This window comes from Molossus molossus, unplaced genomic scaffold, assembly GCF_014108415.1.
Source record: "Molossus molossus isolate mMolMol1 unplaced genomic scaffold, mMolMol1.p scaffold_m16_p_4, whole genome shotgun sequence".
In the NCBI taxonomy this organism is placed as follows: domain Eukaryota; kingdom Metazoa; phylum Chordata; class Mammalia; order Chiroptera; family Molossidae; genus Molossus; species Molossus molossus.
Window position 1 is genome coordinate 58479894 of NW_023425377.1, and position 72089 is coordinate 58551982.

Genomic DNA, 72089 nt, shown 5'->3' on the forward strand with positions numbered 1-72089 from the left:
CACTAAACAAAAATGGCAACAAATAAGTACATGTCAATAATCACCTTAAATGTAAATGGATTGAATGCTCCCATAAAAAGACACAGAGTAGCTGATTGGATAAGAAAGCATGTCTCATCTAAATGTTGTTTACAAAAGACCCACCTCACAACAAAAGACTCACATAGGTTGAAAGTGAAGGGATGGAAAAAATTTCTAAGCAAATGAAAAGCAAAAAAAAAGCTGGGGTAGCAATACTCATATCTGATAAAATAGATTTCAAAATGAAGACCATAACTAGAGACAAAGAAGGACACTACATAATACTGAAAGGATCTATCCAACAGGAAGATATAACCTTGATAAACATATATGCACCCAATATAGGAGCACCAAAATGTATTAAAAATCCCCTGGAGCACTTCCAAGGAGAAATCGACAGCAATACAATCATAGCAGGGGACTTCAACACCCCGTTGACACCAACGGATAGATCCTCTAGACAAAAAATTAGCAAGGAAACAGAGACTCTAAATGAAGCACTAGACCAAATGGATTTAATAGATATCTACAGAGAATACACCCCAAAACTACAGAATTCACAGTCTTCTCAAGTGCACATGGGACATTCTCAAAGATAGACCACATGATACGACACCAACTAAATCTCTACACGTTCAAGAAGATTGAAATCATATCAAGCATCTTCTCAGATCACAATGGCATGAAACTAGAAATCAATTGCAACAAGAACATGCAAAAACATTTCAACACATGGAGGCTAAATGGCATGTTATTACACATTGAATGGGTCACTGAGGAGATCAAGGAAGAAACTAAAAACTTCCTGGAAACCAATAAAAATGAACTCACAACAACACAAAATCTATGCGATGCAGCAAAAGCAGTTCTGAGAGGGAAGTTCATAGCACTACAGGCCTACCTCAAGAAACAAAAGAAATTTCTAATTGACTGTCTAACCTCACAACTTAAAGAATTAAAAAGCAAACAAAAAGAAAACCCCAGAGTAAGTAGAAGGAAGGAAATAGTAAAGATCAGAGCAGAAATAAAGGACATAGAGACCAAAAAATAAAAAACAATTCAAAAGATCAGTGAAAAAAAGAGCTGGTTTTTCGAAAAGATAATCAAGATTCATTGACCCTTAGCTAGACTCACCAAGAAACAAAGAGAGAGAACCCAAATACACAAAATCAGAAATGAAAGACGAGAAGTAACAACTGAAACCAGAGAAATACAAAACATTGTTAACAGCTACTATGAACAACTATATGGCAACAAATTGGACAATCTAAGAGAAATGGGAAAATTTCTAGAAACACACAGTCTCCCAAAACTGGACCTGGAAGAGATAGAAAACTTCAACAGACCAATAACAACTAAGGAAATTGAAGAGGTAATCAAGACTCTCCCAGCAAACAAAAGCCCAGGCCCAGATGGCTTCACAGGGGAGTTTTACCAAACATTCAAAAAAGAACTAACACCCATTCTCCACAAACTCTTTCATGAAATTCAGGAAGAAGGAAGCCTTCCAAACACGTTCGAGGAGGCCAGCAAAATTCGAATTCCTACACCAGAAAAAGACACTACAAAGAAAGAAAACTACAGGCCAATATCTCTGATGAACATAGATGCCAAGATCCTGAACAAAATACTAGCGAATCGGATCCAGCAATACACCAAAAAAATTATCCACCATGACTAAGTGGGATTCATCCCAGGAATGCAATGCTGGTACAATATTCGCAAATCAATAAACGTGATACACCACATAAATAAAATGAAGAATAAAAACCACATGAGCATATCAATAGATGCCGAAAAAGCCTTCGACAAAATCTAGCATCTATTTCTGATAAGAACGTTCAGCAATGTGGGAATAGAAGGATCATATCTCGACATAATAAAGGCGGTATATGAAAGACCTACAGCCAACATTATATTCAATGGGCAAAAATTAAAAGCATTTCCCTTAAGAACAGGAACAAGGCAAGGATGCCCACTTTCGCCACTCTTATTTAACATAGTACTGGAAGTCTTAGCCACAGCAATCAGACAGGAAGAAAAAATAAAAGGGATCCAAATTGGAAAGGAGGAAGTGAAACTGTCATTATTTGCAGATGACATGATACTATACGTAGAAAACCCCAAAGACTCCATCAAAAATTTACTAGACTTAATAAATCAATTTGGCAAAGTAGCAGGATACAAAATTAATGACAAGAAATCGATGTCATTCTTATACACCAATGATCAACTCACAGAAAGAGAAACTAAGAAAACAATCCCATTTACTATTGCGGCAAAAAAAATTTAAGATACCTAGGAATAAACTGAACCAAAGAAATAAAGGACCTATTCGCAGAAAACTACAGGTTATTGAATAAAGAAATAGATGAAGGTATAAAAAGTGGAAGCACATACCTTGTTCATTGATTGGAAGAATTAACATCATTAAAATGTCCGTACTACCCAAAGCAATATATAGGTTCAATGCAATCCCCACCAAATAACAACAACATACTTCACAGAACTAGAACAAATACTTCAAAAGTTCATATGGAATGAAAAAAGACCTCGAATAGCCACAGCAATCTTGAATAAGAACAAAGTTGGAGGGATCACATTACCAGATTTCAGGTTATACTACAAAGCCACTGTAATCAAAACAGCCTGGTATTGGCACAAGAACAGGCAGATAGAACAATGGAACAAAACAAAGAACCCAGAAATGCACCCAAGGAAATATGCTCAATTAATATTTGACAAAGGTGGCAAGATCATACAATGGAGTAAAGACAGCCTCTTTAATAAGTGGTATTGGGAAAATCAGACAGCTACATGCAAATAAATAAATAAATAAATAAAACTAGACCATCAACTTACACCATACACAAGAATAAACTCAAAACGGATAAAAGACTTAAATATGACTCATGAATACATAAAAATCCTAGAAGATAATGTAGGCACCAAAATTTCAGACATCATACACAGCAGAATTTTCATTGATACATCACCTAAGGCAACAGAAACAAAGGGGGAAATGAACACATGGGACTATATCAAACTAAAAAGCTTCTGCACAGAAAAAGATAGTCATCAAAATGGAAAGGCAACACACTGTATGGGAAAGCATAATTGCCAATGATATATCAGATAAGGGGTTAATTTCCAATATATACAGAGTGCTCATACAACTCAACAAAAGGAAGACAAAGAACCCAATTAAAGAATGGGCAGAGCGGGATTCCAAAACGGTGGTGGAGTGAACGGAAGCTACACAGACCATCTCCCAGAACCAAACTAGAATTACAACTATAACATTGACAAATCGACGGGAAAATAAACAGAAAAGCAGCTTGCGAGAACCATATAACCAGGAAACTGACTTGATCCTGGTAGAATTGCAAAGGCGGGAGAGGGGGCCTGGGAGCCCACAAAAAGCAGCAGCCTTAGCTGAAAGCAGAATCCTCAGGTTAAAGTCCCAAGCGGCTCCAAAGCAGAGCAAGGACCGAGGCTAAAATAGCCACACCCACTCACTTGTGGCTCTGGCAGAGGGAAGGCAGAGTGGACTGGAACTGTGTGGGGACCCTGGGAATTTGGATGGCACTCGGAGCTTTTGCTAATTGCTGCCACGCAGGACAGTGGCCATCTTGCTCCTTCCCAGGGCTCTGGAGAGAGGCAGCAGCCCCTCACTTAGAGATCCAAACCCACCCTGTTGGCCACTGAAATGCTAGTTTAGGCTCACTAAGAACCAGCATCTGCCCTACCCTCAGGAAATCCCCTTAGGCTGAGCACCTGAAGGAGTTTTTCAATTAACTGACAACCCAAAACTCTTCAAGTAACCTCAACTGCTAGCCTCCAGGCAAAAAGCTAGAGGATAACAGTACCATTCCTGGGCAAGCAACTTCAACCAGGAAAGTAAGACTTGACAGTGGTTTTAACGTGGGTCCGCCCTCACTCATCTAAACCCAGGAGAGGGAGCCACAAACCGCACAACACCAACACCTACAGAAAAACTTGACAGGCTTCAAAGCCCACTGTGATAGCCAAAATGGTGAAACACAAAAACAAAAGCCAAATGAAAGAACAAGAAACCTCCACCGAAGATGAGATCAATGTGGAGCAGTTAGGCAAGTTTACAGAGCTAGAATTCAGAGCCATGATCTTGAGGAAGCTCAACAGCATGAGTAAGGACATAGAGATGCTAAGTTAGAAATTAAAAATCACCAAGAAGAGATAAAAATGACATATCAGAAATTAAGAACACATTGGAAGGTCTAAAAAGCAGAGTAGAGGAAACTGTGGACCAGATCAGTGAATTAGAAGACAGGGTAGAAAAAATCAACCAATCAGAAATCCAAAAGGAAAAAACAATTAAAAAACAGGAGACAGCTTAAGAGAACTGTGGGACAACTGGAAACATAATAATATTTGCGTCATAGGAGTCCCCAAAGAAGAAGAAAATGAGCAAGGGTTAGAGAATATATTTGAAGAAATAGTGACAGAAAACATCCCTAATTTGATGAAAAAAGAAGGCATTCAAGTTCAAGAAGCACAGAGAGCCCCAAGTAAGAAGAACCCAAACAGTCCCACACCAAGACACATAGTAATAAAAATGCCACAAATTAAAGACAAAGAGAGAATCCTAAAGACAACAAGAGATAAGCAACAGGTTACTATACAGGAACCCCCATAAGGCTATCAGCTGACTTCTCAACAGAAACACTATGGGCCAGAAGGGAAGGGCATGAAGTAATCAAGGTCATGAAACACAAGGATTTGAATTCAAGGCTACACTACCCAGCAAGGCTATCATTCAAAATAGAAGGTCAAATAAAGAGCTTCCCAGACAAAACAAAAAGGCTAAGGGAATATATTAACACCAAACAAACAGTGCAATATTTGCTAAAAGGACTGCTGTAAGCAGTAGAAGAAATAAGAAGAAAAATAGAGCCATACTAAACAAAAATGTCAATAAATAGGTAAATATCAATAATCACCTTAAATGTAAATGGACTGAATGCTCCGATAAAAAGACTCAGAGTAGCTGACTGGATAATAAAACATGACTCATCTGTACGTTGTTTATAAGAGACCCACCTCACAACAAAAGACTCACATAGGTTAAAAGTGAAGGGATGGAAACAAATTTTTCAAGCAAACGGAAAGCAAAAAAAAGCTAGGTAGCAACACTCATATTTGATAAAATAGATTTCAAAATGAAGGCCATAACTAGAGACAAAGAAGGCCACTACATAATATTGAAAGGATCTATCTAACAGGAAGATATAGCCCTGATGAACATATATGCACCCAATATAGGAGCACCAAAATGTATTAAAAATCTTCTGGAGGACTTCGAAGGAGAAATTGACAGCAATACAATCATAGCAGGGCACTTCAATACCCTGTTGACACCATTGGATAGATACTCTAGATAAAAAATTAGCAAGGTAACAGAGACTCTAAATGAAGCATGAGACCAAATGGATTTAATAGATATCTACAGAGAATTGCACCCCAAACTGCAGAATTCACATTCTTCTCAAGTGCACATGGGACATTCTCCAAGATAGAAATACAAAAGATCATAAACAGCTACTATGAACAACTATATGGCAACAAATTTGATTATCTAAGAGAAATGGACAAATTCCTAGAAACACACAGTCTCCCAAAGATAGGACACAAACTAAATCTCTACAAGTTCAAGAATACTGAAATCATATCAACCATCTTCTCAGATCACAATGACATGAAACTAGAAATCAATTACAACAAAAACATACAAAGACATTTGAACACATGGAGGCTAAATAGCATGTCATTAAACAATGAATGGGTTACCAAGGATATCAAGGAAGAAATAAAAACTTTCTGGAAACCAATGATAATGAACACACAACAACACAAAATCTATGGGATGCAGCAAAAGCAGTTCTGAGAGGGATGTTCATAGCACTACAGGCCTACCTCAAGAAACAAAAAAAAATTTCTAATTGACTGTCTAACCTCACAACTTAAAGAATTAGAAAGCAAACCAAAGGAAAACACCACAGCATGTAGGAGGAAGAAAATAGTAAAGATCAGAGCAGAAATAAATGATATAGAGACCAAAAAAACAATTCAAAGGATCAATGAAACAAAGAGCTGGTTTTTCAATAAGCCAAACAAGATTAATGGACCCTTACCTAGACCCACCAAGAAACAAAGAGAGAGAACCCAAATACACAAAATCAGAAATGAAAGACGAGAAGTAACAACCGACACCACAGAAATACAAAAGATCATAAACAGCTACTATGAACAACTATATGGCAACAAATTGGACAATCTAAGAGAAATGGGCAAATTTCTAGAAACACACAGTCTCCCAAAACTGGACCTGGAAGAGATAGAAAACTTCAACAGACCAAAACAACTAAGGAAATTGAAGAGGTAATCAAGACTCTCCCAGCAAACAAAAGCCCAGTCCCAGATGGCTTCATGGGGGAGTTTTACCGAACATTCAAAAAAGAACTAACACCCATTCTCCACAAACTATTTCAAAAAATTCAAGAAGAAGGAAGACTTCCAAACTCGTTCCATGAGGCCAGCATAATTCAAATTTCAAAACCAGGAAAAGACACTACAAAGAAAGAAAACTACAGGCCAATATCCCTGATGAACATAGATGCCAAAATCCTGAACAAAATACTAGCAAATCAGATCCAGTAATACATCAAAAAATTATTCACCATGACCAAGTGGGATTCATCCCAGGGATGCAAGGCTGGTACAATATTCACAAATTAATAAATGTGATACACAACATAAACAAAATGAAGAATAAAAAGCACATGATCATATCAATAGACGCTAAAAAAGCATTCAACAAAATCCAGCATCCATTTCTGATAAAAATGCTTACCATTGTGGGAATAGAGGGATCATATCTCGACATAATAAAGGCCATATATGAAAAACCTACAGCCAACATCATACTCAATGGGCAGAAACTAAAAACATTTCCCTTAGGAACAGGAACAAGACAGGGATGTACACTTTCACCACTCTTATTTAACATAGTACTGGAAGTCTTAGCCACAGCAATCAGGAAGAAAAAATGAAAGGGATCCAAATTGAAAATGAGGAAGTGAGACTGCCATTATTTGTAAATGACATAATATTGTACATAGAAAACCCTAGAGAGTACATCAAAGATCCAGTAGACTTAATAAATGAATTTGGCAAAGTAGCAGGATACAAAATTAATGACAAGAAATCGATGGCATTTGTATACACCAATGATGAACTCACAGAAAGTGAAACCGGAAAAACAATCCCATTTACCATTGCGGCAAAAAAAATTTAAGATACCTAGGAATAAACTTAACCAAAGAAGTAAAGGACCTACTTGCAGAAAACTACAGGGCATTGAAAAAAGAAATAGAGGAAGATATAAAAAAGTGGTAGCACATACCTTGTTCATGGATTGGAAGAATTAACATCATTAAAATGTCCATACTACCCCAAGCAATCTATAGATTCAATGCAATCCCCATGAAAATACCAACAACATATTTCACAGAACTAGAGAAAATATTTCAAAAGTTCATATGGAACCAAAAAAGTCCCTGAATAGCCACAGCAATTTTGAAAAAGAAGGAAAAAGTAGGTGGGATCACATCACCAGATATCAGGTTATACTACAAAGCGACTGTAATCAAACAGCCTGGTACTGGCACAAGAACAGGCAGATAGACCAGTGGAACAGAACTGAAAACCCAGTAATGGACCCAAGGCAATATGCTCAATTAATATTTGACAAAGGTGGCAGGAGCATACAGTGGAGTAAAGACAGCCTCTTTAATAAATGGTGTTGGGAAAATTGGACAGCTACATGCAAAAAAATGAAACTAGACCATCAACTTACACCATACACAAAAATAAACTCAAAATGGATAAAAGACTTAAATGTGACCCATGAATCCATAAAAATTCTAGAAGAAAATGTAGGCATCAAAATTTCAGACATCATACGCAGCAGAATTTTCACTGATACATCACCTAAGGCAATAGAAACAAAGTAGAAAATGAACACGTGGGACTACATCAAACTTAAAAGCTTCTGCACAGCAAAAGAAACAATCATCAAAATGGAAAGGCAACCCACTGTATGGGAGAATGTCATTGCCAATGATAGATCAGATAAGGGGTTAATTTCCAATATATATAGAGTGCTCATACAACTCAACAAAAGGAAGACAAAGAACCCAATTAAAAAATGGGCAGCGAAGCTGAATAGACACCTTTCCAAACAGGACATACAAATGGCCAAGAGACATATGAAGAAATGCTCAACATCACTAATCATCAGAGAGATGCAAATTAAAACAACTATGAGGTATCATCTCACACCTGTCAGAATGGCCGCCATCAACAAATCATCAAACAACAAGTGTTGGTGAGGGTTTGGAGAAAAGGGGACTCTAATACACTGCTGGTGGGAATGCAGACTGGTGCAGCCACTATGGAAAACACTATGGTGTTACCTCAAAAAATTAAAAATTGAACTTCCATTTGACCCAGTGATCCCACTTCTAGGAATATACCCTAAGAAGCCTGAAACACCAATGAGGAAGAATATATGTACCCCCATGTTCATAGCAGCACTATTTACAATAGCTAAGATCTGAAAACAGCCCAAGTGTCCATCAGTAGATGAATGGATAAAAAAGCAGTGGTACAGATACACAATGGAGTACTATGCAGCTGTAAGAAAAAAAGATGTCTTATTTTTTGAGACAACATGGAGGGACCTGGAAAGTATTATCCTAAATGAAATAAGCCAAGCAGAAAAAGATAAATACCACATGATCTCATTTATATACAGAATATAATGAACATAATACTCTGAGGAATACGGTAGACCTAGAAACATGGAATAGGGTACAGACTGACAACCCTCAGAAGAGGGGTTGTTGGGTGTCGGAAGAGATAAACCACAGAACTTATATGCATGTATGCCTAACCAATGGACATGGACAACAAAGCCGGGGACGGGTTTGGGGGGAGGGTGAGAGGGGTGCCAATGGGGTAAAAAAGGAGAAACATCTGTAACAAAAATAAAATTAAAAAAATAAATTAATTAAAAAAAAAAGAATGGGCAGAGGAACTAAATAGACACCTCTCCAAACAGCACATAAAAATGGCTAAGAGACATATGAAGAAATGCTCAACATCACTCATCAGAGATGCAAATTAAATCACCAATGAGGTATCAACTCACACCTGTCAGAATGGCTGCCATCAACAAATCACCAAACAAGTGTTGGCGAGGGTGTGGAGAAAAGGGGACTCTGGTGCACTGCTGGTGGGAATGCAGACTGGTGCAGCCACTATGGAAAACACTATGGTGTTACCTCAAAAAATTAAAAATTGAACTTCCATTTGACCCAGTGATCCCACTTCTAGGAATGTACCCTAAGAAACCTAACACATTAATCAGAAAGAGCGTATGTACCCCCATGTTTGTAGCAGCACTATTTACAATAGCTAAAATCTAGAAACAGCCCAAGTGTCCATCAGTAGACGAATGGATAAAAAAGCAATGGTACATATACACAATGGAGTACTATGCAGCTGTAAGAAAGAAAAATTTCTTATCCTTTGAGATGACATGAAGGGACTTGAAGAGTATTATCCTAAGCAAAACAAGCCAAACAGAGAAAGACGAGTATCATATTACCTTACTTATTTGTGGAATATAATGAATATAACAGTCTGAGGAATGGGGTAGTCCCAGAGACATGGAAGTGGGGTACAGACTGACAATCCCCAGAGGAGGGGGTGATGGAGGAGAGATAAACCACCGAACTTATATGCATGTATGCATGAACAATGGACATGGAGAACAAAGCTGGGGACAGGGCGGGGAGGGAGGGAGAGAGAGTAATCAGTGGGGGGAAAAAGAGAAACATGTGTAACAAAAATAAATTAATTATTTAATAAAAATGTGGAAGCAATGTGGAGACAAGCATTCCAGACACAGAGGCAGTTCCAGTCCTCGTACACACACACACACACACACACACACACATCTTAAGGAGGGATTATCAGCATACATTTACATGACCTGTTCAGCAGTATGTCATTCTGAGTGGAAAATGGAGACAGTTGATGAAGAGGTGGGTAGAGAGAGAAGAAAGGAAGATTTCACTTTTGTGCTATTTCTTTGGTTCCAGGGCCATATTTTGGACCTAGCTCTCTGTTTGGGCTAGCCTTTCTCCCTGCAGTTTTACCTGACAAGTTTGGGATGCTGCTGTCTTGGCAGGACAACTTGAGATGCTGACGTAGATAATGGTTATGGCAGGGCAGACAATTTGTGGTAGGTCTGGCAGGTAGGTGGTGGTAGTTGCTGAGATCCAATTTCGTACCATTACCGGGATAATTGAGGCTATGCCTTCCCCATAAAGAAGAACGTTAGGACCCAGAGAGCTGGTTCTAGCATTGCCGAACCTGATTCCCTTAATCAATGGCTCAGCCAAGATGGGCTCACACAGGTTCAGAACAGTGAGTTTAATGGCTCTGCAGCCACTTTGACGCCAGCAGATAATAGAATGGTACTATGTACTTTAAGACCTAGAGCTCTTGCCAGATGGTATATGTCCTGATCATACCCTTGGGACTCCTGGTGTGTCACCCCATCTCGCTGTACAGGACCCACCCCTAGCTGACAATAGGATACTGTCAAGCTATCAGATGAAGTTAATTAAAGTTAGAGAAGCACAACTCCCTACCCTCAACCTCCTTGTGCTAGTGCTGGTTTTTATTGCAACACCATATCTGCAGACAATTCCAGGCCTTAGCCTAGAATACAATTTTTTTTGTCTCATTGTGTTTTTATTTTATTTTTTTTAACTTATCTTTACTGTTGAGTGTATTGCAGATGTCACCCTTTTTTCCCATTGATACCCTCCTCACCAACCCCTCCCCCTCTTGCCTTCCCCACACTATTGTGTGTGTCTATTGGTTATGCATATATGCATAGAAGTTCTTTGGTTTATCTCATTCCGCTCTCCCTCTCCCCTTCCCTTTGAGGTTCATCAGTCTAACAACCAATATTTACTTCTTAATCCCTTCATCTTTTCCACCCACCCCCCAACTTTCTCCCATCTGGCAACCAACAAAAGTTCTCTGTATCTATGAGTTTGTTTCTGTTCAGCTTGCTCATTTTGTTTGTAGATTCAATTGTTGATAGATATATATTAATTGACATTTTATTGTTCATATTTTTGTTCTTCTTCTCCTTCAAGAAGACCCTTCAACATTTCATATAATACTGGTTTGGTGGTGATGAACTCCTTTAGCGTTTTCTTGTCTGGCAAATTCTTTATATGGCCATTGATTCTAAATGATAGGTTTGCAGGATAGGGTAATCTTGGTTGTAGGTCATTGCTTTTCATCACCTTGAATATCTCTTGCTACTCATGCATGCAAAGTTTCTTTTACAAAATTAGCTGACAGTCTTATGGGAGCTCCTTTGTAGGTAACAAACTGCTTTTCTCTTGCTGCTTTTATTTTTTAATCCTCACCCAAGGATATTTTTCTATATATCTACAGGCAGAAAGCAGGGGGAGTGGGCAGGGGGAGAAGGAGAAAAAGGGAGAGAGAGAGAAACATCAATGTGAGAGGGACACATTGACTGGTTGCCTCCCTGCCTCCTGCACAAACCTGACCAATTCCAGGGATGAACCGCAACCAAGGTACATGCCCTTGGCCAGAATCAAACCCATGAATCATTGGTCCTCAGGCCAAGGCTCTACCACTGAGCCAAACAGACCAGGGCATCTCTTGCTGCATTTAAGATTCTCTCTTTTTCTTTAACCTTTGACATTTTGATGTGCGTGGGCCCTTTAAGAGGAGCTGCCTGGAGCTCCAGAAGCCTCAGCCTCAGTTCCTGTTGGTTTTTACAGCCAGAATATATGGGATTTCTCTTCCTGGCACAGAACCCTAAGCTGGGTGCCTGGTGTGGGACGGGGGCTCCTTGTTCCTCAAGGAGGACCTTCACAGCTGAGGTACCCTCCTGATTTTTATCTTCCATATGTGGGTGTAGGGCCAGCCCCTCCACACTTCTGCCCCTCCTACCAGGCTTCTTCTTTAATTTCGTAATTGTAGGACTTCCATTCCACTCAATGTCAGGTGGTTCTGAATGATGTTTGTTCTGTAGTTTAGTTGTAATTTTGATGTGGTTGTGGGAGGAGGTGATACCGCATTTACCTATGCCACTATCATGACCAGAAGCCTGGAATACAATTTTTATCTCTGCCTCTATTTCTCTGTCTCATTTCCTCTCTTATCTACATTACTGACCTGCTGAATGATTTTTGGACTCAACTATCCTATATTAGCCTTGCAAATGGCAGTTATATTATTGTTGAAGACAGAAGCACTGATATCCTTGCTGCAGGTGTCAGAAGCCTTGACCTGATATTGGCAGTTGCAGCACAGGCAGCAACACCAGCACTGGATGTCTTTTGTTTGCCCTTCCAGACTCTCTCTCTGTCCTTCTCCACCCTGTTCCATGGCCTGGAGGCTGACCCATATGGTCTGGTCTACTTCGCTGGAGTGCTGGGCCCCATGGGAGCTGGTTATATGCATCTCTTCCTGACTTCCATGTTTGGTGACCATGGTAGGAGTATTTATTCTATGGAAATTGGCAAACACCATAAATAAGCACAAGCACACGCACACACACACACACCTCAGAGTTGCTAAATATTTATTTACCAGCACACCCCTGGGGCAGTGTCAATATATCAACAGACTTCCTCGCCCTCTGGCTTCTGGTTGGGGTTAGAACACAGGAGGCCCCTGAAGGAGACTGAAGAGTGAGAAGAGAGTGTGACCAGAGTATCCATTCTTTCTCCTGGTCCATCCCTAACAGGTTCCCTCAGATTGGCTGCATCCCTGTACCAAGCCTTCAGCTGTTGTCAGGCACCCTTTCCATGCATCCATCCTCTCTGGAATCCAGATACTTTTCCTTCCCTCTTCAGGTCTATGAATGGTCATGGCTCCAGGTACCATATCATCTCTCTCTGGCTTTCCTCAACACTAGTAGTCCCTTTAGGTCACGGTATGCTCCTGTGCTACTTGTTTCCCTCTGTGACCTGATATAAAACCTGAGCATCTTCAATTCTTTATACTGTTGCTTCCTGGTTGCATTCACTGGGTCTCTATTTCTACTGTAGGCTCCAAGAGTAGTGGTTTTCAAACTCTTCATAGCCTTGCTTGGGATGTTTTCTTCAAGTGAAACCTTATCTGAAAATTCAATGTACACATTAAATATTCTTGTCATAGTGAAGCAAGAGATAAAGGGAATCCTGCTCACCATCCTCCACCTGCAAGCTCCCATCGCCATCATGATACACTTTGTTAGCATCCCTGAGGACCCAAGAAGCACAATTTAAATGCCATATTTCTAGAAGATAGAGACCGTGGCTTTTTTCCTACAGGGCACCTAGGGAGATGTGGGTAGACTACAGGCATACTTTTAAGCTTCCATTTATCAAGTACTTGCTGTCTGCCATGCCCCGTTCTCGGTGTTTTCCATTGGTTAGTTCACATAATCCTGGTGAGGCAAGTGTCTTCTTTATGCACATCATGCAAAGAAGGCAACTAAAGCACAGTGTGGTTGAATAACTTGCCTGGATCACAATGCCAGGATAGCTAAAGTGTTTAGCTGTGGAGTTTGATTTTTACATGCTCTGTATTTTCCTCAAAATATGCTTTTGAGTGATTAAATGAAGCACATGCAGGCTAAGGAGTTAGAAAACCCTCACAGCATCAGAATCCAGCTGTACAACCCTGTGGATCTCCTTGATGGCTTCACTCAACCTTCATCTCAGCTCTCGGTAGACAGTCCCTGAGTAAAAGGTAAGGGCTGCTGCTCAGAAAATTGGCTGATGAGATATTTTATTCCTTAGCTGGCAACACACTTACTTGTTGAAGTAACCAGTGAAACAATACATCAGCTGTTTGTTATTTTTCAAACCTTTTAAAATCTTATTAGAGGGGTTAATTGCTGTAATCTGGACTCAGGATGTCTCACCACTGTTCATTTGCCCCATCCAGATTCAGAAAGAAAAGACCAGGCTTTCCAGGCTGCTGCAGGCTTGGAGGCAGGTCTTTGTGAAGACAGTGGTTTGAGGCCCTTGAACCGGACACTCCAGGGACTAACCCATTAATACCTGGAAAGTTTTGTTTTGGGGACTTTGATAGCACCTCTAGTCAGAAATGTTAAAGAGCAAAATGATAAAAGCCAAGCAAACCCCATACAACTTGGGGGTTGTGTAGAAGTGTCCAACTTCTGATTTTCCATACTCTGGCAGTAATGTCAAATGTTTTTAAAAACACTTTATCTAACTCTGGCTAGTATGGCTTAGTTGGTTGAGAATCGTCCCATGCACCAAAAGGCTGCTGGTTCGATTCCCAGTCAGAGCAGACGCCTGGCTTGTGGGCTCCATCCTTGTGGGGCAGGGGGAGGGCATGCAGGAGGCAGCTGAAAGCAGCTGATTGGATATTTCTCTCTCCCTCCCCTTTCCTCTCTCTTGAAAAATCCTTTTTAAAAACCTACTTTATCCATTTCTCAATAAGAGTTCTCAAAGGTGGCAAGAGACCAAGAATATCTGAATAATACAAAACACCACTTCTTTCACTTATTTCTCTTTCTTTCGGGTGGAAAAACAAACTGTTATTAGAATTGCTGGGAGAAATTAATGGGGTGGGCTTGGCTTTGCGAAATAGCAGAAGTAAATTAATAATTCATATGAGAAATAAAAGTATAGTCTGTCATACCCTAAATATTTGGAATGTAGCCTGAGCATTTTCTGGGAGCAGGATTGGCTACACAATTTGTGGGGCAAAATGGAAATGAGGAGCCCTTGCTCAAAACCGTTCCAAATTTCAAGATAGGAACAGTGGAGCTTTAAACTAAGTGCAGGGCCCATCTGAGCCAGGAGCCCTGTGTGGCTGGCCCTGCCTGTAGCAGTGACCCACACTTAGGTCCTGGGAGGATGGGAAAGGCAAGCCTCCAACTTACCAATGGACATCTAAGAAAGAAGCAATCGTGTGTGCCAAGTCACACCAAGGGATGCTGTGTTCAGAACTGTAATCCCAACACACCCTTTCTACATGCTAATGTTGGAATGAGAATTTGACACCCTACCCATTAAACCAATGCCTATGTCACTATTAGATGAGACCACTTTCTGGAATAAAGAGAAAAAAATCAGTATATATCAGAAGTTTGTCACTTTTTTACAAAATAGACTTCAAATTTTAGAGCAGTTTTGGTTCACAGCAAAAATGAGGAGAAGGTACAGAGAGTCCCCATTAACCCCCTACCCCATCACAGGCACAGATTCCTTCACTGTCAACGTCCCCCACCAGAGTGGTACATTTGTTACAATCAACGAAACATTTCTTTTTTTTTTTTTTTTTTTTTTTAATCCTCACCCGAGGACATTTTTCCATTTTTTGGACAGATAGATTGGTAGATTGGGAGGGAGAGAGAGGAAGGGAGAGAGAGAGAGAAACATCGATGTGAAGGGACACATCGAGTGGCTGCCACCCGCACGACCAACCAGGGCCGGGGACAAACTGCAACCGAAGTACGTGCCCTTAGCGGGAACCGAACCCGGGTCTCTCCAGACCGCAGGCCGACGCTCTAACCGCTGAGCCAAACTGGCCAGGGCAACGAAACATTTCATTATCATCCAAAGTCCATGGTTTACATTAGGGTCCTTCTTGGTGTTGTGCATTCAATAGGTTTGGACAAAGGTGTAAACCATTATAGTATCACACAGAATACATTCACTGCCCTAAAAATTTTCTGTGCTCTGCCTCTTCATCCCTCCTTTCTTTCCAGTGCTTCTTCACTTTTGTGTGTGTGTCCTGGACTCCTTTGTCAGTCTGCTGAAGTCTTTGAACATCTTCTCCCAGATAACATTTTTAATGCATACAATATAATAATTGTTGATACAAAATAATTGAAATTTATATACTAAAATTGTGAAAACATTTAAAAACAAACTAATGTTAGTAATATGTTTGCTTATTTATTAGCACATTAAGCTAGTAGATCTAGCAGCAAGTCTCACACCTACTATATTTTAAAAGTAATGGTGATGATCATTAATGATAATTTGAAATATCTACAGCAATTCTAATGTGCAATGAAAACATTAGTGACAGAGTTGCAGGTACTGCTAACACTACTGAGATTTTATTCATTTATTTTTGGCCCATATTCATAAAGGAAGGAAATGGTTGATCTCAGAGAGAGGTAAATTGTAAAAAGATGCGCTATTTCTCCTCCAACCAAGCTCATATGCCCAAGTGCTGGTTATTAAGCTCTTGTCCCTCAGTTCCCCATCTACCTGCCAGAGTCAGCTCTGTGATGCTGGGAACTGGCACACCACTCTTCTCCCCAGACAGCTGACCTCCTATTACAAGGGCATTGGCCAAGGAGCAAATAAGAGGGAGCCTGGAAAGCTAGAAGAGAGAGAAGCACCTTTTGTCTGGCCCATTGTCTCCATCAGTGTCATGCCAATGACAGTGTCCCCTCCTCACAGTGGCAGGTGATTCTCGTAGTTGGTTGGTTGCAGCTTCCAGTTGTTTCAGAACCAGCCTCACCATGTCCCCTTGGGAGACACTACAAGCTGGGTGCTCTCCTCTTGGCTACCAAAACAAAAAACCAAAAGCTGGATGGCCTGAAACAACAGAAATGTGATGTCTTATAGTTCTGGGAGCTAGAAGTGTGAGAGCATGGGATAGGCAGGGAGTACTCCCTCTGAGAGCTCTGGAGGAGAGCTTTCCTTGCCCCTTCTAGTTCCTGGTTTTGCTGGCAATCTTGGCATTCTTTGGCTCATAGATAGTCTTTACTCCAGTCACATGGCTGTCTTCTCCTCGAGTCTTGACGTTGTCTTCTGTCTGTGTATTTCTGCATCTTCATCTCTCCTTTCTTTTTTAAAAATATTTTTTCTTTATTGATTTTAGAGAGGGAGGAAGGGAGAGGGAGAGAGTGACAGAAACATCAATGAGAAAGAACATTGATTGGCTGCCTCCTGCATGCTCCCCACTGGGGATTGGGCCCACAACCTAGGCATGTGCCCTGACCAGTAATCAAACTGGCAACCTCTTGGTGCATGGGTCAGCACTCAGCCAGTGAGCCACACCAGTCAGGCTCATCTCCCCTTTCTATAAGGACAATGTCAGATTGGATTAGGACCCATCATAATGACCTAATTTTAACTTGATTCCCTCTATAAGGACTCTCCAAATAAGGTCACACACGCATATTTTGGGGGCACACAACTGAACCTATAATGCATCTCCTCAGAGATCTGGGTCCTACCTTTGTGGAAACCTCCCAGCTTCTATTTCCCTTAGTCCAAGTTCTTTTGTTTTCCCAGCCCTCGATTGGGGGCTATTTCCTGCAGTTATTGTTTCTGTGCTACCCAATGTCTCCCCTTTATCTTTCAGTCCTCTAATACCTGATTAATCAATTTCTTATGTAACATTCTTTATGTTAAAATAACTGGTGTGCCCTGGCCGGTTTGGCTTAGTGGTTAGAGTGTTGGCCTGCAGACTGAAGGGTTGCAGGTTTGATCCCTCGCTTGTTGGGGTCATGCGGAAGGCAACCAATCGATGTGTCTCTCTCACATTGATGATTCTCTTTCTCTCCCCCTCCTTTCCTTTCACGCTATCTAAAAAAATTAATGGGAAAATATCCTTGGGTGTGGATTAACAAAATACAAACAAAAAACCAAAAAAACCTGAAGTGGATTCATTTTTCTAATTAGACCACATCTGGCCTAGACCCCTAAATCATCAACAAAGACCCCAGGTTAGAAGGATTTGAATTATCTCAAGAAAGAATCAGGGATTTAGGTGGGGATTTATGACTATCCAAACTTAGTAACACTTCTAAAATTTTTGTACGTTTTTCCTTGTTTTAAATGTCTCAGTTTCTCCCTTAGCACATTCTTGTAAGGATGCTGAAAGGAAATGGACCCATGCATTTGTCTTCAGAGTCAGTGAGAAAGGAGGGAGCTGGTGGAGGTAAGGGGTGTCATAGATGGAGAGCAGCCAGAGCCGTGGGGTAGGGAGGAAAGGCAGCACTAAGAAAAATAAAAGTAGCTGAGACTCTGGGACCAGGGCAGTGAAGAAAAGAACATGGTACCTGGACCTGAGAACTGACCCTGGGACTCCCAGAGTGAAAAAAGTTTTGGTGTCCTTTAACTCAGTAATCCTGCTTCTAGGAAGTTATTCTAGGGAAATGATCCAAAAGAAAAACAATATCTAACCTCCTGACTCTTCCCAGTCTGTCTGGCTTAGGGGTGCAAACAAGAGTCCATTAATGTTGATATCCACAGTCCTTGGATTCCTGGCCCACTTATATAGCTGGATGACCTCAAAGCCCTGCCTCAGAACTCCAATCAGTTCTTAGAGTCCCTGGTGTCTTCAACCACTGGTAAGTGGCACTTTGTTTCGGCCCCATCTGCTCCATCTGGGCAATTTTCATGGGCATGGCAAGTTCTGCCGATGATCCCTGCCCCCACCCCCGCCTCCACCTATGGCCACTGTGTTTTCACACCTGGACCAGCAAAAAGTCACCTTCTGCTTCTGTCTGTTCACCTACTCTTTACAAAAGTCCAGAACCAGTGCCTCTCGCCAGCTGTAGAACAAACACTATTCTTTCATTTTCCTTGACTCCCTGTCTTTCTCCCCACTAGGCCAGAACAGGCCTGCTTCTCATTATATATCATCTCATGCAAAGAGTTGTGGGAAAACTGCAAGCACCTCACCCTCAATCTTTCCTGAGTCTTCTGAACTCTGAGTAAGGCACTAATGTGTTAATCCTAGTGTTAGGAACACTAATGAAAAGCTGAAAGCAATCTAAAAGAACACTAGTAGAAAATGATTGGGTGAATGAGATGTGTGCTATAACCTCTTGTGAGATTTACTGAGCCAATAACAGTTATGAAGACTCTGTAACAACATAAAGAAGTGCTTATGATTTAATTTTAAGTGATTAGAAAGAATAAATTGTGTACTATTATGGTTTCAGCTATATAACAATGACATATGCCAATGAAATGAATAGAAAAGGAATTTGAACAAATGAAAACCAGTTTAACTTGGAGTGTTGATAGTGCGGGTAAACTTTTTTCTTTACTTGGTGTTCTGTTAATGTGTCTATAATGTCATTCATCTAATAAAGAATAACAGTTATTAGAGAAAAGTAATAAAATGCTTGACCCTGCTTTGAGATCTTCTTCACACATCCCTCAGGTTGCATCTGAGCTGCAGGTGGGCAGCTCAACCTTACTAAATGCTCTCCCTGAGAGCATTTCCAGCTTGAGATCCTAGAAACTGTCCAAAGGTCCTACTCGTCTAAAGCAGCAATATGTCATCCCAAGGCTTCAAGAGGGAAGAATAATAACATCTCAATATGGACCACTAAGAACATGAACATGCTGATAATTGTCCTCTTCAAAGTCATCTGACTTCCTACAACTTGAGGGTCTAGGAAAGAAAGCAATCTGATTGATTGTAAAGAGGTTAGAGCTCTTGCCCTGGCCGGTTTGGCTCAGCGGTTAGAGCATCAGCCTGCGGTCCCGAGAGACCCGGGTTCAGTTTCCGCTAAGGGCACGTACCTCGGTTGCAGTTTGTCCCCGGCCCTGGTTGGGTTGTGTGGGTGGCAGCCACTCGATGTGTCCCTTTCATGTCGATGTTTCTCTCTCTCTCTCTCCCTCCCACTCTATCTGAACAAAATATAAAAAATGATAATAAAAAAAAAAAAGAGGTTAGAGCTCTTACCTGGCTGGTGTGGCTCAGTGGATTGAGTGTTGTCTGATGGACTAAGAGGTCCTGGTTCTATTCTGGGTCAGGGCACATGCCCAGGTTTCGAGCTCGATACCCAGTAGGGGGCATGCAGGAGGCAGCCAATTAGTGTATCTCTCTCATATCGATGTTTCTATCTCTCCCTTTCTTTCTCTCTAAAAAAGGCAGTAATAACATATTTTAAAGAAAGAGGTTAGAGATCTTTTGTTAGTGCTGACACCCACTTGTTGTGTGAGCTTATGTCCCTATGTCAGCTCCTGACCCACAGTGCTGGCTATCACAGCCTCACCTCATGAAGAAATGCATCTGCTCTCTTCAGTTGGTTTGCCTTTACATCTGTGTTTTTCTGTTGACCTGCTCCTTTAAAGTTATGATTCACTCTAATCTTTTTCTCTAGCTCTATGCATTGCTTTCTTGATGGAGATGGTTGTTCTTCCCTTGTGTTTTGACACATCCAAGACCGTGGGGAGCACTGTGGGGCACCAAGCTGGCCCAGACCTTCAGACTCCAAATCTCATCCACCTGAAGTTTAACTGTGGGACTCATGGTCACTGACTACAGGAATTCCTTTAGATAAATATCAATGTAAAGTTATATATATATACACACACATACAAACAAACACATATAGTTTTAACTTGATTCCCATGATTTCCAATGTGCTCAACTTGGCATTTTGGCTTACCCACCTTTCCTTGCCTGTTGGATCTATAAGTCTGTCTCTGAACTCTGTGTCTCTTGGCTCCAAATACTACATGAGGGGCAGAAAGGATCTGGCTATTCTAGCTGGTTTCTCCATCTCTCTTCTGGTTCAGAAACTCAGATGAGACCCATAGATAATGATGATTCTCTCTGTGTTCCTTTGATGAGACAGGGAAAGTAACACTTGTTCTCTGAGCCTTACTGAAGTTCTATGGCCTTAAACTGTTCATGAGCGTGAAGTTATTTAAATACTTTGGGAGAACCTGCAAAATTTACTGCTTTTTAAAGAAATTGCTCAAGCACCTTGGACACTATACTGTGATTTTTCTCCAGAGCCTCACTCTGAGGACTCACCAGCAGGAGTGTAAAGCCATCACTGAGGACACTGGGGTTATGGGGTGAGAGGACCTGGACTCAAGACCAGGTCTGCCACATTCCAGGTGTCTCACATTTCCTCATCTCTAGAATGGGAATAACAACAACACCTGCCTCACAAGGGTGTTGTGAGGACCAAATGAGGTACCATGAAAGTGTAAAAAAAAAAAGGCAGTTGCACTAATTATTAATGCTATGTAATTATTGTATTAATTACAATGCAGCATGGACAAAGATTAAAAGGACATCAGGATCTTACACACAGGAAGGTAATGACTGTGGAGGAGTCAATGCTCATGCCAGCAAGTCCCCTAACTGCTGGGAGTTGGGGAGGTGGCAGGAAAAGGGTTAAAGTTAGGGTCCTCTCAGGGAAGGAACTGACATCAGGTGGGCTTTTCCATGCTCTTGTAAAAGGGTGGCAGGAAGAACAATAGGGACCTTCAGCCCTGCTTCTGTGCCTGAGATCACAAGCTGGATCTCAGGGAAGAGCTTCTCGAGGCAGATGTCGGAGAAGAAGCCAGCTCCGGAAGCAGCTGTCACCCAACTCACATTCATAGAAGAAGGATCTCCAGGTATCTTGGGAGAAGCCATGCTTCCTAAGTCTTTCAATCCTTGAGATCTCATCACGGGGGTGGGCTAAATGTTCCTCAATCAGTCAGACACTTGTGGTGGGAGAAAACCAGAAGAGGGTGCTGGCCTGACCCCCTGCATGGCTGGTGGCCCTGGGGTCTCTGGCTGAAGTCCCAGCAAACCACAGGGAGGCGAAGGGAGAAGGAGCTTGGCTACAGGCAGTCTGCTGAGGATCCTGCAGGATCATACTTGTCTCTGTCGAGGAGGAATCTCTGTGACAGTGCCCTTGCCTTGTTTCAGTGACTTTTGATTTCCTGAGCTCCTTGCAACTGCCTGAAGTTATTTTCTCACATGTAATAAATCGGTTGTTAAAATGACATGAAAAATATAGTTAAGAACTTGCTAATTATTCAATAAATGGTAGCTGTTATTGCCATTGTCATAGTCAGCAGCACTGCTGTGTCTGCACATAGCTGTCTGCCTTGCCTAATCAGCACCTAGGACCAGATGTAGCTATGTCTGAAGCTCTTTAGCTCCACCATCTGGGAGGGGTTGGTAATAAGCCTTGTTGCTCAAAAACCAGAAGCCTGTGTGATGGGGATCAGAGCTGGAGGTAGCTTTACTGTCTTAGTTCCTGCATCCTTCTTCCCCTTGCTCCCATGCTCCACATTGATCCATCAAAGAGATGAACGTCTGCTGCTTCCTTGCTCAGACTCTTGTCAGCATGACGACTGCAGGCACCCACCAGGCCTGAACCTAGGCAACCTACCTGGCTCTCACTTCCTGCATCTCAGTGGTTCTCAAGAGGCACACACTACACTCCGGGGACAACTGAAACTTGGTGGGGTCATTTTTATCACAACAAAGGGGAGCCCTACCGGCATTTGGTGGTGTTGATCAGCAATGCTAGACTCCCCACAAAGTGTGGGACAGTCCTGCACAACAAAGAATTTCCTCACTCAACTTACAAATGTCCCGTGGTGCATTCATATAAGTGAAAGTCCATTTATTATTAGTTATCTTAGTTAGGATCTGATTCCATTTTATGTGTAAATAACACCCCCCCTCTTTTTTTGCAAGACACTTTTTTGGTATTTTATTATGGTGGTAAAAATCCACAACATAAAACCCACCATAAGTGCATAATTCAGTGGCATATATTCACAATGCTGTGCAATCATCAATGCTATCTATTTCCAAAACTTTTCATTACCCCAAACAGAGACTCTGTGCCCATTAAGTTCCCCCAGACCTTTATAACCTTTAATCTAGTTTCTGTCTCTGTGAGTTTGCCTATTCTAGGTATCTCATATAAGTAGCATCACATGATATCTGTGTTTTGTTTTATTAAAAACTTTACCAAGAGTTGTTCATCATACTGGAAAATCACCATCACCAGTGACAAGACCACATGTGGTATTTGAATCATCAATAAAATGTACATGCATCACTCTGTTTGTCACTGCTACATTCAACATGGCTGCATGCATTTCACACTTTGATGTGTGTTCTAATGCAATTACATCTGAACATTCACATATTGAAATACATAGTATTTTATTACATTTGATATCTTTTTTAAAAATTATATATAGGTAGCTTAAATAAGGTACTAATTTCATTTTAGGTTAGCAAAAAGGCATTACAAAATATTTATTATAAAAAAGGGTCACTGGGCTCAGTGGAGCTGAAAATCAATGACTTATCTCCTACAGTCACTGACAAATGACCAGTATGCTGTCTGTGCTTACAACTGTACACAGCCAGCCCCACCTCCCAAACAGGAAATCCTCAAACAATTGAACTGATTATTTCTTTGGTCACCACTACCTGACTACTGTGGTTTGGCAAGTGCAGCCAGGGACGGACTTTTGCTCCTATCCTCAATGTTGGTCATTGCAATTACTATTATTCCTAGCTTTAATGATAGACATAGGCATCCTAACCAACTTCACTTCAGTTCAGTTCACATTGTACTTTTTTCCCTACTGCAGTAGTATAGTGCCTGTGAACATCTGTTCTTACCACTTTAGTCTGGCTTTGTTTATCTTGACACTACAGAAGGAGTATTGGCTGGCCCATCTCTTTTCAAGCACCACCTTGTTTTAAAAAAAAAAAAAATCAGTGAATGAAGCACAAAATGTCAGGCAGGTTTTTGGTCATCTCTCAGTTGTATGAAACATTGCAAAAATGACCAGCAGTGAACAAGTTGTATCTTAAACTTAAATCCCCTTGCAAGACTTTTGTGAGAAACTATTCAATCAGAAAAAAAAAAGGATTTCAAAAGATGTGACACCCCTTCCCCTAAATAGTTCAGCCACAATTTTGGAGAGACAGAGGGCTGCCATTTTGAAAATGAGGTAAGCTCTAGTATTAGTCACTCTCTTGAGAGGTAACAAGGGCAAAGAATTTAACTAAAATTAGAGCTAAGCACTTCTGGGGAAACAGCTGTGACCCCAACATTTTTCTGCTCTAGGTGACTGCGGTGGTTCTAAAACATGGCATCAGGAGTTTAGGAACTCTTAGATTCCTCAGCTTCTGATTCTGCAGGCCTGGTGGGGCCTGACTATATGTCTACATGTAGGTCTAACAGCCATATCCCTTCTTTCTGAGATGTTGGGAGAAAAAGTTTTGGGCCACTTCCTGGGTGACTCTCTGCTATACTGTGGGAAGCTCTACTTTGCGATCACCATCCCGCTCTTTCTGGCTGGCAGCGGAGGTGAACATGGGCTGGATGCTCTTGGCTGCCAGACCTCTAAATCCTCAGTGTTTCTACTCTAAGGAAATATGAGACTTACTCCCAGAACACAGATAACTTGACCTTGAATATTATATATCACTGCATACTCTTCGGTTCACTATTATAGGTTGAATTGTGTCCTCTCCCCCAGAAATGTTGGAATTCTAAATCCTTTAGAATGTGACCTGATAGGGTCTTTATAGAGGTAATCAGTTAGTAAACTCATTAGTGAGAGTCCTGATGTAACATGACTAGTGTCCTTATAAGAAGAGGAAGTTTGGGCACAGGTACACATACAGGGAGAATGCCATGAACAAAATGGCCGTCTTCAAAGCCAAGGAGGAAGACTCAGAACAGATTCTCACAGCCTCAGAAGGAACCAACCCTGATGACACCTTGATCTTAGACTTCTAGCCTCCAGAACTGGGAGAAAAGAATTTTTTTCTTTTATTATTATTATTATTATTATTTTATCTTTATTGTTGAAAGAATTACAGATGTCCCCCCTTTTTTCTGCCATTGACTCCCCCACCTCCATGCTCCCACTCCCCTCCTCCCTTCCCCACACTATTGTCTGTGTCCATTGGTTATGCACATATGCATATAAGTTCTTTGCTTTATCTCTTCCCACTCCCCACCCCTTCCCTCTGAGTTTTGACATTCTGTTCCCTACTTCCATGTCTCTGGATCTATGCTGATTGTCAGCTTATTTTGTTCATTATATTCCATAAGTAAGTGAGAGCATGTGGTACTTTTCTTTCTCTTACTGGCTTAATTCATTTAGCATAATACTACTCTCCAGGTCCCTCCATGTCGTCTCAAAGGGTAAGAGATCTTTCTTTTTTAGAGCTGCATAGTATTCCATTGTGTATATGTACCACAGCTTTTTTAGCCACTCATCTACTGATGAGCACTTGAGCTGTTTTCAGATCTTAGCAATCGTAAATAGTCCTGCTATAAACATGGGGGTGCATATGTTATTTCTGATTGGTGTTTCAAGCTTCTTAGGATATATTCCTAGAAGTGGGATCACTGGGTCAAATTGTAGATCCATTTAAAACTTTTTGAGTAAACACCATATTGTTTTTCATAGTGGCTGCACCAATCTACATTCCCACCAGAAGTATACTAGAGTACTCTTTATTGTTTTTGGTTATTTTTTGGTTTGTTTGTTTTTCAATCCTCACCTGAGGATATTTTTTTCCACTATCTTCGGTAGAGTGGGAAGGAGGAGAGGGGGTGGGAGAGAGAGAGAGAGAGAAACATCAACATAAGAGAGACACATTGATTGGTTTCCTCCTGCAAGATCCTGACCAGGGTGGGGACAAACCGCAAATGAGGTACATGCCCTTGACCAGAATCAAACCCAGGACTCTTTGGTCCACGTGCTGATTCTCCAACCATTGAGCCAAACCAGCCAGGTCCTAGAGTACTCTTTTCTCCACATCCTCTCCAGTGCTTGTTATCTGATGGTTTGTTGATGGTAGCCATTCTGGCAGGTGTGAGATTATATCTCACGGTCGTTTTAATTTGCATCTTTCTGATGATTACTGACGTTGAACACTTTTTCATATGTCTCTTGGCCATTTGTATGTCCTCTTTGTAGAAGTGTCTATTCAGGTTCTCTGCTCATTTTTTTTTTTTTTTATCCTCACCTGAGGACATTTTTCCATTTTTTGTTCAGATAGAGTGGGAGGGAGAGAGAGAGAGAGAGAGAGAGAGAGAGAGAGATAGAGAGAGAGAGAGAGAGAGAGAGAGAAACATCGACGTGAAAGAGACACATGGAGTGGCTGCCAACGCACAACAAACCGGAGCCGGAGACAAACCACAACCGAGGTATGCGCCCTTAGCGGAAACCAAACCCGGGTCTCTCTGAACTGCAGGCGGAGGCTCTAACTGCTGAGCCAAACCAGCCAGGGCTCCTCTGCTCATTTTTAATTGGATTGTTTGTCTTCCTTTTGTTGAGTTGTATGAGTACTCTATATATTTTGGATATCAACCCCTCATCTAATGTACATTGGCAAATATATATTCCCAAAGAATAGGTTCCCTTTTCATTTCGATGCTGGTTTCTTTTGCCATGCAGAAGCTGTTTAGTTTAATGTAGTCCCATTTATTATTTTTTTCCTTTATTTCCCTTGCCCTAAACAATGTGTTGGTAAAATTTTTGATACATGTGATGTCTGAGATTTTTCTGCCTATATTTTCTTCTAAAATTTTTATGGTTTCATGACTTACATGCAAGCCTTTTATCCATTTTGAGTTTATTCTTATGTATGGTATAAGTTGGTGGTTTAGTTTTGTTTTCTTTTATGTACCTGTCTAATTTTCCCAACACCATTTGTTGAAGAGACCATCTTTTCTCTATTGTATGCTCTTGTCTCCTTTGTTGAATACTAATTGTGCATAATGTTTTGGGTCGATTTCTGGATTCTCTGTTCTGTTCCATTTATCTATATGCTTGTTCTTGTGCCAGTACTAGGCTGTTTTGATTACAATGGCTTTGTAGTATAACTTGATATCTGGTTTGTGATCCCTCCAACTTTGTTAATCTTTTTCAAGATTCTGGCTATCTGAGGTCTTTTTTGGTTACATATAAACTTTTGGACTATTTGTTCTAGATCTGTGAAATATGCTATTGGTACTTTAATTGGGATTGCAATGAATCTATAGGTTACTTTGGACAGTGTGAACATTCTAATGATGTTGATTCCTCCAAACCATGAACATGGTGTATGCTCCCACTTTTTAATATCTTCCTCTATTTAAATTTTCAATGTCCTGTAGTCTTCTGAGAATAGGTATTTTACCTCCTTGGTTAAGTTTATTCCTAAGTATCTTAATTTTTCTTTTGTTGCAATGGTAAATATAATTGTTTTTTCAGTTTCCCTTTCTGAGTGCTCATAATTGGTGTATAAGAATGCCATCAATTGGGAAAAAATCACTTTGGGTGTTAAATGCTAGTGGGAGAAACAAACAGTACATAATTTTGATAAATAAATGGTATAGTGAGTTATAAGGTGAAAGAAAAGAATGCTGTTGATTTCTGGGTGTTAATTTTGTATCTTGCTACTTTGCTGAGTTCATTTATTAAATCAAGTAGTTTTTTTTTTTTTTTTTAATCTTTTTTTTTTTATCCTCACCCGAGGACATTTTTCCATTTTTTGTTCAGGTAGAGTGGGAGGGAGAGAGAGAGGAACAGAGAGAGAGAGAAACATCGACGTGAAAGGGACACATCGAGTGGCTGCCACCCGCACAACCGACCAGGGCGGGGACAAACTGCAACCGAGGTATGCGCCCTTAGCGGAACCGAACCCGGGTCTCTCAGGACCGCAGGCCGACGCTCTAACCGCTGAGCCAAACCGGCCAGGGCTAAATCAAGTAGTTTTTTAATGGAGTCTTTCAGGATTTTTATGTACAATATCATGTCAACTGTAAATAATGACAGTTTCACTTCCTCCTTTCCATTTTGAATGCCTTTTATATTTTCTTCTTCTCTGATCACTGTGGCTAAGACTTTCAGTACTATGTGGAATAAGAATAGTGAAAATGGACATTCCTGTTGTATTCCTGTTTATAATAGAAATGCTTTTAGTTTTTGCCCATTGAGTATGATGTTGACTGTATGTTTTTCATATATGGCCTTTATTATGTTGACATACGATCTCTCTATTCCTACTTTGCTGAGCATTTTTATCAGAAATGGGTGCTGGATTTTGTCAAATGGTTTTTCAGCATATTGATATGATCACATGGTTTTTATCTTTCATTTTGTTTATATGGTGTATCACATTTATTGATTTGTGACTATTGTACCAGCCTTGCATCTCTGGAATAAATCCCACTTGGTCATGGTGAATAATGTTTTAATATATTGCTGGATCTGATTTGCTAATATTTTGTTGAGGATTTTGGCATCTATGTTCATCAGAGATACTGGCCTGCAATTTTCTTTCTTTGTAGTGTCTTTATCTGGTTTTGAAATTAGGATTATGCTTACCTTATTAAAAAAGCTTAGAAGTCTTCCTTCATCTTGAATTTTTTAGACTAGTTTGAGGAGAATAGGTGTTAGTTCTTTCTTGAATGTTCAGTAAAACTCCCCTGTTAAGCCATCCAGACGCACGCTTTTGTTTGCTGGGAGTTTATTGATTATTGCTTCTATTTCCTTAATTATTATTGGTCTATTCAAGTTTTGGTAGGCTGTATGATTCTAGGAATTTGTCCATTTTGCCAAGGTTGTCCAATATGTTGACATATAGTTGTTCACAGTATCTTCTAACAATCCTTTGTATTTCTGTGGTGTCAGTTGTTACTTCTTTTTTGTTTGTTTGTTTCTGATTTTGTTTATTTTGGTCCTCTTTCTTTGTTTCTTATGGGTCTGGCTAAAGGTTGATAAATCTTGTTTATCTTTTCAAAGAGCAAGCTCTTGGTTTCATTGATCTTTTGTATTTTTTTTTTGTTTGTTTTATTTATTTATTTTTTTGTGTGTCTATGTCATTTATTTCTGCTCTGATATTTACTATTTCTTTTCTTCTATTCACTCTGGTGTTTTCTTTTTGTTCACTTACTAGTTCTTTAAGTAGGATTAGATAGTCTGTTAGAAAGTTTTCTTGTTTCTTGAAGTAGGCCTGTATTGCTATAAACTTCCCTCTTAGGACTCTTTCACTGTGTCCCATAAATTTTGTGTTGTTGTGTGTTCATTTTCATTGCTTTCCAGAAAGTTTTTAAAATTTCTGTTTTAATTTCCTTGGTAACTTATTCATTGTTTAATAACATGCTATTTAGCTTCCATGTATTTGAATATTTTTGAGTCTTATTATAATTGATTTGTAGTTTCATGCCATTGTGATCCAAGAAGATACTTGATATGATTTCAATCTTCTTGAACTTGTACAGACTTAGTTTTTGTCTTAACATGTGGTCTATCTTTGAAAATGTCCTATGTGTACTTGAGAAGAATGTACAGTCTGCAGTTTTGGGGTGTAATTCTCTGTAAATAGCAATTAAGTCCACCTGATCTAGTGTGTCATTTAGGATCTCTATTTCCTTGTTAATTTTTTGTCTAGAGGATCTATCCAGTGATGTCAGTGGGATGCTGAAGTCCCCTACTATGTTGTATTGTTGTCACTCTCTCTCTCTCTTGAACTCTTCCAGAAGTTTAAAAATATTTTTTGATGCTTTTATATTGGGTACATATATGTTTACCAGGGTTATATCTTCTTGTTGGACCTATCCCTTTAATATTATGTAGTGGCCTTCTCTGTCTCTAATTATGGCTTTCATTTTGAAGTTTATTTAGTATAATATAAGTATTGCTACTGTTACACTAGCTTTTTTTTTTTTTTTTTTCATTTGCATTTTCACGGAAAATTTTTTTCTATTCTTCACTTTTGCCCTGTGTTCTGAGACGGGTCTCTTGTAGACAGTATATATATGGGTCATGCTTTCGTATCCATTCAGCTACTTTGTGTTTTTTGAATGCAGTATTTAAGGTTATTATTGATATGTATTTATTTATTGCCATTTTTATTTATTATGCCTATGTTTGTCTCTATATATTTCTTTGGCTTATTACAGAAGTCTCTTCCACATTTCCTGCAATACTGGTCTTGCAATACTGGTTGTGGTAACATATTCCTTTAGCCTTTCTTTCTTTGGGAAACTCTTTATTCCACCTTCTATTTTATTTTTTATCCTCACCCGAGGACATTTTTTTTTTTTTTTTGCATTTATCTTCAGATAGAGTGGGAGGGAGAGAAGGAGGAAGAGAGAGAGAGAAACATCGATGTGAGAGAGACACATCAAGTGGTTGCCACCCACATGACCCCAACTGGGGCTGCGGATAAACTGCAAACGAGGTATATGCCCTTAGTGGGAACCAAACCTGGGACTCTGGTCCACAGGCCGACGCTCAAACTGCTGAGCAAAACCAGCCAGGGAATCATCTTCTATTTTGAATAGTAGCCTTGCTGGATAGAGTAGTCTTGGATTCAAATTTTTGTTTTTCATTACCTTGAATACTTCATGCCATTACCTTCTGGCTGTAATGTTTCTGTTGAGAAATCAACTGACAGCCTTATTGGAGCTCCTTTGTAGGTAACCTGTTGCTTTGCTCTTGCTGCCTTTAAGATTCTCTCTTTGTCTTTAATTTTTTGACATTTTAACTATGATATGTGTTGGTGTAGGCCTCTTTGGGTTCTTTCTTGGGACTCTCTGTGCTTCCTGAACTTTTATGCCCCTTTCCTTCACCGAGTTAGGGACATTTTCTGCCACTATTTCTTTAAACAAATTCTCTAACCCTTGCTTACTTTCTTCTTCTTCTGGAACTCCTATGATGTGTATGTTGTTATGTTTCATGTTGTCCCACAGATCTCTTTAACTGTCCTCCTGTTTTTAAATTGTTTTTTCTTTTTGGTTATCTGATTGAGTGATTTTTTTCTACCCTGTCTTCTAATACATGGATCTGATCCTTGGCTTCTTCTGCTCTGCTGGTTATTCCTTCCAATGTGGTCTTTATTTCTGCTATGTCATTCTTGATTTCCGATTGGTCATTTTTCATTGTTTCTATGTATTTTCTCATTTATAATCATTACTCTGAACTCTATATCTGGTAATTTGGTTATTTACATTTTATTTAGCTCTTCTACTGGAGAATTATTGTGTTCTTTCATTTCGGAGTTGTTTCTTTATTTCATGATTTTGGCTTTCTCAGCAGGGTTTGAAGCCTGCCAATATCTCCTTGTGGATATCAATGTTCCACAGATTGTGGAACCCTCTGCTGGGGCTGGATGTGTACATAAGAGACCAAACTGAACACCAATGTCTGGTCTTACTCTCCTAAGTAGAGTCACAGGCCAGGCAAAGACTCAAATAACACAGAGATCTGCCTCTGCTTTCAGGCTGACTGTTAGTGTCAGTTGCTTAGTAAACATCAGATTTTAGTCCTCAGCTGGACATAAGCTCCCCCTGGCAGGCTAAGTGAGAGTATTTCCAGGTAGTTTGGTAATTGTTTCCACTTGGGCTAACACTGCTGTGAGAGAAAAACTGCCTGAAAAAGATAATTTCTGCAATGCGGGTTAATAACTCAGCACAGAGACCTAGGCAGCCCCCTTCACAGCTTGGTCTCCAGAGCCATGAAACCCAACAACCATGAGCCAGGACTAAGGTTCAAAGCACCCAGAGACCTGTCTCTACCTGCAAGCTATTTCATAGACTCTGACAGTTAATGAGCCTAAGGTTGTAGTTCTGCACTAGGTGCATAATTCTCCCAGCAGGCAGGGTGAAATTCTAATGGGTACAGTGGTTGCTTTACCCCCTCCCTGGACTATAGCTGTTTTAATGGGAAAAGACTGCCTGAGAAAAATGGTTTCTGTAGCATGGGGGGATGACTCAGCATAGGGCTCCTGATGGCCTCCTTCCCAGCCCTCTCCCCAGTGCCATGAACTCCCTACTCTCCTCATGCAGCTCCAGTCCAGTCAGCCCTCCCTCTGTTAGAGCCCAAGGTGAGTGGCTGTAGCTAAAATGTAGTGTGCTGGCTCTTCAGGTGGGTGCCCATGTTCCCAACACTTCTTCCTGCTGACCAGGACCTCTGCCCTGGTGTTTTTCATAGCTAGGTTTTATGTGGGTGCCTTTCCCTGTTCCACTATTCAGTACTGGGGAGCCCAGCTTGGAGTTTAAATCCAAAACTTTTCATGGGGAACTTCTCACAGCTAAGGTAGTCCTTAGCTGTTGCCTGTGGGAGCCCAGTCAGCCATCTCATGACTCTGTACTTCCTACCAGACTCAGTTTGAGCTCCTCTTTATGTCCCTGTTTATAAGGGTCCTCTCTAGCTGGTCTTCAGTTGGTTATTCTGGATGACTTTTCTTTATTTTAGTTGTAATTTCAGTTTGTTTGGGAGACAGTCAATATAGCTTTCATTCACTCTGCTACCATTTTTTCTTCCCCAATAAATTAATTTTGTTTAAGCTGCCCATCAGTGGCACTTTGTCATGGCAGGCTGGGATTTTCCTTAGAACCTAACATGCTCTCCTGTCATCTGGCTTTTCTCTTTTCCCTCCATATCCCTCCCTTCTCTTTTGTTCCCTTCCCTGCCCCACCCTCATTTCAGCTTATTTCTTATACACAATGGTTAGCTATTTCTTTGCTCCCTATCTTCTAACTTCAACCCTCAGAGGCTGTCCTCCTCTCACCCTTTGTATCTCAAGATGTTTTTCTAAACAGAAAGGTCCCTTCCCTAAGAGGAACTCTGGTGGCAGTTGTCAAGATAATGGCTTTTCCACCTGCTACACATAGTTGTTTTGAAAGCTCTTGAGATTATTCTGATGTGGATACAGGCGTGAGAGCCACTGCTCTAAAATGATTTGTGTCAGTGATGTGCACCTGGGAAAATCCTGGGCCTACACAATATCAAGAACCTGTCATTCAAGCAAAAAGTCAGGTGATCAACCCATGTTTGTCAGCTGACATTTATATTCCTGTAATCCTTTCACAGAAAATGTACCAGCAGCAAAAATAAAAAATTTTCACTTGATACTGGTCTTGACAACTGTTATGGACAGAACTGTGTTCTCCCAAATTTGTGTGTTGAAGCCCTGATCCCTAGTGTGACTTTGTTTAGAGATGGGGCCTTAAAGAGATGATTAAGTTAGAATGAGGCTATATGGGTGGGCCCTAATCCAGTATGACTGGTGTCCTTACAAGAAGAGACTTAGGACACAGACGAGGACACAGATAAAAGGTGGCCATCTACAAGACAAGGAGAGAGGCCTCAGGAGAAATCCATCCTGCTGATGTTTTAGATTTCCAGTTTTGTAAGAAAATGTCTTTTATTAAAGCACCCAGTGTGTGGTATTTAGTCATATCAGGCTGAGCAAACTAATACAACAGCCAAGTCCAGAGCACTCTGCTGAGGTATAATATACTTTCTTAAAAAGAAATAAAAATGTTCTCTGGCCAGTGTGGCTCAGTTCATTGGCATCCCCCCATGCACCAAAAAAAGCTGCCCTTTCGATTTCCAGTCAGGGCACATGCCTGGGTTACAGGTACAATCCCTGGTGTGGGGCACACAGGAGGCAGCCGATCAATGTTTCCCTCTCACTTTGATATTTCTTTCTCTCTCTAAATCAATAAAAATATTAAAAAATAAAATAATAAAATGTTTACAAAAGATTTTTACTTAGTAAGGGTAACAGGGGTAATATTTTAAAATGTTAAACTGATATGTTTTTCATACCCCAGTAAATCATGTGCCCCACAACCTTCCACTATGAATGCTAACCCACAAGCTGCAGGGAAGGGGAAAGTGGGAAGTGCCTGGAATAAAAATGCCATTAATGGGCTTTGATTTTCAAAAGCTGATTTTGTTGATCCCATATTGAAATAATAGTTCTGAAAACCAAGCTTTATGGAGAGAAAAAAATGTTTATTTTCTGAATTTTAAAAGCTGCCTTTATATATGGGCAGTTAGGTGGTCTGGCGTTTAGACATATAAGGTATAGGTTGAGCAGAATTAAGTTATTTCATAAGGGGAGATCTAACCAAATAGGTACAAGATAGGAGATAAAGGTAAAATCATCAGGTACTGTGTCTAGGCTTCTTCCCCTGAAAGAGGGCCATGTTAGAGACTCTGGGTAGTTTGAGGCACTCCCAGAGCAGTGGCTTTGTTCCAGGTACAGACTGGGGAAATGTTGAGTCCCAGAGAATTGTTGCAACCAATATGGTGGCACCCAGGTGGTAAGTTAGAAAGGGCTTAGTAAAGGGCCTGGGCAGAAAGGATAGATATAGACACACCCAGCAAGTATTCCTAGGCTCCTATGTGGCATAAAAAATATCCAGACAGTCTGTGTTCTTCTAGTGGAGAATGTAGAAGGTAGCTGAGTTGAGAGCCAGCAGACCTACTATGGGGCCACTCAGGGCATCTGGGACCTGAAACAGAGGTTGTGGGTAGACAGGCAGGCCAAGGGATGAAGAAGGACATTGTCAAGATTCAGAGCATTTGTAACACCAGTGAGAGCCAGATAGAGCCAAGATGGCAGCACTGGGAGGAGACTCGAGAACCAGTGCCATGACCAGGTGGGATGAGAAACTGACTCTTAACTTGGATCTAAGATTTCTTTCCTGTAGCTAAGCTCCTGTAAGTTTTTTCCTATAGTAACTGAAGGGAAGGTGGGGGTGAGAGGTGACCAGAAATGTTGAAAGATGATTTACTGAAAAAGACCAAAGTAACCCAAATAAGACAGTGTTAAACTAGAAAAGACTGATATATTTAGCTGGCAAATTTGTACGCGCTTTCCCTAATCTCCACCCTTTCAACTTCAAGGAAAAGTGGAGTAACTTATAGAAAACAAAGAAATAACCTTTTCTCACACTTCTGAACGCATCAGACAGGGTTTCCAACTCATTGCACAATGTGTCTGATTTCTTCTGACTTTTCTAAGGATTTGACTCACCAGCATTTGCCTCTGAGCTTCTTTGTAGGTAAATAAAATCAAGAGAGAGGATGATTCCTCCTTAGAATCTTGATGTAAAATTGTTTATGCTCTGTGGTATGCAGTTACTTTGCTCTCTAATAATGTAATGTCCTAATAATATCATGCAAACAACATTTTGATTTTTTTTGTTGGTTTATTTTAATGGGTTAACACAGGAGGTGACGAACCTTTTCTAAGGATTAGATGGTAAATATTTTAGGCTTCATGGGCCACTTGATTGGTTGCAGCTGTTCAGTTTTGCCATTGTAGTGTAAAAGCAGCCAAAGATAATATGCAAATGCACCAGCATGGCTGAGTTCTAACAAAACGTTCTTTATGGACACTAAAAGTTGAATTATATATGATTTGCACATGTCACAAACTATTCTTTTAAAAGAAATTTCTCCAACTGTTAAAATGTAAAAACTATTTTTAGCTTGCTAGCTGTACAAAAACAATCAGTGGATGAGACTGGGCCCTTGGGCTGTAATTGTCAATCCCTGAGTTAACACAGAACTGTAAATATTTTATTTATAAACAAATGCACTTTACTTTATCCCTAATTTTTCAAAACTAAGGTGGCAGATAGGATATTTTGACGGGGAGGTGAGGAAAAGGGATGCAAAAATCTGTTATCAGTTCGGGTCTAAGCCTAGATATTTGATTAAAAAAATAAATCAGATGTTGGGTTAGTGCAATTTCCTTTTTTTTAAAGTCTGTTTCTGCCAATGGTGATGTTAGAACATTCTATTTTGATGAGGAAATAATGAAATCACTGCAGTTTGCACTGACACATGATGCCGCAAGAGCAGCCTTTACCAGTTGCCAGGCTTCAGAGAATTTGGAAAGAGAGAAGATTTGTTTCTTTGTTGTTACTGAACTCCTATGCTGCTGTTTGCAGCAAGAAAAGCACAGGCACACTCTGTGTGTGTGAGGAATGGGAAGAGGGAGAGGAGGAGCAGGTGATGTAAGGGAGTATAAGGAATTCTTTCCTTTTCTAGAGGCACTAATCCAACCTTTGCTTAGATTCAGTTCCTGGCTATGTATTCTGCAGACCACAATTATTTATTATTCAAACGTGGCCTGCAGACTACTCCATCAGAAGTAAAATTGGCTACTGTGGCCCTGCCACTGTGGCTCGGTTGGTTGAATGTCATCCCGTGCCCCGAAAAGCTGCCAGCTCAATTGCTCGTGGATCCTTGGTGCAGGGCGTGTGGGAGGCAGCTGATCCATGTGTGACTCTCATCTTTCTCTCTCTAAAAAAAAAACAAAAAAAAAAAACAATTAAAAATCTTTAAAAAAAATTTAAAAAACAAAAATACAAACAAACAAAAAGCCTGGCTGCTGTGGTCAGTCAGTAGAGTCCAGGGTTGACAACAATGTAGCCTGACTTTCAGGATATTACAGAGATCAAAACTAGGGAGCATCCACCTGCAATGGCCAGGAAGGGAGAGGGAGAAGAGCAGCTCAAGGAGGGACAGGAAAATGCCACTGGTTAGGAGTGCTGACATAGTTCCCAACTTCCCACTGAAATACAGTCATTCTTGATAGCTCATTCTTACTTTTCTGAAAACGTGCTAAATAACATATTTTAAGAGAGTGAGAGTCTTATTTTTTTTTAAGTGGGAAAATTAAGAGTGCTTCTCTGGTCACCTAAAACCTCAATTATCTTTTTTTCTGGAAAAATAAAAAACCCCACAAAAACAAACAAACAAAATAAAACACACCAAAAAATGCTCTAAGATACTTTTAAACATCTATGTAAACCCCACTAAATATTTCTGAATAAAATAAAGCATTTTGAAGCCTCAGTTGCATACCAGTTAACCAACTCTTTAGTGGGTCTCTTTGTGGGATATATACAACGTTACTGAGCCATATAAGTTACAATCATATTTTCCCTCTATGCCATGTACTACAATTTAAGTAAAAAATACAATAATATTTCAAAAGTATTCAAGTTTATATTTACACTGGACCCGGGTTGTCAGTGCCCCAGGGACCCTGGGGATCTAATGTGGAATCATGAAGGGCTGCAGCCCAGGAGAGTGCAGGAGGGGATAGCACTCTGCATCCTGCAGCCTGGGCTCAGGGCAAATTTCTTACATTAAATTTCAGATGCAAATAGAGGATTATGGGTGGATATATTTTTTTAAATAGCATATTTTCTAAATAGTGCTAGTTCAGATAAAGTTTTCTGTTAGTTACACAAAAAGACCCTAACTTGCCAATCATTATAAACTAGTACCTACTGTCAGGCTTTGGAAGGAGTTTCTACTAAGAACAAGGTTGAGTAAGTTAATAAAACACTCATGCTCAGCCTGCTGCCAGCTTGAAATAAGGGAAAACACTTCTTAGTCTTTATTTACCCTGGATCAAAAACTCAAGACTTGAACCAGGGAATGATAATACCATCTCTCTTAAATTGATTTTTGAGGCAGCTATAGCATGATCAGCTATAGTTGATCCTCACCTTATTGGTACAGGTGGTAACATATCCATATAATACTGCAACTCCAGAGATGGACAGGAAGGGAGAGTGTGCATAGGTATGCATGTGTGTGAGAGAGACAGAGAGAGGGAGAAACAAGAAGGAAACAGAGAGTTGACCTTAGCATTCTGGTGTCTCCTATAAAGAACAATGAGTTTCCTCAAGGAAATATCATCAGCAAAGTCAGAGACAGGAGGAGCACTGGCTACAGGTCCTCAGGATTACATGCGTTTGTGTATTTCAACTGATAATTCAAATCGATGAAACAGGCAGTGGAGGTGGAATAAGATTCCTTTAAATCCAGTAAAGACAAAGTAGACGATGACTTCCTAGGTAATGAAAATCAGGTGAGTAGTCATGTACATCACCTTAATATCCAAATGAGGGTGTGAGAAGTCCTAGTTATGTGAAAGAATAGATTTCCTTACCATGGAAGTTGAATCGCGTCAGTATTTTTGGTTAATTGTCATCAATGATAGCTTAAGATTGGGAATGTAATCAGAGCAACAGCAAAATGAAAACCTTCATTTCAAGCTGCAAAGCAATAGAGTCGATGTAGTGAAGAAGCTAAATTAGTGATGTTGAGAAACCAATCTGAAAAGCTCTTGAAAAATATAAAGAAGAAGACAACTGTGAGGGATCATTAAGATAATAACTATGGATGATAAAGTTTGGAGATTCAACCCCAGGTTTCTGGGGGCTCCTTAGGAACAGAACAATGAAAACAGAAGCAATAATCAAAGATGAAATTGAGTCAGTGTTACCCGCAAAAATTCAATTTAAAAGAAGATGAAATGGAGCAAACCTTTTTGAAAAAAATCCATTGAGGAAAATGGCTATGAGAGGCGTTTCTGCGTCTGCCGTGGACAGTGAAGGTGCCGTGGTTCCTGAGCCGGAGGATAGATTGCCTGTGAAGAAAATGAGGTATTTCCCTGAGGCCTGTATCCTGCCTGTTTTTTTCTTGAAGTATTCTAAATCAGGATGTCTGCACAGTCAGTGGAAGAAGATTCTATACTTATCATCCCAACTCCAGATGAAGAGGAAAAAATTCTGAGAGTGAAGTTGGAGGAGGATCCTGATGGTGAAGAGGGATCAAGTATCCCCTGGAACCATCACTTGACCCAGAGGTTTTCCGACAGCGATTCAGGCAGTTTGGATACCAGGATTCACCTGGGCCCCGTGAAGCTGTGAGCCAGCTTCAAGAACTTTGCCATCTATGGCTCAGGCCAGAGACACACACAAAAGAACAAATCTTGGAGCTGGTAGTGCTAGAGCAGTTCATTGCCATCCTACCCAAGGAGCTGCAAACTTGGGTTCCAGAGCATCATCCAGAGAATGGAGAGGAGGCAGTGACGGTGCTAGAGGATTTAGACAGTGAACTAGATGACCCCGGACAGCCGGCTTCTCTCCGCCGATGAAAACGGAAAGTGCTGATAGAAGAGATTGTATCTCAAGAAGCAGCTCAGGGATTATCAAATTCTGAGCTTGATGCTGTGGAAAACCAGCTCAAGTGGGCATCTTGGGAGCTCCATTCCCTATTGCACTGTGATGATGATGCCAGAACTGAAAATGGAGTGTTGGCTCCAAAGCAGGAGATTTCTTCAACAGTAGAATCTCATGAAATTCCTGGCACTCTCAATATAGGTGTTCCTCAGATTTTTAAATATGGAGAAGCCTGTTTCCCTAAGGGCAGGTTTGAAAGAAAGAGAAATCCTTCTAGAAAGAAACAACATATATGTGATGGATGTGGAAAACACTTCAGTCAGGGCTCAGCCCTTATTCTTCATCAAAGAATCCACAGTGGCGAGAAACCCTACAGATGTGTTGAATGTGGAAAGGCATTCAGCAGAAGTTCTATCCTTGTGCAACATCAGAGAGTCCATACTGGAGAAAAACCTTACAAATGTCTTGAATGTGGAAAAGGCTTTAGCCAGAATTCTGGGCTTATTAATCATCAGAGAATCCATACTTGGGAGAAACCTTATGAATGTGTTCGGTGTGGGAAATCCTATAGTCAGAGCTCAAATCTTTTTAGACATCAGCGAAGACACAATGCAGAAAAAGTTCTGAATGTTGTGAAAGTTTAAGAAATTAGGAAAAAAAAGATAGCACTCAGGTCTATTTCTTCAGAAATGAATACAAAATTAAAAACATGGAATGATACATAATAGTTTGGTTTCCCTAAGAATGTTAGAAAATCCACTGGGAAATGTAGAAAATTGTCACCCACCATTATTATTTTATCTTGAAAGAAATGGTGTCATACCTGCCTAGAACCTGAAATTTTAAGCTTAATTCACATGTTAATGCCTAAATCTTCCATGTAATGTTTATATTCTTACTATTTTTTCCAAATAATGATCTGCTTGATTCTTTGTTTCTTTCTTAAAATTTTTTTTTGTAGACAAATAACATTAATCCTGTGTTGATCAGCAAAATGATCTTTGCAAGGATACATTCCCTTCTACATTAAAAGGCAACATAGGAATTATGAAGTCTGAAAACTGAAACCATCTTTTCAAAATTTACTCTTCTGTTTCTTTTTATCCATTTTGGATATGCATTTCAGAAAATAGAAGATAAAGGATGATTAAAAGCTTCAAAGTAAAATTAGAAGTGATGGTGATAAATCATCGAAAAGAAAGGGACACCTAGATTGGGAAATATAAAAATACTTTGATCCAAGAATTGAAGTGTATCAGGAATTTATCTAATTGTAATTATCTGCCTGTAGGAAAATAAAAAAACGACACATCCTGTCTAATTTGGAGGCATCCCAGTATTGAAAATAATGTTCATCCATGTATTGTTCATTAGAAAGTGGGCAGTCTAAATAATAATTGTAAAATATGAAAGTAGAAATAACACTAGGGGAAAATTTGCAGTGAATGACAGTGTTGAAGGGCAAATGTAAAACGGTAATGGTCTATCTTGGCTTTTAGAAAACAAAACAGACTTGAAGATACAATTTATTATTATTTTGCCTTCGTTTTTGTTAAGGACAGAAAAATCCCTGACCAGGTGGGTAACGAGTATCAGGTTTGCTATTTTATTTTTTTGGTAAAAGTGGGTTGAACACCAGGCTAACAAAGCAGTCATGCATTCATTTATTATTAAACATTTTCTACCAATAAGGCACTGTGCTAGGTACTGTAACCCTACCATAAGTAGGTAGATAATTCTTCCACTGTAAATTATTGGGGAATTGGTAAAAAGCTGTTCTTTTGAGTCAGCCTCTTGCCCACTTCTGAGCAGTCCTGGGGGAGGTCAGCTCTGAAATTCCCAGACCATGGTTCTCTTACCAGGGTGTTGTATTTGGGGGAAAGGAAGACAGCTCAAAGAGCTAATTATCTCTCCACATTCTTCAGAGGTGAGTCTAAAATTCTATCACAGTTGGGAGGTTTGTGGCTTTTTAAAAAATGAATCAATCTCTAATAGCATTGAGGTGGTACTTAACATGTTGAATGGATTGTTCTATTTTTAAAAAATAAACGATTATGTTATTAACAACTAGTTTATTAACTATCGGAATTGATTGAACTATTTTTTTTAAATTTTAAGTCTTAACACATTTTTAAAAATGTATAAAGGTAATACATTATAGTAGTAGGATTATATACTCCTTGGCTGAGAATCCCAAGTACTGTGGTTCTACTGTTTAGTGGAAAACTCTGGAAGTTAAAATATAGAGTATGCAACAAAGCTTTTTTTATAGTGGGCATCATTGTGTGGAAAATAACCCATGTGAATAAAAATATTTCATAGTTCCAGAGATTTTGGTCACAACTGGTGCTTGGATCAAATTTAAAAAATGGAAGGTGAAATTTGCATGAGCCTGTTAAAACGCATAGTAATAAATGCAAGGCTAGCTGGTGGAGAAGTGAGGCAGAATGGAGCTTGTTTATAGATTTTTCTGATAATTATAAAAAATGTACTTTATACATTAAGATTTATTGAAGTATAATATGTAGTAATGATATAATGTATTTTAAGTTATATTTAAAAAAAAAATCATTGAGTATGTAAATTGAAAAGAACCATGATTTTAAATGAGTCTCTGCAAATAGAGTCTCATTTTCTGGAAATAGTTTTGAATGAGAAAGATAAGGAATATCATCTTATAACATACCACCCAGGCATTCTTCTTGAAAGAAAATTGCTTAATACTGCCAACTTAAAGATAAATCCAAATTGAGAATGCAAGCATGAGTAAATCATCCTATAAAAAAGACCTCCAGGTGAAAAACTTTCTTAGTTTGGGCTGAAACTCAGGAATCCACATGGGTTGTGTGCTCTCTGGATAATTCTGCAGCCCTGGGGTAAAGCTCAACACAGTGGGTCTTTCCTCAGTTATTCTTCTTCCACTTCGGCTACTCAGGCCAGAAAACACTGCTTGCTTCTATCCTCCTAACCATGCTTAATAGTTTTATTTTTAGTGCTATGACCACCTAAAATAAGAACCAATGTTGATATAGTCTAGCTAAAAATGGATTTATTTTACATGTTTGGAACTCTGGGCTAAGATAATTAGAAAAAGAAACATTTTTTCTACCTTCTTAGCTGAGCTGTATAGACCAAGGTAATGGATATTTTCATAGTTTTTGAACTAAAGTAATGATTTTCTGAATCTAAAAATTCATATTTTAGGAATTATTAATTTTTATTTTAATTAATTATTTAAAATATTATTTTTTGGAGCAGTTTTTAGGTTCACACTAAAATTGAGAGGTGGATATAGAGATTTTCCATAGACCTCCACACATTGATAGCCTCCCTCATTATCAACATCTCCCACCATCCAGAATGTCATATAGTTAGAATCATACTGTACATAACCTTTTCAGATTGGCTTCTTTCACTTAGTAATATGCATTTAAGGTTTTTCTATGTGTTTTCATGGCTTGATAGGTCATTTCTTTCTAGTTCTGAATAATATTTCTCTGTCTGGATGAACCAACAGTTTATTTATTCATTCACCTACTGAAGGTCATCTTGATTGCTTCCAAGTCTTGGCAATTATGAATAGAGCTACTTTAAACAACTGTGTGCAGGTTTTTGCATGAACACAAGTCTCATCATTTTGGGGTGAATACCAAAGAGTTTGATTGCTGGATCTAATGATAAGAGTATGTTTACTTTTGTAAGAAACTATCATGCTGTTTTTCAGAGTGGCTGTACCATTTTGCACTCCCACCAGCAATGAATGAGAGTTCTTGCTCACTGGATTTTGGCCATTCTAATAGGTTGTAGTGGTATCTCATTATTGTTTTAATTTGCATTTCTCTAATGACATGATGTGAAGCATCTTTTTATGTGCTTTTTTTGCCATCACTATTAACTTCTATGGTGAATTATCTGTTAAGGTCCTTGGTCCATTGTTTAAATTGGGTTGGTTATTTTCTTATTAAGTATATTTTGTATAATAGTCCTGTACCAGCTATGTATTGTGCAAATATTTTCTCCCAGTCTCTGGTTTGTTTTTTTCTTCTCTTAACTTTGTCGTTTGCAAAGCAGAACATTTTAATTTTAATAAAGCTCAGCTTATCAAATTTTTCTTTTATGGATCATGTCTGTGTTGTCTTATCTATGAAGTCATTGTCAAATGCAAGGTCATTGAGATTTTCTTTATGTTATCTTCTAGGATTTTTATAGTTTGGTATTTTACATTTACATCTGTGATCTATTTTAACTTTGTGAAGAGTATACGGTTTGTGTCTAGATTTAATTTCTTGTTTGAGGATATCCAGTTGTTTTGGCACCATTTTCTGAACAGATGACCTTTGCTTCATTGTATTGCCTTTGCTTTGTCAAAGATCAGTTGACTATATTTATGTGGGTCTGTTTCTGGGTACTCCGTTCTGTTTCATGGATCTATTTGCCAATATAATTTCTTTTTATTTGTTTTAGTTTTGACACACTAATTTGCCAGCTGGTGGTTATCATGTTCCTCTTTTTCTTAATATTGTTAACATATTTGGTGACCATACTATAATTGTATTATACACACTGCTGAAGTCCAGAGGTATAAAATGTATATTTATTTATCCCATTTAGTCACCCATAAGCCCCTGCAAAGTTTGTTCCTCCCAGGCATCTAAATGCTCGTTTTTCCTAGGTGTTCTCTCTCTGTTCACTCTGTTCTCTCATGCAAGTGGCCTTAATGATCCTCCCAGCATCCTAGCTTCCTTCTGGCAGTGGGTGTGGAGGCAGCATCAGCCCCTCAAGTCTTATGTATTACTGAAAGAACATAAATTCTCACAGAGATAAGTACAGTCAAACCTCAGTTCTTGAATGTCTCCCAACTCAAACAGTTTGCTTCTCAACCCAACAACCTTTTCATGTTGATACCTGTATGATCAGTTATGAGTCTCTCAGGTGACAAACAAAAGAGAGAATGCACGAGTCAGTTTACCACTAAACCTCATGTTGTTAACATCTCAGAAAACTTTGCTGTGAATATTTTCATGTTTTTTGCTTTTGATGCTGTTTATTATTATTACTATTATTAAATTTTTATATTTTACTGTATATTTTATTTCCTTTTTTTCAAATTTGTATTTACATTTCATGTCCTTTTTGTTTTTTATGTATTTTTATATTGAACAATACATTAGATGTATACTGTATATAAGAAAGATTAAAACAAGGAATCATTTGGGGGTCTGAAACAGATTAATTCAATTTACATTTTTTCTAATGGGAAAAAATTATTTGGTTTTTGACCAGCCTTCTGGAACAAATTAAGTTTGAGAAGCAATTTGTTCAAAAACCGAGTCATTTTTTTCTATTAGAAATAATGCAAACTGAATTAATTCATTGCAGACCCCCAAATGATTTCCTGTTATAATCTTTCTTATATAGAATACATGTCTAATGTACTGTTTAATCTATAAACATTTTTTCTTACATTTATTGAATCACCCCCTACTAGCCTCAAACAAATCACTGTCAGCACTTGTTCCAGGGGTGTCTTTCAGGTCAGCATGCGGCATCTTCACTTTTTCACATACCACTGCCCCTGGAATGCTGTCACTGGCTAAATAATTGCTTTTTGTTTATCCAAATCAAAAACAATTTTTCTACCTCATCACTAGCCTGTGATCTGTTTCTTTCATACCCTTAGCAGCATCAGCACTCTTGATGGCCTCTTTATGTTTTAAAATTATGCAAATCATCCATTTCATCAGCAACAAAAGCAAGAAAAATGATAATATTCACAGCACAATTTTCTGAGATGTTAACAATGTAAAGTTTAGTGTCAACTGACTCACAGAGTCTCCTTTGTTTGTGGCCTGAGAGATACTTATTGTTATGCTGATGTATCCACATGAAAGAGTTGTTAGGTTGAGAACTGAAGTTTTGTTCAACAAATGAGACATTTTTTTCTGTGAACAACTTGGTTGAGAACTGAATTGTTCAAGATGGGAGATGTTTGAGAACCAAGATTTGACTGTAGATACTATAATCACTACCTCCATTTCACAGATGAGAAAACTGAGGCAGAGAGAGATTAAGAAACTAGATGAAGGATTTTCAGTTAAGATCTGATAAAATTTTAGAACCCTAAGCACTGTATTGTTTTCTCTTATTTTTATTGTAAGGATAGGAGCTCATAGGTCAATAATCTGTGAGAGAGATTCAGACATGTGAATGATACACGTAGTATAGTCCACTTCAGAACATACCTGAAGGAGCAGGCCCAGCTAATGTTAATACAAAGAAGTCCATGCCCAGTTCTAGAGTTGGGTGACCTCTGATGGGCTGGGAAGCAGGCCACTCTGTTTGGAAAATCCAACCAGAGGTGAGGGTGACCTGGGCCCCGAGGCTAAGGTGACTAGATTCCATTCTTATGTAGGCCTCTTGGCTAAGGCGACTAAATGATTCCATTTTTATCATCAATGGACCTTCCTCAATATTTTTCTAATAATAGGTTAATTACCCCTAGAAGTAAAGGAATTTTGCCAAAGGTTATAGTTGCCCCAAGTGTGGGAGGTATTTGCAGTTTCCGAGTATCCGAAACTGCAAATCATGAGCCCAGTGAATAATGCTAATTTTGACTTCTGTAATCGCTGTCACTCCCATGATTGTACCGGTCCCCTGGGGGGCGGGGCAAAAAGGGGATGAGACTTTCGTCTTTAAAATTGAATGAGCAAGAAGAATAGGGGCTGAGGATCTGGGGAAGCTGTAACCCCCAGTCCACCAGTGTAATGAAGTGCTCCTTTACAATTTGACTGTGCATCTCTGGTTATCTTGCTGACACATTACAACATTTGGAGGCCCCAGCGAGATTCCTGGTATGTTGCGACATTAAGGGCTAGATGCCTAGGATGGGCAGCCTCTCCTGATCTGGCTGCCGGAAACCTATAGGTTGAGAGGAGGTGCTTCCTGAGTTCCAGGGTCACAAAGATCCTACTTGGGTTTCCAACGAGTGGCTGGGAGATGCCAAGATGTCCCTCAAAATATTAAAGGAGACCTGGTAAAAGCCTCTGGAAGTGAGTTCTGGGTGACCGGTCTATCTATGAGAGTGAGAGGGCCGGATGTGGCACAGCCTCTCCTCTCCTGGGAATCCCCCTAAGACTTTAGGTGGGGTTCAAATCTGGCAAATTCTATTCATTCAGACTCATCACTGGGGTGGAAGGAGAGACTGATTACCACCCAAGTGGCATAGGCACCTCTCAGGGTAGGGAATTTCTGGAAGGAAAGTCAAATAGTATGTGAGTATGACTGTGTGAATGCAATTGTGTGTGTCCACCAGTGAACCTGATCTGAGTTGGGGATTATTCCAACCTGCCACATGCCAAGAGGAGTCTGAAATCTCTGCGAGGGGAGCAGCCAGGCAGATGAAGCAAAAGTCTCTGTCTTGTGTGTCTTTTCTTGTTTTTGTCCTCATTGGCCTCCCTACTGTGTCTTCCTCAACTTTGTTACAGTTAGTCTAATCATGGATAGCAGCCCTAGTGCCCAGAACACCTCACTGGGTTGCATACTGAAACAGTCTTAGAGAAGGATTTGAGGAAGGTTCTGATTAGGGCACAAATACTGGTAGTGGGCCCCAAACTGGGCCCCAAGAGAAACCTGAGCAAAGGTAGGAAAGTGCCCGAAAGGCAGAGATACAGCAAAAGGCTTGAACAAGTTTCTGGTGCAAACATTTACTCTTTAGGCCCTAATTAGAGATTGCCTTGATCCTGTGCAAGAGGCTAATAAGGTGGGGAAGCAAGATGTAGTGAAAGACTTGAGGAAAGCTGAGAAACGCTATGAGTCCTTGAAGACTCCCCTACCATCTTCCACTATAGCTATGATTAATATTTGTGCTTTGAAAGCCTGGAAAGAACTCCCAACAAAAGGGAAAAATTTGCTAGCTCTTACATCCACCAGACAAGGACCTGAAGAGCCATATCAGGATTTTGTAGCTCGGTTGCCATAGGCAGTTAACAAAGTAATAAGTGATTCAGGGGCTGTTCCTGCCAGTGGGCCGCCCTGTACATCCTGCATGGCGCTGCACATTGGGACTGGGCTCTGGTGTAGAGAGCCCCTTGTCCTGGGTGGCAGGTGGTGGTCGGACACACAGGCACTCACCTGGAGGCCTCAGGGGGCAAAGGGGCCACAGGGGCCACAGGGGCTGCAGGGTTCCCCAGGGAGGGTGGTCAGGCCATGGAAGGGGTGTGTTCCTTTGGTGCCAGCCCAGAAGGCTAGGCCACCTCGGGTTTGGTGGCAGCAAGGTTTCAACAGGCTCTCTGAACTTTGGGAAGTTGAAAATAGGGATCCCAGGCTCAGGCATGAAGTGCTCTTGGAGAGTTGAAAAACACTCTGCCCTGTGTAAACATGAGTGCTAGGATGACACTTCCTTTTGAAACCTGAGGTCAGAGGAAATTTTAACAGCCTCTGTCTATGGTGGAACCTAAATACTGCCAGGGGAGGGCTTCCTTAGACACTTTTCACCGTGTTCTCCTGTTAGGCCTGAAGGCCCAATTGGTTAAAATAGCTCAAAAGGTATATAATAATAAAGACACCCCTGGGGAAAAACAAGACAAACAATAGCAAAGGTAATAAAAGCATCCTTAAGAGAAACAGGGCCCATGGAGAAGGTTCACCCTAGGAAGAGTCAGGATGGCAGGCTTAGGTTCCGATTAGGGATAGAAAAGACAAGGGCAAAGTCAGGTGTAGAGGAACAAAGTAAAATCTTTAACTTAAAAAATGACAGAGCCAGAGCTCCTTCCAACTGAGCCCTCAGGAGCCAAGAATAACAAAATAATAGGGGACAAACTAGTTAGTTTTCTGGTAGATACTGGTGCAGCAGACTCAGTCCTGACCAAGCCAACGGGCCCCTAACCTACCTCTGAACTTCAAAGATGACTATGGACCTTGGGGAAAATACTGTGACTCATTTGTTTCTGGTCATGCCAGAGTGCCCATACCCCCTACTCGAACATGATCTTCTCCAGTGATTGTTCCATTGCTGGCCACTGCCACTCCAGGCCAGCCCCACATCAAGTTCCACAAGACATTGGCCATCAATCCTGCCAGCCTGCCTCCAGATAATGACCTGAAGAAACCTCTACAGGACTGCTTGGAGGTAACTGACATAGTGCAGATGGCCCACCCAGACCTTGAGGATGTCCCATTGCCATAATCAGATGAGGTGTTATTCATGAATGGGAGCAGCTATGTCCAGGAAGAAACAGGTATGCTGGGGCAGCAGTAGTAACTCAAGACTGTGTCATCTGGTCACAATCCTTGAACAAGGGAATTTCAGCTCAACAGGCTGAACTCATAGCCCTAATCCAGGCTCTCTGATGGGGCAAGAAAAATCTACTGCAGATTAGAAAACTTGGGAGGCAACCCTAAAACCAGTGGGGCCTCTCCAGATGCACTAGGTCAGAAAATGACCTAGCCAAGCAGAAACCAGCCATAAAAGAAATCAATGCATGGTGGACACTGCCTGATGAGAGGTTATTAATCCCAGAGGCTCTAGGTTGGACTTTAGTCAACCAGCTGCACCAGACTACCCACTTATGTTACACCAAGCTTACTGAACTCCTGAGAGGCAGGTAATGTCCAGTTAGGTCACAGGGAAAGGGAGAAGGCAGAGGGAAGCAGGTATGTGTAGGTATGAGTAGAGAGGAAGAGAAGGAAAGCTGGGGAATGTGCAGACTGACGATAGATTGTACAAGCTCTCAGGTCAATGTCAGGGGAAGGACTAGGAAAGTCGCAGAGTATCTATGCAAGTTAAAGAAGGATTGTGTAGAGGGAAGAAATAAAAAGAGAAGGATTATGCAGAGAAAATAAAAAGATAAGAAAGAATAAAAGAAAGACACATACATATTACAGGAAGACAGGACTGTGGAGGAATACTCAAGAAGGGAAGAAAATAAGACACTGAGAGAGGGATAGCTTGCCCCTGGGGATGGAATAACAGGCTGGGATGTAGTAAAGGGAGTAACAGGTTTAGGCTTTTACTGACCCTTGGACCAGACAATGGCCCCGCCTTTGTAGCAAAGAAATCACAGGATATCTCTAAAGGGTTAGATATAAATTGGAAGCTCAATTGTGCTTACTGCCCACAGAGTTCCAGGCAGGTAGAGCACATGAACAGGACCTTAAAGGAAACCATAACCAAATTTACTTTAGAAACCAGTAAAAACTGAACCACTCTGCTCCTCCTTGCCCTCTTACAGTTCTTGCAGGCCCTGCAGTCCACCCAGAAAGCTGTCCATAAACATGTCTGCGACGCCTGTGCACCCTTTCCAGCTCGGGGACTCAATATGGGCAAAGAAGTTCACCACCCAGGGACTAACTCCGGCCTGGAAGGGACTATACACTGTCATCCTGCCTACATCAATGGCTATCAAGGTCAATGACATCCCAATCTGGCAGCACCATTCCTGGCTGAGGGGAGAAAAAGCAAAATGGACAGTTCAGGTCTCTTCAGATAAGACTCTTGCATTTATTGGGACTCTGATTTTTCTGGATATGACTGTACATGGGAATCCTTATAGACCTGAGCTCCAATAGAACTGGGAACTTAGAAATAAAGTATTGGGGGAGGTTTTAAGAAATTTTACTACAAGGGGAATAGAAAAACCTGTCTTCAACCTTGTTCTATGTGACCTCTTAAGGGGGAGTGTCGGGGTCACAAAGGTCCCCGAAGTCTGGGTTACATATGGAGGGGTTATCCCCCAAGTAGAAGACACCCCAACATGGAGCTGTGGAACATCTGCTGCAGAATGGGGATTACAAGGGATAGGAATTTATATTTGCACAGGAGGCGGCAAGATTAAATGCTAATGAATATTTCTGTCCCTCTGGGGTTGTAAAACAATTTCTACTATTACAGTCTATCTAGGAAATAGGGATACACATATAAATTTTAAAAGGCTGACCAACCCCAACTATCTACAGCTGTGGGCGTTACTGCCCTAATCAAGAATGACCAGAATCTAAGGAACCTCAGCCTCCAAAGAGATACAGACCTCAGCTACTTAGAAAACTCTTTAGCCGAAATGAGCCTACAGAACAGGAGAGGATTAGACCTCTTATTTCTTAAGGAAGGAGGATTATGTGTTGCACTGGGAGAAAAATGCTGTTTTTATGTGAGTAATTCAGGGATTATTCAAGAAAGTTTATCACTGGTTAGGAAAAATATCGAGAAACAAGAAAGAAAAAGGCGACAATCTGAAAATTGGTTTACAACTCTATTATCTGCCATTGCCGGCCCTCTCGCTATATCATGTTTACTCCTAGCATTTGGGCCATGTCTAATAAATGACCTCATAAAAACTAAGTTGAGTCAAGTATTTGACTTGTCAGGAAAACCAGTGGGGAATGACCTGGGCCCCGAGGCTAAGGCGACTAGATTCCCTTCTTATGTAGGCTTCTTGGCTAAGGTGACTAAATGACTCCATTTTTATCATCAATGGACCTTCCTCAATATTTTTCTAATAATAGGTTAATTACCCCTAGAAGTAAAGGAATTTTGCCGAGGGTTATAGTTTCCCCAAGTGTGGGAGGTATTTGCAGTTTCCGAGTATCTGAAACTGCAAATCATGAGCCCAGTGAATAATGCTAATTTTGACTTCTGTCACAACCACTATTGGCCCGATCCCCTGGGGGAGGGAAGCAAGAGGGGGATGGAAGTTCTGTCTTTAAAACTGAACAAGCAGGAAGAATCAGGGCTGAGGATCTGAGAAGCTGTAGTCCCCCAGCCTGCTGGTGTAATGAAGTGCTCCTTTACAATTGACTGTGTGTCTCTCGTTATCTTGCTGACACGTTACAACATAGAAAGCCTTTGGGACAGCTGGAAGTTTTATGACAATGGAAAAGTCTAGGAATAGGAAGTATATGAAAATCTAATGGAACAACCAGGTGGTCACCAACAGAGAGGTCTGGGGCAGGTCATTCCTGAGCGCACTAGTGAACAAAGCAAGGGTTCTGTCTACCAGGCATATTGTTGATACAGAATCTCAGAGGTTAGGGGTTAAGGATCCTGATAGGCCCTTTTTTCTACCTGAGTTTGAGTCTATTTGAGAAACTGGAATCAGGCAACAGAGGCCAAAATGTCATTTTCTTACTGATGAAGTTTTGAAGAATGTGGCTTATATTAGTAGGTAAGGGAGCTTCCTAATACTGAATCCCAGAATAAGGTAGACTTACCACTTCCGGTCAAGATGGCGGCGTAGGTAAACACGGTATCGCGTCCTCCCACAACCACATCAAAGTTACAACTAAACTACAGAACAACCATTATTCAAAACCACCTAAAATCAAGCTGAATGGAAGTCCTACAACTACAGAATTAAAGCAGCAGCCACATCCAGACTGGTAGGAGGGGCGGAGGCGGACGGGCTGGTCCCACACCCATGTGTGGTGGATAAAAATCAGGAGGATACCTTGGCTGGGAAGGTCCTCCCTGAGGACTGAGGGGTCCCCGTCCCACACCAGACGCCCCACTCAGGGTTCCAGTGCCAGGAAGAGAATCCTCATAACTTCTGGCTGGAAAAACCAGCGGGAACTGAGGCTCAGGGAGACTGAGGCAGCTGGAGCCCCAGGCAGCTCCTTAAAGGGCCCGCGCACAAACTTATCAGACTCACTCCCTCTAAGCTTGGAGGGGAGACAGCTCAAGGGGCACCAGAGACATAGAGGGAAGAACTGAGCTGTTTGGCATTGGAGCGAAGACTGGAGAGGGGGCTTTCTCTGGGACAAACGTGCTGTCAGAGGCCTTTGTTCCTTTGGTGAGCCCTTCCTTGGGGTGGCAGACAGCCACCATATCTGGGACTCCAGCAACCTAGCTCACACTGGTAGCCCCGCCCTGGTGATTCCCTGAGGTCTCATCCCACGCAACTTTCAGGCCCACCCAAGCTGTTGCCAGTTGCTTAACCATAAGATTGGCCTGTCTTGGATCCTGCTTCAGGTTTTTCCTAAATTCTTTCAAACAAGCAGCATCTGGTCTCAGATAGCCCCATACCTCTCATTAAGTAATACACAGAAACAAACACAGAGAGGCAGCCAAAATGAGGAGACAAAAAAACAGGTCCCAGATGAAAGAACAGAACAAAACCCCAGGAAAAGAACTAAGTGAAATGGAGATAAGCAACCTAACAGATGCTGAGTTCAAAATACTGCTTATTAGGATGCTTAATGAACTTAGTGAGAATCTCAGTGAACTTAGTGAGGGCCTCAAGAGCATAAAAAGGACCAGTCAGAAATGATGGATGCACAGTCAGAAATGAAGGAGGCATTAACTGAAATAAAGAATAATTTACACAAATTCAATAGTAGAGTACGTAAATCCAAGAAGCAAATGATCAATTTGGAATATAAGGAAGCAAAAAACACCCAATCAGAACAGCAAAAAGAAAAAGAAGCCAAAAAATGAGGATAGTGTAAGGAGCCTCTGGGACAACTTCAAGCGTGCCAACATTTGCATCTTGGGGGTGCCAGAAGGAGAAGAGAGAGAACAAGAAATTGAAAATCTGTTTGAAACAATAATGGCAGAAAACTTTCCTAACTTGGTGAAGGAAACAGACATACAAATCCAGGAAACACAGACAGTCCCAAATAAGATGAACCCCAAGAGGCCCACACCAAGACACATCATCATCAAAATGCAAAAGGTTCAAGACAAAGAGAGAATCTTAAAAGCAGCAAGAGAAATTCAGTTAGTTACCTACAAGGGAGTTCCCATAAGGCTGTCAGCTGATTTCTCAAAAGAAACTTTGCAGGCCAGAACGGAGTGGCAAGAAATATTCAGAGTGATGAAAACCAAGAACCTACAACCAAGATTACTCTATCCTGCAAAGCTGTCATTTAGAATCAATGGCCATATAAAGACTTTCCAAGACAAGAAAAAGTTAAAGGAATTCATCACCACCAAACCGTTATTATATGAAATGATGAAGGGACTTTTTGAAGAAAAAGATAAAATATATGAACAAACAAAATGGCAATGAATACATATCTATCGACAATGGAATCTACAAACAAAATGAACAGACAGAACAGAAACATTCTCATAGATGCAGAGAACATTCTGTTGGTTGCCAGATGGGAGGGGGGTTGGGGGAATGGATGAAAAAGGTGAAGGGATTAAGAAGTAGAAATTGGTTGCTAGACTGACAAACCTGAAAGGGAAGGGGGTTGTAGAGTGGGAAGAAATAAACCAAAAAACTCATATGCATAACCAATGGACACAGACAATAGTGTGGGAAAAGGCGGGAGGGGGGCTGAAGTGGGGAGGAGGAGGTCAATGGGGGAAAAATTAGGAACATCTGTAATACATTCAACAATAAAGATTTAAAAATAAATAAATAAATAAATAAATAAATAAATAAATAAATAAATAAATAAATAAATAAAAGGTAGACTTACCCACAGTCACAGCAGTACTTGGCTATCCTGGTCCTATCCTATAAGGGGCAGGACTATTTCATCACACAGAAGAAAGCAGAGCAGGGTGCATGCTATCTATGGGCAGCTAGAAGCTGAGCTGAGTATGCTTAACATATTTATTTTATTCAAATAAGTTACCCTCTTCCCCAAGGATATACTAGTGGGGCTTTGCTACATACAAGGAACCAGCAGAAGGAGGCAAAACTCCCCTCCTTGCTGCCTACATTAATAAGAGACATTGGGGAACAAGATAAAGACATCATTGGTAGAACCTAGACACCATTGGTAGAACTGAAATGCAAAGTGAAGGACAAGTTACTGAAATAAGGCAGAGGTTCAGTTACTTGAACTGGAACAAAGGTCAGGAAGACAATGACAATGTTGCAAGGTTAGTTTCTACATATTGGGCCAAATTCCCAATCAAGAAAAATCACCAGTTGCAACAGTCTCCTAATGGGTTGTTCTCTGTCCATTCTTGCCCCACTATAGTCTGTTTGCCAGAAAGAACTTTCTTAATTCAGACCTCATCCACTAAAACCCTTTCAATGGCCATCTACTGCATGGCCCACCAGGCACTACACTCACTATCTGTCCCTGCCCAACTCTCCTAGCTCATCTCCCACTCTTCTCTATTCTTTTATTAGCTTCAGCCACACTGGCCTTATTCTGGTCCCTGGAACACTCCAAAAGTTATTTCTGCCTTAGTGCTTTCTCACCAATCATTCCTTTTAACTGTGTTCCAGTTCTCTGCTGCTGTATAATCGATTACCTCACAATTTAGCAGTTTATAACAACCAGTTTGTTATTTATCACAATTTTGTGAGTTAGGAATTTGGGCAGGGTTCTAATTAGCAATTCTTCTAATCCAGGTGGTGCTGATGCCAGTCACATGCTGGTATTCTGCTGGTGGCTGGTCTGGTCTGGAGGGTCTTAGATGACTTCACTCACACGTCAATCCCTGGATAGAGATCTGGAAGGTTCTGGAACGTTCTGGAGGGTTTTGCAAGACTGATCCCCTTCCTCTTTCCCAGCACTCTTAGGGTCTCTCCTCTTAGAGTCAGGAGTCAGACCTATTAACTCTGGATTTCTGAGGTGAGACCTAGGTAGCAATAGATTGTGAAGCTGTCCCTGTGATTTCACTGTGAAGGCTAGGTTAAGATGTATGCTTTCCAGTATTTTTACTATTCCATAGGTGGTCTTTTCACTTTCCTAATAGTGTCCTTTGATGCATTGCAGTTTTTAATTTTGATAAAATCCAATTTATCTATTTCTTCTTTCATTGCTTTGGTTGTCGTGTCTATGACTCCACTGCCAAATCCAAGGTCATGACAATCTACCCCTATGTTTTCTTCTTGGAATTTTATTGTTTTTGTTCTTATATTTAGGTCTTTGGTCCATTTTGAGCTAGTTTTTGTATATGCAAGTGGGTAGGCATTGGAATTTTTAAAAGCTTTTATAATGATTCTAATGACAGCCAAGGTTGAGAATCACTGCTCTGAATAGATGACGAAAGGCCTCCTAAGGAAACTGTGGCCTTTACTACGTCTTAAATCATCTTTCCAAGCGTGTTATGAGGCCATTTGCACTAGAATCACTTAATATGCTTGTTAAAAATGTAGTTTTCTGGACCTCAATCCACACCAGTGAATCTGAATCACTGAGATTGGACACCAGGAACTTGGATTTAGAAACACACTTCCATGTTTTTAAATGTGGCTTACATGTACTCCTTGAGAATTACTGCTTTACTACCACTGTGAACCTCAATAATCTCTGTGTGGAAGCTACAGAAAGTAGGAGATTGAACCTAGAATGTTTTGATTCTCTAACATATACTGGACATAATTTCTTTCAGAAAATAGCTGTTACAAATTTTTAACTTGTAATTTGTACATTTGCCTAAAAATAAGAAATATAAAGTTCAATTTTGTAATATTTTAACAAAATACATGTACATGATTGTTTACTTTAAAAACATTCATATGCTCATTCCATAAAAGGTACCAAAATAGTTTAACCAAATGATTTTGTATCTTAAAGAAATTAAACTTTTTTCCCTTTTTTAGCAGAATAATTTTTTTTGTGGAATTCCAAACATCTCTAATATCAGTAAAAGACATTTTAGCCTCTCTCCATTTTATTTTTCAGCACCTCCAGGATATGCCACATACTCCCCACTAATTAGTGCTCTAGGCAATACACTGGGCTGAACTGACATTAAGAGGACCACCCATCATGAACACACAATACAATATACAGATGATGTATTATAGGATTATATATCTTAACCCTATATAATTTTATTAATCAATGTAGCCCAATAAATTCAATAGAAAATTATTTTAAAAGATGCAACAAGCAAACAAAATGAATGGGGTAACACAAGGAAATCTCTAAGGTTTTAGAAAGGTTCTGTATTCTGTCTAGCATGGTGGTTACAAGAATACATGTATGTGGTAAAAACACTCATAGAGCTGTATACCCCCAACATGTGAGTTTTAGTGTATGTAAAAAATTCATAAATGAGTCAAAGGAATATATCAAATATTACACATATCTTCATATGGTAAAGCCATGGCTAAATTCTTTTGCTTTGTTTATTCTATATCTTCCAGAATCTATTAAGAAAATTCATTACTTTTGTAATAGTAAAGGTAATTTATAATTTACAAATAAGTATCAAAATTCTCTAATGTATTGTTTGACCACAACCAGTATATTACTGGCATTTGATACTATCCAACACATGGTAATAAGCAGAACTTCTGGGTAAGACTTCAAAGAATATCAGATCATGATTCACCTTGCTTTCTGGATACAAAAAAAAAAAAAAAAAAATGCAAAAAGTTAACAAAACTGCATTTGTTTATTATTCTGAAGATATTTTTATCCTCGGAGGTGACTACACATTGGAAACCATCTAGATTTTTTTATTGTTTTAAAGAAAACCATTTATTTAAGTGTAACCCTTGTGCAAGATCTAGAACAAAGCATGCTAGAACAGAGTGGCAAGAGAGCAGAGGTGCGGGTGAGCTGGTATTAACTCAGGTATAGCTTATGGTTTGTGTAGAAACACTGGCCCAATTGTCCATGGAAAGTAGACACACAGTATAAGGCACAATGTCCCAGATTCACACAAGCTTGGGCTACATTCTACCAAGAATCAAAACTTGTATGTCCAGTCCAGGGAGTGGTATATGACAGCTGGAGATTCCAGACATGTGGCTTCAGCTACATCAGTGATTTTCAACTGGTGTGCAGCAAGAATTTTTAAAACATACAATACCTGACTATTTAGTCAGGGGCACTGACCTCTTTTCCCTTAGATTGTCAAATAAAAAAAAAATGACAACAGCCAACACAACAATAGCTTTTGGTATGAATGAATCAAAATTGTAACTATTTTTTTTGTCAAGTTGGTAAAAATATATTTTTTGGTGTGCTGCAGAATTTTAATAATTTGTTTATCTGTGCCATGAGATGAAAAATATCAAACATTGTTGAGCTAGAGGAATATATGTACACTCATGACATTAACCCCTCAAGGTCTGGGGAAAGCAGGAAAGAGGCAGTGAGCTTTGACACTCAGGGGAATGGCGGGAACTCTCAGAGGCACTGGGAACAAAACCAAGCAGACCAGGTTCAGTGCAGGACGTAGGCCTTGGGGGCAAGTGGGGTGAAAAGCATGGAAACTAGTAATTAAGGCTGAAGCCCAGGCAAATGAGCCAAGCAGATGCCATGCTGCAGGACCACAGTGGGCCACAACATCTACTGTTATACTTGCCTGACTGGAACTCCTAATCAGAAACACAGGCAATGCATTGCACTAATGGCTGGATATACCCCTTACAAGTAGTACTAATACATGCTTTAGAAAGGGATTACTTTGAAAGAGAGGAACATCAACAAACCAAGGTTTCATAGTATTTTAAAACACCATATGGAATTGTGCCCGAATTAATTATGGCTTCAGGAGAGGGAGATTTTTAGAGTCTAAGAGAGCACCTTGGTCTCTTTCCCTTTCTCTCTCTCCTTTTCCCCTCCACCTCTCTCCCTTACCCTCCAGCTGAAATCATTCTCCAGTCAGATTGCTCTTTGAGTCTCCTTTGGTTCTCCTCATTACTCATCCGTCCAGGACACTGGATACTCACAGGGTAAGTTAACATGGATATTTTCAGTTCCTGTGTATATTGCTTTTCATTCCAGAATTACGTTTTCCTTCCTCTTGAGGCCTATTCTTTTTATTTTTTAATTTTTTTATCCTCACCTTAGGACATTTTTTCATTTATCTTCAGAAGGAGTGGGGAGGGGAGAGAGAGAGAGAAAAACATCGATATGAGAGAGACACATCAACGGGTTGCCTCCCACATGACCCCAACCAGGGCTGGGGGTGAACCACTATCGAGGTATGTGCCCTTGACCGGAATCAAACCCATGACTCATCGGTCAGAGGGCTGACTCTCTAACCCCTGAGCAAAACTGGCCAGGGCTTAAAGCCTATTCTTCTTCTTTTTTTTAAAAATTTTTTTTTTTCTTTTTTGATTTTTGAGAGAGAGAAAGGGAGAGGGAGAAAGATAGAAACATTGATGAGAGAGAACATCAATTGGCTGCCTTCTGCATGCCCCGCACTGGGAATTTGGCCCACAACCTGGGGCATGTGCTCTGACCAGGAATTGAACTGGTGAACTCTTGGTGCACGGGTCGACACTCAACTACTGAGCCACACCAGCTGAGCATTGAAGCCTATTCTTGAGCCCATCATTTGCAGATTTACCCAGATGATGAGTAATGTCATTCTCTGTCTCATTTCCCTGGACTTTATCTTCCCTAGATCCTGCTACTGGATCTCTGCATGGTTTCCACTTTTAGGAATGAGCCCAACTAAGTAATAATATCCAAAACTTTATCCCCAGCATCCAACCCACTCCCCGAGGAGCAAGCCCAAGGTGCCAGCCCAAGCTCCATTTCACAGGACTCCTTTCTCTCAGTGTTGACCTAATTCACACTATTGGGAATCTTCCATGTTCATTTCCTGTAGTTTCCCAATTTCTCTACCTACTGCTTGGAGCTTCCTGAAGAAGCTGGGGTTTGCTATGAAGCAACAGTACTTGGTGACTGTTCTGATTGCCTGTCTAGTTCTTGCTAGTCACATCCTCTGAGGTAGGGGGACTAAAAGCCCTAGTCGCTAGTTGGTCATCTGGTATTTCTCAGCTAATCTTAGAGAATGACCACTTTGCTCTGCCTGTGTCTCCACTACTGCCCCAAAACTCCTCTTGCCACATCCCACCCTCCTAGTATTAATGCTTTACTTCACCACACCTGAACTTGCCATGTTTTTTTTAGCCCTTCCTACCTCCTTTCAGACCATTGTTTTTGTTTGCTTGCTGCTGCTATTTTTAATTAAGTATTTTAAAGCTTGGTGTGTGTAAAATGCCCCAGCTGTCCAGTTTTTCTATGTTGCTTGTGCTCATAGTGGTCCCCATAGCCTATAAATAAAAGTAAGCCATGCTGGGGCATATCACATTACGATGAGTGATATATTGGCCAAGTAGAATTTCCAGCTCAGGAAGAGACCAGCATCCAACTTCAGAATGGCCACTCCCTCAGGCAAGTCATTTCCTAGAAGGTGAATCTCTGGTCTGGCATTTGTCTTGACCATTACCTTGGCAGAACTGTTTCAGATGACTGTGAAGTTTATGCACTGCACATCTCCAGGGGGTAGAATTCAACAGGAATGTCATCTCCTATGGTTGCATAGTGCATGACCTACAAATGAACTTGGAGATTCTGAGTCTCAATCACCAAGTGATGCCTGTCCCAGCTGTCCTTACGTTATTCAAAAGCACCAACACCTCCTGGGCAGAAGAATAATATTGAAATTGCAGTTTCATGAGGGGGCTCAGGGACCCAGACCTCCCTCTCTCATCCACTCATCCCTTGTTCTGGGTTGGCTCCAGGATACTACTCCCTGGTCTACTGACATCCTCTGAAACACAGGAAAGATCTTACTTTTTCTCAGAAGAGAGTGTGATTGGTGTTTTAAAATACCAAAGGCCAGCCCTGCCTATCTGCGTGCTTCTTCTTTTGGACTCTTCATCACAAAAGGCCAAGTACCACACTCCCACTTCCAACACTATCATCCCTTTTATTTCTAGAATAGAAACCAAACAACAGAAATGAATACTCAACAGGGTGTTCTGAATGCTCATATCAAAGACTGGTGAATTGAGTCTCATGATAACAACTATAACCAAGAAAAACAACAAAAAACTTTCTGCTTTTTACAAAAAAGTGATTTCGACTGAAATATTTTCATAAATCTTTGGTTGCAAAAACAAGAACAACAACAAAAAAACAGGCTTCCAACTTGACAGTAATGACTGCTGGTTCCCTCTCTTCCCCATCTTCTACTCCTCCCTGTACCATCTGTTGTTCTTTGTGGTCAGAACCCGAGCAGGAAACAAGGAGAGCAGTGACAGCATTTTCAAGCTTTTCTGGGAAGAGATCACCCTCTCGGGAGTGAATGAAGGCAGAGTCTGGCTGGCTCACTGGGCTCTCACACACTCACACCATCCTGCCCCTCTGTCCCGCTGCAACAAGGCCGGTGATCAGTGAACCTCTCTACTTGCTCATGTTTATTTGAAAACCATAAATTGTTGGTGATTCGGTTTTCTTAAAGGTAGGAAGTAAAGAATAAAAAGAAGTAGGGAGAAGTAGGGGCTATAGGGTGCCTGATATGAATTGATTTCCGGAGGTTTGGACTATTAGGGAAACATGCCTAAGTGCTGAGTTTGCATTATCTGAACAGAAAATACCACTCGCAATCAATTGTAAAGACACACTTTTCTTGTCTCAAGTCAATCCCCCAATCCTAGTTTCAGAAAAAGGTTCATCTGCTTTCTTTTAGTATGTATTAAAATGATCTTTTTTAGAGTTTCACATTAAAAGAATCATACAATATGTACTTTTTGAGGGTCTGGTTTCTAAAGAACACAATTATATAACAAAATATAATTACAATTATGTGCTGCTTAACAATAGTGTTATGCTTTGAGAAATGTGTTGTTAGGCAATTTTGTCTTTGTGGGAACATCAGATTGCACTTACCCAAACCTGGATGGTATAGCCTACTACACACCTAGGCTATGTGGTACAGCCTATTGCTCCTGGGTTACAAGCCTACACAGCATGTTACTGTACTGAATATGTCAGGCAGTTATAATATATGGTAAGTATTTGTGTATCTAAAAACTGAAAAGATATAGTAAAAGGACGGTATAAAAGATAAGAAATGGCACACCTGTGTAGGGCACTTACATGAATGGAGCTTGCAGGACTAGACGCTCTGGCGGAGTCAGTGGGTGAGGGTGAGAGAATGTGAAGGTCAGGACACTGCTGCACTACTCTAACCTTTTAAACACTGTGCCCTTAGGCTACACTAAATTTTAAATTTTTCTTTCTTCAATAATAAATTTTAAAAAATTTTATTAATATATTTTTGTTACAGATGTTTCTACTTTCTTCCCCATTGACACCCTCCTCCCCATACCCCCCACCCCATCCCCAGCTTTGTTGTCCATGTCCATTGGTTATGTGTACATGCATATAAGTTCTGTGGTTTATTTCTTCCCTCTCCCCCCCACCCTCTCTTCTGAGGGTTGTCGGTCTGTACCCTACTTCCATGTCTCTGGGTCTACCCTGTTCCTCAGACTGTTATGTTCATTATATTCCACAAATAAGTGAGGTCCCGTGATATTTGTCTTTCTCTGCTTGGCTTGTTTCGCTTAGGATAATACTCTCCAGGTCCCTCCAGGTCGTCTCAAAGGATAAGAGAGCTTTCTTTCTTACAGTCGCATAGTATTCCACTGTGTATATGTACCACAGCTTTTTTTATCCATTCGTCTATTGATGGACACTTGGGCTGTTTCCAGATATTAGCTATTGTAAATAGTGCTGCTACGAACATGGGGGTACATATATTCTTTCTGATTGGTGTTTCAGGCTTCTTAGGGTATATTCCTAGAAGTAGGATCACTGGGTCAAATGGCAATTCAATTTTTAATTTTTTGAGATAACACTATAGTATTTTCCATAGTGGCTGCACCAGTCTGAATTCCCACCAGCAGTGTATTAGAGTCCCCTTTTCTCCACACCCTCGCCAACACTTGTTTGATGATTTGATGGCGGACATTCTGACAGGTGTGAGGTGATACCTCATAGTTGTTTTAATTTGCACCTCTCTGATGATTAGTGATGTTGAGCATTTCTTCATATGTCTCTTGGCCATTTGTATGTCCTGTTTGGAGAGGTGTCTATTTAACTCCTTTGCCGATTTTTTAATTGGGTTTTTTGTCTTCCTTTTGTTGAGTTGTATGAGCACTCTATATATATTGGAAATTAATCCCTTATCTGATATATCATTGGCAATTATTCTATCCCATACAGTGGGTTCCCTTTCCATTTTGATGGTTGTTTCTTTTGCTGTGCAGAAGCTTTTGAGTTTAAAGTAGTTCCATGTGTTCATTTTCTCTTTTGTTGTTGTTGCCTTAGGTGATGTATCAGTAAAAATTCTGCTGCATATGATGTCCAAAATTTTGTTGCCTACATTTTCTTCTAGGATTTTTATGAATTCATGAGTCACATTTAAGTCTTTTATCCATTTTGAGTTTATTCTTGTGTATGGTATAAGGTGATGGTCTAGTTTTATTTATTTTTTGCATGTAGCTTTCCAATTTTTATTGATTTTTAGAGAGAAAGAGGAAGGGAGAAGAAGAGAGAAATAGAAATATCGATGAGCGAGAACATTGATTGGCCTGCCTCCTGCATTCCCACAACTGGGGATTTTACCCACAACCTGGGCATGTGCCTTGATCCGGAATTGAACTGATGACGTTTGGTGCATGGATTGATGCTAGACCACTGAGCCACACCTGCTGGACATATCACAGCTTTTTTATCCACTCATTTATTGATGGATACTTCAGTTGTTTTCAGATCTTAGCTATTGTAAATAGTGCTGCTATTAACATAGGGGTGTATATATTTTCTGATTGATGTTTCAAGCTTCTTAGGATATATTCTTAGAATTGAGGTCATTGGGTCAAATGGCAGTAATTTTTAATTTTTTTAGAAATTTTTAATTTTTTGAGGAAACTCCATATTGTTTTCCATAGTGGCTGCACCAGTCTGCATTCCCACGGTGTACTAGAGTCCCCTTTTCTCCACTCCCTTGCCAACACTTGTTTGATGATTTGTTGATGATAACCATTATACAGGTGTGAGGTGATACCTCATAGTTGTTTTAATTTGCATCTCTCATGATTAGTGACATTGAATACTTTTTCATCTGTCTCTTGACCATTTGTATGTCCTGTTTGGAAAGGTGTCTATTTAGGTCTTCTACCCATTTTTAAAAGTGGATTGTTTGTCTTCCTTTTGTTGAGTTGTATGAGTACTCTATATGTTTTTTAAATTAACCCCTTAACTGATGATTCATTGGCAATTATGTTCTTCCATACAGTGCTTTCCCTTTTCATTTTGATGCTTGTTTCTTTTGCTGTGCAGAAGCTTTTTAGTTTGATGTAGTCCCATTTATTAATTTTTTCCTTTGTTCGTCTTGCCCTGGGTGATGTATCAGTGATAATTCTGCTGCATATGATGTCTGAGATTTTGCTGCCTACATTTTCTTCTAGGATTTTCATGGTTTTATGAGTTTTATGTCAGAATTTTATCCATTTTGAATTTATTCTTGTGTACGGTGCAATTTGGTGGACTAGTTTCATTTTTTCTGCTGTTCAATTTTCCCAACACCATTTATTAAATATAACTCTACTGGGTTCTCTGTTCTGTTCCATTGATCTACATGCCTGTTCTTGTGCCAGTACCAGGCAGTTTTGATTACAATGGCTTTGTAGTATAATCTGACATTCGCTATTGTGATCCCTCCAACTTTGTTCTTCTTTTTCAAGATTGTTGTGGCTATTCGGAGTCTTTTTTGGTTCCATATAAACTTTTGGAGTATTTATGTAGTTCTGTAAAAATATGTCATTGCTATTTTCATGGGGATTGCATTAAATCTATAGATTGCTTTGGGTAGTATGGACATTTTAGTGATATCCATAATTGCAAGAATTTAGTAATTCTTGCAATCCATGAACGAGGTATATGCTTCCATTTTTTAATATCTTCCTCTATTTCTTTTTCAGTGTCCTGTAATTTTCTGTGAACAGGTCTTTTTTTTCCCTTTGGTTAAGTTTATTCCTAGGTATCTTAATTTTTTTTTTTTTTTGGTTGCAGTAGTAAATGGGATTATTTTTCAGTTTCTCTTTCTGTGTGTTTATTATTGGCGTATAAAGATGCCAACTATTTCTGTATGTTGATTTTGCATATTGTTACTTTGCCAAATTCATTTGTTAAATCTAGTAGTTTTTTGATAGAGTTTTCTATGTACAATGTCATGTCATCTACGAATAATGACAGTTTCACTTCTTTCTTTTCAATTTGGATCCCTTTTATTTTTTTTCTTCCAGTTGATTACTGTGGCTAAGACTTCCAGTGCTATGTGAAATAAGAGTGTCAAAAGTGTACAACCCTATCTAGTTCCTGTTCTTAAGGGAAATACTTTTAGTTTTTGCCCATTGAGTATGATGTTGGCCCTAGGTTTTTCCTATATGGCCTTTATTGTGTTGACATATGATCCTTTTATTCCCACTTTTCTGAATGTTTTTATTCTGGATGCTGAATTTTGTCAAATAATTTTTCAGCATCTATTGACATGATCATATGATTTTTATCTTCCATTTTGTTTATGTGGTGTATCACTTTTATTGATTTCTAAAATTGTATCTCTGGGATAAATCCCACTTGATCATAGTGTATAATTTAAAAATATATATTGCTGGATCCAATTTGCTAATATTTTGTTGAGGATTTTGGCATCTATGTTCATCATGGATATTGACCTGTAATTTCTTTCTTTATAGTGTCATTATCTGCTTTTGGGGTTAGGATTATGCTGGCCTCGTAAAAAGCTTGGACGCCTTTCTTTCTCTTGAATATTTTGGACTAGTTTGAGAAGAATAGGTGATATTTCTTCTTTGAATGTTTGGTAAAACTCCCCTGTGAAGCTGTCCAGACCAGGGCTTTTATTTGCTGGGAGTTTCTTGATTACTGCTTCTATTTCCTTAATTGTTCTTGGTCTGTTCAGGTTTTCTGGCTCTTCCCAGCTGAGTTTTGAAAGACTTTATAATTCTTAGAATCTGTCCATTTTGCTTAGGTTGTCAAATTTGTTGATATATAATTGTTTATAGTATTTTCTTACAATTCTTTGTATTTTTGTAGTGTTAGTTGTTACTTCATTTTTTTTTTTGTTTCTGATTTTATTAATTTGAGTTCTTTTTCTTTGTTTCTTGGTGAGGCTGTCTAAAGGTTTATCAGTCTTGTCTATCTTTTCAAAGAACCAGCTCTTGGTTTCATCGATCTTTTTTTTTAGTCTCTATGTCATTTATTTCCACTCTCACTTTTATTACTTCCTTCCTTCTACTAACTTTGGGGCTTTCTTTTTGTTCTCTTTCTAAATCTTTAAGTTATAGAGTTAGATAGTTTATTAGAAATTTTTCTTGTTTATTTTTAATCCTCACCCAAGGACATTTTTGCATTTATCTTAAGATAGAGTGGGAGGGAGAGAGGGAGGAAGAGAGAGAGAGAAACATGGATATGAGAGAGACACATCGACTGGTTGCCACCCACACGACCCCAACCGGGGTGGGGACAAACTGCAACCAAGGTATGTGCCGTTAGCGGGAACTGAACCCAGGACTCTCTGGTCCACGGGTTGATGCTCTAACTACTGTGCCAAACCAGCCATGGCTTTTCTTGTTTCTTCATGTAGGCCTGTATTGCTATGAACTTTCCTCTCAGGACTGCTTTTGCTGGGTCCCATAGATTTTGTGTTGTTGTGTGTTCATTTTCATTAGTTCCCAGGAAGTTTTTATTTCTTTCTTGATCTCATTGGTAACCCATTCATTGTTTAACAGCATGCTGTTTAGTCTCCTGTGTTTGAATTTTTTTGAATGTTTTCATTGTAATTGATTTCTGGTTTCATGCCGTTGAGCAGACGCTTGATATGATTTCAGTCTTGTTGAACTTATAGAGACTTAGTTTTTGTGTCTTTATGTGTGGTATGTCTTTGAGAATGTCCCTGGTGCACTTGAAAAGAATGTATATTCTGCACCTTTGGGGTGAAATGTTCTGTAAATATCAATTAAGTCCAACTGATCTAGTGTGCCATTTAGGAACCCTGTTTTCTTGTTAATTTTTTGTCTAGAAGATCTATCCAGTGGTGTCAGTGGGATATTAGAGTCACCTACTCTGATTGTATTGCTATTGAACTCTCCCTTGAAGGCCTCCAAAAATTTTAAAATATATTTTGATGCTCCTATGTTCAGTGCATATATGTTTACCAGGATTATACCCTGTTGTTAGATCGATCTTTTTAATATTATGTAGTGACCTTCTTTGTCTCTTATTTTTGCCCTCATTTCGAAGTTTATCTTCTCAGATGTGAATATTGCTATATCAGCATTTTTTCTTTCATTTCTGTTTGACTGGAAAATTTTTTTCCATCCATTCACTTTCATCCTGTGTGAGTCTTGTTGTGAGATGGGTCCCTTGTAGATGGCATATATATGGGTTGTGTTTTCTTATTTAATCAGCTACCCTATGTCTTTTGGTTGGTGTATTTAATCCATTTACATTTAAGGTTATTGTTGATTAGTATTTATTTGTTGCCATTTTAATTTTACGTCTGTGTTTCTCTCTATTTCTTCTTTTCATAGCAATTCCTTTAGCATTTCTTGCGGTACTTGTTTTGTGGTAGTAAATTCCTTGTGCCCACCCCTCGACCCTTTTTTGTCTGTGAAGCTCTTCATTTCCCCTTCAGTTTTGAATGATAACCTTGCTGGATAGAATGGTCTTGGATTTAGACCCTTGTCTTTCATTACTTTGTATATTTCATGGCATTCACTTCAGGCCTGCAGTGTTTCTTTTGAGAAATCAGCTGACAGTCTAATGGGAGCTCCCTTGTGGGTAACTTTCTTTCTCTCTTGTTTCCGTTAAGATTCTTTCTTTGTCTTTAATGTTTGCCATTTTAATTATGATGTGTCTAGCTGTGGGTCTTTTGGGTTCATCTTGATTGGGACTCCTTGTGTTTCTTGGACTTGTGTGACTTTTTCCTTCACCAGATTATGGAAGTTTTCTGTCATTATTTCTTCAAACAGGTTTTCTATTCCTTTCTCTGATTCTTCTCCTTTTGGTCCCCCTATGATGTGAATGTTGTTACATTTTGTATTGTTCCAAATTTCCCTTAAACTCTCCTGCTTTTTAATTTTTTTTCTAATTTGCTGCTCTACTTGGGTGTTTTTTCCTACCTTGTCTTCTGACTTGCTCATTTAGTCTTCACCTTCTTCTAATCTACTATTAAATCTTTCCAAGGTATTTTTAATATCAGCTATGTCATTCTTTATTTCCACTTGAATTTTATTCATAGCTTCTACCTCTTTTTTTTTTATGCTGATGTAGTTCCCACTGAGCTCTTTATAATTCTCCTTAAGTTGCTTATAGTTCTCACTAAGTTGTTTGAGCACCCTTAAAACTATTGCTTTTAATTCTCTATCTGACAAATTGCTTGCTTCCATTTCATGTAGTTCCTTTTCTGGTGATTCCCCCTTTCCTTTCATTTGGGGGTTGTTTCTTTGACCATTTTAGCAGTCTGGTAGTTCCAGGCCTGGTGAGGCATGTTGGGATATGTAGGTAGGTTGGTGTGTATCAGATAAGACTGCTATGCCTCCCAGACTGTTCTGGTGCATGGGGCCTCTGGTTTGCTGTGGGTCCTGGAGGATTGACAGCTGGTGGCTCATGTTGGTCTGCATGGTCATTGCCGCTGGGGTGCACATGTCCTCAGGTACCACTGCTGCCTTTAGGGCTCAGCTCCTGATTAGTCACTGCTAATGCTGTTGGGGATTGGTCTCTGCTGCTGATCTGTGATGCTGCTGCTGGGGGTATGTCTTGGCTCTGAAACCTCAGCTGCTGTGGGGGATGATACTTGACTCCTGAGCTGGTTGCTACTGCTGCTGGGGGCAGAGTTTGGCTCCCACACTTGCTGCTGCTTCTGGGAGCAGGTTCCTTGACAGCATGGCTACTGTGCACTGGTCCATGTTGGCATAGCAGGGCCACTGGTCCGATGATGTAAGGTATATTGGTGGCCTCAAGTCACTGGGTCCTAGCCACTTCCTGCTGCCTCGTCCCAGAGAAGACCCAAAGGATCTTCCAAAATGGTGGGATCTTCTAGCCCCGAGCAGGGAGAAGCATTCTGCCAAGCAGGGCACAGAATTAGCTGGCTGCTTTCTCTTCCACAGCACCAGAGCTCTCTGCCCTAAATTTCCACACTGCTTGCAGTTACTCATCCCCACTCACACTCTCTCTGGCACTTGCTCACACTCTCACACACTCACCATTGCTCCAGTCTTATTCTCCGCCATCTTCCCAGATCTCAGTTTGTTTGTTTGTTTGTTTTGCATTTATCTTTAGATAGGGAGAGAGGGAGGAAGAGAGAGAGAGAAACATCGATATGAGAGAGACACATCGAGTGATTGCCACCCACATGACCCTAGCTGAGGTGGGGACAAACTGCAACTGAGGTATATGCCCTTAGCAGGAACAGAACCCAGAACTCTCTGGTCCACAGGGCGATGCTCTAACCACTTAGCAAAACCAACCAGGGCCCAGATCTTAATTTTTAAAAACTTTTGACTCCTGTAATAACAATAGCTTAAAACACAAACACACTGTACAACTGTACAAAAATGTTTTCTTTCTGTATGTCCTTATTCTATGAGTGTTTTCTATTAATTAATTTATTTTTTTACTTTTTAAACTTGTTTGTTAAAAACTAAGACACAAGCACACACATTAAACTAGGCCTACCCAACATCAGGAACATCAATATGACTGTCTTCCACCTCCACATCTTGTCCCACATGAAGGTTGTCAGGGGCAATAGCATGTTGTCTTCTCTTATGATAACAATGCCTTCTGGAGTACTTCCTGAAGGACCTGGCTGCAGCTCTTCTGAGGGGGTGTCACTATTTTCAGAAATATGTCCATGATGGCCTGTTTGTTTTCTTTTTCTTTTTTTTAAAATCATAGATTTTCTTGTAAGTAGATAATGCACCATTAACAGTCCTCAACTTTTCAGTGTTGGGATGCATGTTTTCCAACATTTTAAGGAGCTTGTTGAAGTCTGCCAAAGTTTCTGCTAAAACCTTCACTGTGAACTTTCTTAAGGGTTCTTCTTGTCCTCCTGCAGTTTCCTTTCATCTTGTCTCTTCTTTAGCTATACATTCCTGTTCCAGTTACACCAACTCCTCATTAGTCACTTCCTCAGGAACCATCTCTAAGAACTCCTCAATGTCATCCTCATCCACACCTATGCTGTTTGCCATCTCAACCACAGCCTTGTTGAATTTTGCAACTTTGTGCTACAACCTTACAACAGCTATGATGTCACTACGCAATAAGAATTTTTCAGCTCCATTATAATCTTAGGGGATCATCATTGCCATATGTGTGGTCTGTTGTTGACTGTCTATTATGATTCATCCATGTTGTTTTCTGTATCAATAGTTCATCCCTTTTTATTTCAGAGTAGTATTATATCACAGGGATATATCACATTTTGTTCAGTCATTCGTCAGTTGATGCAAATTTGGATTGTTTCCAGGTTTTTGGCTATTGCAAATGCAGCTACTATAAACATTTGTATACAAGTCTTTGTGTAGATATATATTTTATTATTATTATTTATTTATTTATTTATTTTGGTGGTACATGCTGCTAGCGGGAACCGAACCTGGGACTCTTTGGTCCTCAGGTCCAGCCGACGCTCAACCACTGAGCCAAACTGGCCAGGGCTATATTTTCATTTCTTTTGGTTAATACCTACAAGTAGAATTGCTGTGTTGTCTGTAAAGTGTATGCTTACTTTTAAAAGAAACTCAAACTTTTTTCCGAAGTAGCTAAATCACTTTATTTCCATTAGGGATATATAGCAATTCCAGTTGTATTATCAGCCTTTTTTTAATTTTAGCCATACTAATTGGTGTGTAATGGTAACTCATTGTGATTTAATGACATTGAGCATTTTTTCATGTGCTTATTGGTCATCCATACATCATCTTTTGTTAAGTGTCTGCTAAAATCTTTTGCCCATTAAAAAAATAAGTTGTTTCTTTTATTACTGAACACTAAAAATTATTTTAATAATCTGGACACATAATTTAAAAAATTTATGAATATTTTTTCCCCAGTTTGTGGCTTGCAATTTCCATTTCTTAATAGTTTCCATCACAACTAAGCCAGGGGCAGGGTGGAGGGAGGGGGGTGGGGGGTGCCAATGGGGTAAAAAGGTAAAATATCTGTAACAAAAAATGAATAAAAATTCATAAAAAAATAAAAAATAAAAATAAATATACTCTAGAAGACAATATTCTGTGCAGCAATATTTTAAAGCATTATTAATATGTGCTTTATTACGTATTGTTTGAAGTCTCTGTATTTGAATATGTATACTTTATTAAAAAGGAAAAAAAAATAGTTTCCATCAAAGAACAGACATTTTTAATTTGATAAAATATAATTTAATCTTTATTTTCTCTTATAGTATGTATTACTTGTGCCCCCTCTAAGAAAACTTTGCCAATCATAGGGTAATGTTTTCTTCTAGTACATTTGTAATTTTAGCTTGTATATTTAGATCAATGTTCCAGTTCAGGTTTTGTGTGTGGTGTAAAGTGTGGGTTAATGTTCATTTGTTTCTTATATGGCTATCAAGTTCCAGCACAATTAATGGGAATATTTAATCCATTTACATTTAATGATATTATTGATATGGTATCAGTTGAAGTGTACCAAATTGTTATTTATTTTCTAAATTGTTTGTTTTTTATTTGTTTAATCTATTTTTTGTTTCCTCTGTCTCTCCTTTCCTGTCTGCCTTTCAGTAAATAACATTTTATTTAGTATTCCATTTTAACTCCTATATTAGGCTTTTTACTTACACTTTTTTTCTATTTTTAAATTTTTGTGGTCATTCTAAGAGTTACTTTATGCATCATTTACTTATCATAGTCCACTTAGAATTAATATTGTACTATTTCGCATAAAAAATAAATATCTTACAAAAGTATATTCCACTTGCTTCAATTGTTACTAGTTATTATGTCTACTTAATAAATTACCCCAAAATTTAGTAACATAAACTTTTACTATGTTTGTGGATTTTTTGGGTCAGTAAATAGATTGCTTGGACTCAATTCCAACATGGGGTCAACACACAATCTTTTTTTTTGTTTGTTTGTTTGTTTTTTTGTTTTTATCCTCACCCGAGGACATTTTTCCATTTTTTGTTCAGGTAGAGTAGGAGGGGGAGAGAGGAACAGAGAGAGAGAGAAACATCGACGTGAAGGGACACATCGAGTGGCTGCCACCCGCACGACTGACCAGAGCCGGGGACAAACTGCAACCGAGGTACATGCCCTTAGCGGGAACCGAACCCGGGTCTCTCGGGACCGCAGGCCGACGCTCTAACCGCTGAGCCAAACCGGCCAGGGCAACACACAATCTTAAATAGCATCAGATTCCACAGGTTAAGGATTAAGGCTTCAGTTTTGCAAGACGACGGCAACCAACCCCTACCTCCCCACCCCCACACACACTTGACACCAGTTTCAAGCCTAGGCTCTTACCTGTGCTTCTGACCAACAGGCTTTAGATAGGAGGTTCCAACAACTCCCTCCAACTCAATGCTAATTACAAGCCCAGGTTGTTACCTATACTTCTGACCAATTGGCTATAAATCAGAGGTTCCTCAAACCCCCTCCTTGAGTTTGATTAATTTGTTAGAATAGCTCACAAGATTCACAGGGACATTACTTACTAGACGACCAGTTTATTATAAAAGTATATAACTTAAGAATAGTGGGATGAGCCCTGCTGGTGTGGCTCAGTGGCTGAGCATTGAGCCATACACCAAGAGGTTGCCAGTTTGATTCCAGGTCAGGACACATGCTCAGGTTGTGGGCTTAATCCTCAGTGGGGGGTATGTAGGAGGCAGCCAATCAATGTTCCCTCTCTTAGATGATGTTTCTATCTCTCTCTCCCTCTCCCTTTCTCTCTCTCAAATCAATTTTTAAAAAAAGAAAAAAAAACTGAATGGAGGAAATGCATAGGGCAAGGTATATGGGAAGGGCCATGAGGCTTCCATGCCCACTCTGGGTGTGTCTCTTTCCTAGTACCTTCATCATCCTGTAAGCTCTCCAAATACTGTCCTTTTGGATTTTTATGGGGGCTTTATTAAAGTCATGACTGATTAAATTATTGGCCATTAGCAATTGATTCAACCTGCAGCCCCTCTCCCCTCTAATTTCATGGTTGGTTCTCCTGGCAACCAGCATCCCCATCCTTAGATGCTTTCTAAATGTCACCTCATTTAACAAAACAAAAGACACCCTTTCCCACTCTCAAGACCTAGAAAATTCCAAGAGTTTGGAAAGCTGTGAGTCAGGAATTGTGGATGAAGACCAAATATGTATGAAAATTATATTTTGGTAATGTGACTTATATCTCTTATATGTCAATTTGGACAAGAAAGAGTGAGGATAAATTGTCTCTATTCTTTAATATCCAGGTACTCAACTAGATAACTTGAATCCTGGGGCTGGAATTATCCAAAGGCTCATTCATTTGTACATATGGCTGTTAATTTTGGCTGTTGGTGAACACCCTCGCTGGATCTGTCAGCTAGAATACCTACACATGGCCTCTCCATGTGGCTTGACCAGCCACATGAGAGCTGCATCAGAAGGATGATTATTCTGAGAGAAAGATAGACTCAGGTGAAAACTAAAATATC

At 39.9% G+C, this 72089-nt stretch overlaps 1 protein-coding gene across 1 annotated transcript; it reads left to right on the forward strand.

The window, feature by feature from the left end:
* The first annotated feature begins 38204 nt into the window (after window positions 1-38204).
* Window positions 38205-39334, forward strand: LOC118615955 (zinc finger protein 24-like). Its single transcript, XM_036241267.1, is given in 2 exon segments — window positions 38205-38348; window positions 38351-39334. Coding segments are annotated over 2 exon segments (1104 nt in total). The 5' UTR covers window positions 38205-38221; the 3' UTR covers window positions 39328-39334.
* The last annotated feature ends 32755 nt before the right edge of the window (window positions 39335-72089 follow it).